This window comes from Sceloporus occidentalis, unplaced genomic scaffold, assembly GCF_023333645.1.
Source record: "Sceloporus occidentalis isolate IW3139 unplaced genomic scaffold, rSceOcc1.0.p SCAF_4, whole genome shotgun sequence".
NCBI classification, from domain to species: Eukaryota; Metazoa; Chordata; class Lepidosauria; order Squamata; family Phrynosomatidae; genus Sceloporus; species Sceloporus occidentalis.
In genome coordinates this window covers 132,664,815-132,736,903 of record NW_028316984.1, presented here as the reverse complement: position 1 = coordinate 132,736,903, position 72,089 = coordinate 132,664,815, and the positions used below count along the sequence as shown (strand labels likewise).

The 72,089-nt window shown below is 42.4% G+C and overlaps 1 protein-coding gene across 1 annotated transcript; it reads left to right on the top strand.

The window, feature by feature from the left end:
- The first annotated feature begins 22,047 nt into the window (after positions 1 to 22,047).
- On the top strand, positions 22,048 to 59,141 carry LOC149314629 (carbohydrate sulfotransferase 1-like). The gene is made up of 2 exons (XM_089521504.1): positions 22,048 to 22,225; positions 55,672 to 59,141. The coding sequence occupies exon 2, from the start codon at positions 55,719 to 55,721 to the stop codon at positions 56,976 to 56,978; it is 1,260 nt and encodes a 419-aa protein (XP_089377630.1). The 5' UTR covers positions 22,048 to 22,225; positions 55,672 to 55,718; the 3' UTR covers positions 56,979 to 59,141.
- The last annotated feature ends 12,948 nt before the right edge of the window (positions 59,142 to 72,089 follow it).

Below are 72,089 nucleotides of genomic sequence, written 5' to 3'. Positions count from 1 at the left end.
AGGCATTGCATAATTGTCGCTTGCTATTTGATGTTCTTTTGGTGCCTGTTTTATCGAACCATTTCCTGTATTGCTATGTACTTTATATGTATTAGCCTACTAGCCCCACCACCTTTCCCTTCTCCTTTTATGTCATGTCTTTTTAGATTGTAAGCCTGAGGTCAGGGAACCGTCTAATTAAAAAGATTGTATGTACAGTGCTGTGTACATTTACAGCGCTTTATAAATAAAGGATAATAATAATAATAATAATAATAATAATAATAATAGCATAATATTCCTTCTCTGTGATGGATCAGTTAGACCCCCACATAGAAAACTTCTCCCAAGGAACAGAACAGGGTGTTAGAAGCCATCCAGACCTTCTTGCAGCAGGGCTGTTCCAGTGCCCCTGTCAGAACCATCTGTAGTCACAATTAACAACTTGTTGAAGTTAGGTGCCATCAGCATTGGATGTGACATTTCAGTGCCTCAAATGTTTCTTGATATACCACTGTCCATTTCACTGTGTCCCTACCTGGCCCAGAGGGACCTTGAAGCAATAGTACACTTACTGGTAATCTCTCGTCTTGATTTCTGTAATGCGCTCTATATGAGGCTACCTTTGTATCAAGTTCAGAAGCTTCAATTGATCCAAAACGCTGCAGCCAGATTGGTCCCAGGAACATCAAGATTTGACCATATTACTCCAATATTAAGATCACTTCATTGACTGCCAATCAGCTTCCAGGTGAAATACAAAGTGTTGGTTATTACCTTTAAAGCCCTACATGGCTTGGCCTCGAGTTGCTTAAGGGAACGCCTCTCCCTACACACTCCGCCCCGCACTCTTAGAACATCAGGGAAGAAACTATTAGAACATATGAAAACTAGACTAACTACAACTTCCCATAAAGTGCTTACAGCCATGGCACCTAAATTACGGAACAACTTACTGGAAGAGATCCATCTCATTACCACCTTAGAAGCCTTGAAAAGGGAACTTAAGACGGATCTCTTCTGGCGGGCCTATTCACCTGACCTTTTATAGCTGATTTTATGGAACATTCCCACCTTTAAAGCCCTACATGGCTTGGGCCCAACCTATCTAAGGGATCGCCTGCTTCCATATAATCCACCCCATACACTCAGGTCCTCTGGGAGGAATCTATTGAAGCCCTTAAAGACCAGGTTGACGGCGACCTCCCAGAGAACATTCTCTGCAGCTGCTCCCAACTTATGGAATGGCCTGCCAGACGAGATCCGTCAAATTACCAATCTAGAGAGCTTTAAAAAGGCCATTAAGACAGATCTCTTTCGGCAGGCCTTCCCGGAATAAAATGCTCGGCCACAAATAAGACTTCCCATCCAGTGAACTCTGCCCGTGATGATTTTTATTTAGCTTAGTCGGTTTTAATATGTAGTTTTTAATCTTATATTGTTTAATCTTGTTTTAAGGGGGGTATTGTGTATATATGGATGTATTTTAACCTGTTGTACGCCACTTTGGTTGCCTGGCAAAAAGCAGGATAGAAATAAAAAAAATATTTTATTATTTATTATTTATTTGATAGCATGGAAAACTGACAGCGATTTGGCCTTTTTAGTGATTGGTAGTAATATTGCTGTTCTTTTAATGAGTGTATCTTTAGATAATATTGTATTTTGTATTGTATTGTGGTTTTTATTCTTTGCTATAATCCCACCTCGATCCACAGGGAGAGGTGGGAAATACAAATAAATTATTATTATTTATTATCTGCCTCCTCCCTCCGGTCCATCTGCCTTGGTCCAGGCCTCAGAGGGAGAGAAGAATGCTGGACCTGATTCCCTCCCCACCTCACCATGCCCTTCTCCTTTTGTGTCATGTCTTTTAGATTGTAAGCCTGCGGGCAGGGAACTGTCTGGTTAAAAAATAATAAATGTAAGCCACCCTGAGAGCCATTAGGGCTGAAGGGCGGGATATAAATACCTAAATAAATAAATAAATATTATTATTATTATTATTATTATTATTATTATTATTATTATTATTATTATCTTGGAACCTGTCAGATCTGTAAGAGGTGCCACCAGTTCACTGTAATTTGACACAAGCCTTCTGTAGCATCCCATCAAGCCAAAGAAAGAGTGAACCTGCTTCCTGGACTAGGAATATGTTGGTTGTGAAAACTTTTCATCTTTACTTGCAAGGGGTGATAGTCCTTTAACCCACCTCATGGTCAAGATAAGTCACTCAATTGAGTGCAAGTTGGCACTTCTTGGCTTTCTTTGTCAGTTTGGCAACCCTAATGCACTACAAGACAGTCTCAAGGTGGTTCATGCAATCTTCCCAGGAGTGCAAGAAGATTGCAAGGTCATCCACATAGACCACATCAAAGTTTCCATGCCCTGTCAGCACAGTGTCTACCAATCTCTGGAAAACTGCTTCTTTCTTTCATAGACTGAAAGGAAGCACATTGAACTCAAACAGGTCCATATGAGTGATTAACACTGTTTGATGTTTGGATTCTTCCACCAGAGTGATCTGCTAGTGGCCCTTAGATAGAGCCAAGTTGGACCAATATTTGGCATGCCCCAGTTTCTCCAACAGCACATCCAGATGGGGTATGGGGTAATGTTTAGGGCATGTCAATGAGTTTAATTGTCTATATAGTCTGCCCTTCCCATACGTAGAGGATCCATTCTGGATCACCCTTGTATATGGGGAAAAGAGTGTATGCTCAAGTCCCATTGAAAATAATAGGGTGTGTGCTTATGGTGTGGCGCATGGTGCATGGCATTACTTCAGCTGGGGCTTGCCTTCCATATAAGCTCAAAGCCGTGGTAAGCAAGCCTACCTATGGGGTGGGGCAACTGTACTCTGCACAAAAGAGAATTTCCATTTCCTGCTTCTTGAGCACAGGGATAGCTGATGGCACCCATGAATGAGGGTTGAATGATCCACATGGCCAACATCTCCTATACTTCCTTCCATACTGACTGTTTCCCTGTAGGAATTCCCTGCCCATTATCACATCCTCCAGCAAGAACAGTCCCAATTAATTCTCTGTCATCCCACTTTTTCAGCTGCTTTTAAAATGTTACCATTTTTTCTTTCTTCTTCCCATTTTCCCTCTTTGCCTCCAGTTTACTTAAATTGCTCCAAACTGAGTTCAAAATACAAAAGTAGTTAACTTAGCAGGTTGGAGAATAGAGGAGTGGAATCTTGCTGTTCTCAGTAGGCTCATACTTAAGCAAACTGCTGCAGCCTCTTTAGTAATAATAATAATAAAACTTTAATTTATATCCCGCTTTTTGTTTCCACAATCAAAGCGGCGTACAACCTTTAAAAAATACAATATATATAATTCCCCCCTTAAAAAAGGATTAAACAATTCCATCCATTAAAATCACAGATAAAAATCTAAAAACAATACTACAATAATAAAATAATGGTGGGCAGAGTCTTAATTTGTATATGTCTGTGGGGAGAGCGTTATATGGCCGGGATCTATTCCGGGAAGGCCTGCCAGAAGAGATTGTGTATTTCCTCGTTAAAACCTTGACCACATTCCAATGTTGATTGGCTACACCTGTCCTGGTTTTCAATGGAAAATTGAAGGACTTCAATGGAAAATTGGCCTATCATACTGGGCTTCCGGTATGCATGGGGGAGATCAGACTAGAGGTGCAGCATGACTGAAACCAGAGGTAGGCTGACATTTATATCGTTCTTAACTCTACAATATGGAAGAAGGGATGGAAAAGCACTCAGATGGTACTAATCTTCAAAGCATCATGAATTATTCCAAAAGCAAATGACATCTTATGGGCAACTTATTGCCTTCCAGGTCTTGCTGGACTCCAAGTTTTGTCAGCCTTGACCATTGACCATTTCTAGTTTCAGAGTCATGAGACCTGAGGTCCAACAACAATTAGAGGATTCCAGCTTGCCCTCTCCTGATCTACTGAATGGTTCATCTTTCCTTCACTCCAAACCGATTGCCAAAATTCAAATTGTCTCCTTTGTGGACTATATTCTGTTTCCAAACTATTTCTGTCCAGCTGTTAGATAAGTGTGTGAGATGTGTCAACCACTAGTAGTTATCAAACTTCAAAATCAATTGAGCTAGCTCAAGAAAAATGAGCCGCTCATCTTTACCCATTAGCAAGCAAGCAATCCACACAGAAGATACTAATCAATTCACTCACTATTCACATCACATGACACTATTTCTGTTACAATATATTTGATGTTCACACAGACCTCAGAATTTCTCATCACCTCAACAATGCAATATTTGCCCTGAATTCCTAGTGAACAAAACTTCTTCATTTGCTTCCTATTCACTTTCACATTGAATACAAACTCCTTTTTCTCTTTAGTGCTTTATGGCACTTGCCCATCCTAACTTTGTGCTGTTATTTTCTCTCCCTTGCTCTGCTACATTTAGTCACCAGAAGTCATCCCAGATTTCTGAATTCTCGATCCTGGATTTTCATCAGGTTTGGATTTCAGATGACTGATGAGAAGCTTCTATAGCCAGAATACTGTTGTGACTTCTGCTTGGATAATCAGGGGCTATATAAGAATAAATACTTTTTCAGACATCGTAAAAGGAAGTATCCAGTATGTCCTTGAATATTACTCCACCCCCATCCCATCATACAATGATAGCCAGACAGGGGACACAGTTTTGACCCCTGATTCAAATGGCCATTGACTGGATGCAGGAGGTACCACTGGGAGCTGGCATCACCATCTCCCAGAGTAAGTACACCATTGCTGGACTCCTGGTTTAACAAGGCTGACAAAGTCCCAGTTTCAAAAAGAAACATCAGCTTCTCTCTTCTCATTCCTCTCTGCCCAACTTTGACCATGAATCATTCAACCTAACCCACCCATCAGTCCACATGGTCAGACTTTAGGCTTCAGAAATGTGTATGTACTTATATTTTTCTAGAATCCTAAGTCAGGTAATCAAGATAAGTGCAAGTTAAAGACTGGATTGGGTGCGGGGGGGGGGGGGGGCAATGGTGTATGGAGCCAAATGAATCAGGGATGGAGCCAATCACCTACTGCACCTTCTTGCCAATCCTCTGCACAGATAGATATAAATCTATATCAGAATTTGTATCTATATCAGGGACTCTGCTACCAAAATTCAAAAATGGACAGAAGAGCTCCAGGAAAAAAAATCTGGACAAGCAACCAATTTATGTTGCTATTTTACAGATTAGCAATACCAAGGTTGAGAGAGGTGTAATTAGCACCAGGTGAGCTATAATAGCCATCTTGAATCCCATTTTGGGAGAAAGACAGGATATAAATCCCTTAAATCAGTAAATACATAAATAAATAAAACAGACAATCTCCCCTCTACAATTTTATTTGGATTTTAAAAATACTTTTAACAGTAAAAAACAAACACAAACCCTTTGGACAGCTACTGCACATGCACTTGGGCAGCTACTGTGTGGTTGATGCGGCCCCAATCCAGTGACAAAAGAGACAGCTGCAGGCCTCCCCTTAAGGGTGGTCTGTTCAGCCTGTTAGTTCCTGTGACTATAAAGCCCCATGACATCCCTTTCTTTTGAAGTAGAACTGGTTAAGAGGTGACTGTGTGTTATTTTCACATGGTGTGTGTGTGTGTCACTGCCAGGTTCTTTATTTTTTCCTTTACTTGGGAGCAGTGGGAATTAATCTTGCTTTTAAAGGAGAGAAGTACTTTTTATTAACCCGTTTAGTATGGCCAATATACACCTTTCCTGTTATCACTGCTTTCAAGCTTGGAACCTGGGCAAATATTTAAGCACATGAGCAAGACCCGTCATGTGGCTGTGCAAATGGTTTGACAGCTCTGGCCTTCTAATTCAAGGGTTTGTTTTTTCAAAAAAAGAAGGCTTAATTGTAAGGCAGCTACTCAAAAGAAAAAAAAGAACACACTTGTTTTCTTCTGGTGAAGACTCACAGTATTAGCACAGCCTCCACTGCAGATCTTGTGCTACACTTTGAAGAAGCCAAAGGGAATGGAGAGAAAGATTACGGAGGTACGAAGAGCTCATTCCAAGGTTAGATTTAGGTGGCTGGAGGTTGTGGAGCAATTCCAGAAATAGGCCCTCTTTTTGCAATGTGTGGCCTATTCTGTGAGTGCTGGCATAGACATCAAATTAATCCCAGAACCAGTCAATCAAATACAGTGATCAGCTCTCAGTGAGGCAGAACACCTGATCTGTTTTAGTAAATTACTCAAGTGATACACTGATATTAGAAACAACAGAAGATTCAGGATATGATTGGGGAAGAAAAAATGTTAGGACAGGGCCCCTAACCTGGAGTAATTCCTCCAATTGAGCAATTGATAATCTGATACTGTCTGTATCCCTTTTTATCTTGGGGAAAAGGGATCGGTTTGGCAAGAATACCAACCAAGTGTGGAAAATTACTGTTCTTGTCACACCTGAGGGCAGCAGAGATGGTGTGGGGAGAATTTGACCATGGACACTGCTGCTTAACTACCCAGAGAGGTGGAACAAGGGGTATGAGAACAAACAATCTTCTCCTTAGGGTCACTGCTGTCTGACAGGATAGAACCAGGATGAGAACATTCCTTCTTCAGAGCTTGGAAACTTTGATACTTTTTTTTAATGGACTACAATTCTTATTCATATTTTTAAACTCTGAAGTTCTCAAGTTTTTCCATCCCACTTATGAAGAGGTTTATGAATTTCTAATAAGCTTTTATTAGTCAACAACAATAATAGAATGTCAAAATGTTACTTTTCAAGATGCTGTAAAAATGCACCAAGTGAAATTGATCTATATCTCTTCTACCTACATCTTGCTCCATTGGTTAATATTGTAAGGCAATTCAGGTTTCCTAAGGCTTCAGCCTTTGTTAAGGAAACAAAAATATTTAAATATCAAATATCAAAGCCAAGCCTCTTAGGGTCTAGATTTAAATCAGTGGGATAGCAGAAATGTGTCCTTGTCTAACGTTGGCCTGTTACAGACAGCCAAAATAAAGCTGCTTCGAGTCACAGTGGAGGTATGGTGTTTCAATGATGTATGCGTCCTAATAGTCCAGAAGTCGTGCCAAAGCCACGCTCCAGCCCTAAGGACTGGAGCGTGGCTTTGGTGTGGCTTCTGGACTCTTAGGACGCATGCATCATTGAAACACCATACCTCCACTGTGACTCGAAGCAGCTTTATTTTGGCTGTCTGTAACAGGCCCATGCTTCTCTAATAACTGAGACTGACTCAAAAAACAACACAAGTAGCTTGCAGTTTAAACAAAAGTTTACTAATGGCTTTAATCTACATATATATAGAGGCTATATCCTAATCTAGCTAATGAATAGTTTAAGTAAAGAAGAAATCTTTATCTCATCATCTTTCCAAAGAATGTTTAGAGAAGAAGAAGATGGAGAACCCAAAAGGGCAGGAGAAAATCTCTCTGTGTGTGAGCAGTCTTCCAAAATGGGGAGTGACCTGAATTACATGATTTGTTTACCAGTTTACAAAGTTATTGCCCTGTGATTCAGTAGAAGAAAATGGGACGTTTGCAAAGAGGGGAGGCAGCAGGATTTACATGCAGTAAAATCTATCTTTCTAAGGGGAGGAAGAGAGACTATATATATATAATCTTCCAACAAATATCAATTCAATACTTTAGTTTACGTAAACTGCTCCTTTCCCTCCCTCCTTCCCATTGTCTGCATTGCTACTGTGAATGCCTTTGAACAGTTGCCCTTTCTTCTTTCTATTCGTACTTGTGCCATTTACTCTCATGATATGATGATGATAATGATGACCACCACCACCACCACCACCATCATCATTTCATGGTGAAGTGAAGTCAAGGCTCTTCTTCAGGCAAAAGATACTTGAAGAACGGAGGAGTCAGAACATTTTGGACAGGAACCTTTAAGATGTCAAATCTGTAGCCTCATAAACCTCTCTCATGTATCATCAGTAGTACCATGGGATGAAGCAGTGCCTCTAAGAGGGCAACCCAAATATATGTGTCTTGAAGCAGGCAATCTAATTCTCTCAACAGTGTCATCTTTGAAATGAATTTCTGAGATATAATTCTAGATTTCAAGAGAAACAAAAAGCCTGCCTCAGGTTGATTTTTTTTGTCTGCTAGCTTAGAGAATGAGAGATGTATTATGCTTCAGTTTTAGGAATGCAATTTCTTTTAAAAAAGCGGTCAAGATGGATCTCTTCCGGCAGGCATTTCCAGATTAACCATCCCGGCCCAGGTTCCCCGATTCCCTCATTCCTCCCGTGGCCCCATCTTAGTGATGGTTGAGGATTAACAGAGAGACATCAGGGTTTTTAGTTTTTAATTGTTGTTTTTATGCTTTGATATTGTGTTTTAATATGTTATACTGTTTAATATTGTCTTAAGGGGGGGAGGGATAAAGTGTTTTTAATTGTTATATTTTATATTTTACTGTTGTTAACGGCCTGGATTGGTTTGCCATAGGGCGGTATACAAATAAATATTATTATTATTATTATTATTATTATTATTATTATTATTATTATTATTTTGCCTTTGTAATGTGTACCAGCAAAGGAACTCCTTAATTATTAGTAGAATGGATAGAATTTAGTTATTGATCCCATTTCCTGTGGTGTTTCATTATGGATATTAAGCTGTGATGTGCAAAACACTAGGTCAGTTACCCATATTGCACCATTGTTCTCAAGTTGATGTACCTCTCTACATTTGTAAGGAATCTGTTTTTCCCTTAATCAGCTTTTACACAATGCCAGTGCCAAAGTAAACCCAGCCTACTAATTTCTGCTTTTCCAAAGGTTATACTAACCAAGGTTAGCTGAGTCCCAGAATAAACAGTTTTTAGCCTGAGGCCAAAGTGATTTCTCCATCAAGATAAGAAGCATGTATTAGAAAGTTATTCCCAAGTGCTCAGTGGTACATGCTGAGCTTGTACCTTACCCTGAAGTTGGTAGTGTGTGTCACAAGTTTAGAAACATCTTTTCATTAATTTTGTAGTATTTGAATTGTATTAGAAGCACAAGTCTTTTCTTCCTGACCCATTCCTTTTCTTTTTCTCAGGTTTCATGTCATAGCACAGTCCTTGACTGCTGCAGACACTTCAGGTATTGATCTTTGGTTGGAAGAGCCTCTCTTAAAAGCTGCATGTTAGTCAAGAAGGCCCAAGGCATCATTTGATAGCATACAATCTGCAAGGCTGCACTACCAGATCTTGGGGGAATTATTTGGGAAGGCTTGCTCTTATTATGTGCCTTAAATATAACTCTGACTTATGGTGGCCCTATCATAGGGGTTTCTTGGCAAGATTTATTTGTGTGTGTGTGGAGCTGAGTTTGCTTACTTTAGGCTGAAAGAGTATAACTTCCCCAAAGTTACCCATTGGGTTTCCTTGGCTGAGAGGGAATTCAAATCCTAGTTTCCCAGAGTTCTAGTCAAATACTCAAATCACTACATCATGCTGGCTATAACTCTCCAAATCCCCTTAAGCAGGATGAGATGGGCCACCAAGGCCAGCAGACAACTTCCCTTCTCAACACATCAGGGGTTTCTCCTATAACCCCCAACATGCTCAGGGCTCTCTCAAGATGGTTTGCTGTTGGAAGCAAAGCAGCATAATTAAAAATGAATAGTGTTCAAAGCCAACCATATTGGCACAAGAGGTAAAAAAAATTCTCTAGTACATCTCCCCATTCCTGACATCTCTGGATTGTTTTTTTAAGTGCAAAAATAAAAAAAATAAACATGCAAGTGCTGGCTGTCTTTCTGTGATAACCCAAATCTGTTTGTAGCCTGAGACAACTATCTCTCTCTCCTACACATGTACATACAAACCTCTCACTTTTTGTTTGTCTTTTTTCCCTTGCCTTCCAAGCTGCTCAATGGCAGGGCTGGCCATGCATGAGGTGCCAAGTACCATTGATAGCATTCATTCAGAAGAGTTCAAGAATCGAAATGAGACTTGATTCTACATTTTAAAAATCTTTCAGCTAATGTTCTATTTATGATTTTGTTTATGTATCTTATTTATAGCCCACCTTTCTCCCAACATAGCACCCAAGGCTGCTGACAATATAAATTAAAATAAGATATGGTCAAAACAGAGGATAATTTAAAAGTTAAAAACAATTAAATAAATAATTCTCTTTTTAAAAGTTGGCCAATATTCTGTATCAGCAACTCACCAGCAGAATGGATCTTCCATTGGACTTCCTTCCAGAAGGACACCTAATGCTTGCTGAAGTATGTTGAGTTATGATCATGGCAATAGTGTCACCATTATGACTAAGTAGCAACTGTAAATATGGAACAGTTGCCTAGATTTACTCTGCCCATAACTATTCTGTATTCATAATTGCTACTTAGTTATGAAGGTATAACTGTCATCACCAGCCTACTTTAGTGAGGAGAAGGAGCTCCATTCTGTCCCAGTCAGAACATAGTTGAATGATTTTGCACCATGTTCGGAGTCGAGGTCAGACTTAACTTAATATAGAATATTGGCCATTAATTTAAAGTATTTAAAAAGGCAGTTAAAATATAGTAACAATGATAAAAATGCAGAACACTCATATTAAAAGAATGGCCAGTTAATGTCAAAGGCTTGACTAATAAAAAGTTAGTTGCCTACCAGAGAGCAGAGAGATGGGCCAACCTAGCCTCCAGCGGGAGGCTGTTCCAAAGCCTAACAGCTTGAGGAGCCATCAGGCCTAGTCTGTCACTGGAACAGTTTGCACAGTCACGTCTATTTTCTCTGTGAGCACTCTTAGGTGACCTGTACCATGCTACTGGCTTCCTGGTAGCTGTTATTTGCTTCTCAGCCCAGTCGAACAGCCATATCACCTCTGTGGGCAAGAGGAAAACAGAATTCCTGTGGTTTTCTGAAGCTGGAAGACAGGTGTGGGCAACCTCTGGCCATCTCCATAGTTGCATAAAATCTCTGGCCAAACTTCATGCAGGCATGGCAGCAGGAGGGGGAGCAGGAAAGGAAGAGGGTAAATAAATAAACAGAGAGGGATGCTAAAATGGGCAGAGCAGTGGAAGACTGAAGCCCTTGGTAAATTATCAGTACAGACCTCTGACAAGGAAGAGGGAAAATAGGGATAGGGAGTGAAAATGGCTGAACTGGTAGGGGAAACCATTTGAAAATGATCATTTCAACCTTAGTGAGACTAATTTTTGAACTACCACTCTCATACAGCTGGAGGATTCTGGAAGGTATAGTCCTATAATAATGTTTCCAAGCTGTCAATCTATTTCTCCCTTAGCAGCCTGGAAGGCAAGGGAAAAAAGACAAGCAAAAAGTGAGAGGTTTGTGTGTATGTATGTAGGTGAGAGAGATAGTGGGGTTGTCTCCAGCTACTTTAAACACTAGTTCCACCTACTGCCAACGAATGGCTTCTTGCAAATTAACCTCTTGGCAAGAAGACCCTCAGCTTAAAACAAAGCTTCCTATTCTAAGACCTGTTCCTTCAAAACCACTTTTGAAAAATACTGTTAGCAATTCCAAACATAAAAAAAAATAGTATTGATGGAATAGTTCCTAGAAGAGATGGTTAAACTTTCATATCCATACAACACCTACTGAACCACATTTTCTCTCATCCATGGCAAATGTGAGATAGTCTTTTTCTGTTCAAAAAGATGGGGAAAATAGAGGCAAAAGAAAAAAAAAAACCAATTGCATCACAAATAGGTATAATATATATTCAGAATAAGGAATCCTTGTGGTAGCTTAAACATGGGTTACATTACTGTATTTATAATATGAGAAAGTGAGAGATGTACAAATACAAAGCCTTGAAACAGGGGATCTTAATCTGGTATCCAGGTGAGCTTTTGAGGGTTCATGAACTGGCTGCAGTCCCTCCCCTCCTTTATTACCTTCTTGTTGCTTTGGATTTTTTTTCTATCATGGTGAATTTTGAAGTAAAAAGTTGGTCTTAGAAAAGTGTTCATTATATATTTTTCCATTTCAGGCTAGATTATGCAAAGGAAATCAATAGCTAATGTAGTTAAACAAAATGTCTACAAAATTTTGTATATTTTCAGGTGGGAGCTTTCATTAGATCTTCAAATGGGTGCATGGCACTTAAAATATTGCAAACCACAGATTAGATAAACTTTCAAACTGCACAATTATATTTCAAGTCTCACTTTGAAAAACATTACAATGCATGCACACACATTTCATAAATATTTCCTACCCTGGAACAGGCCCAAGAACCATACAACCCAGTATTAGTCATAGTCATACTTAGAGCAAGCCCACGTGTGAAAGAGCCAAGGTAAGTCAGGTTGTTTGTGTATTTCGGAGTGATTTTTTTAAAAAAAGTTGCAATTGTTTTAATGCACATATAGCTGCTTAGATATGGAAAGGGATCTTGTTGCACCTTTGAGACAAACTGTGCAAAAGAAGTTGTAGCATAAGCTTTCATAGATTTAATGTACTTCCTCAAATTCATGGAGTGAACCGATGCCAAGGAAGAAGCTTTATAATCAGACTGTATGAGTAGCCATAGAAATGTAGAACTTGTGGGTATGATGATAAGGCGACAAATTCAGTTTTAACTATGGTACCTGAGAGACAAAGGCAAGTGAAAAGATGTTGCCTAAGGCCAGGGTGGGGAGTGACCATAGGAATGATGGAAAGACTTTTGGAATGTAGAGTGTGCAGGATAGGAACCAGAAAAGAGATATGATAAACTAACTAAGGGGTTTATCACATGGGAGGGAAGTGCCCAAACCCTGTCATAAATGGGGTTTAAACCCAGGAAAATCCCACAAAAGTGGGATTGTTTTCAGACGACATCACTCAAACTAAGCATTGACACGACACTAACTTGTGCAAAAAGCAGCAAAATTGTGCCGCTTTTTTAACTTTGGGAAAATCCTGAAGTTAAAAAGCAGCCAGATTTTGCCACTTTTTGTATGGGTTAATGTCATGTAGATGCTTAGTTCGAGTGATGCTGTCTGAAAACAAGCTTGTCCTTGTGGGATTTTCACTAGGTTTAAACCCCATGTATGCACAGGATTTGGGCGCTTTGCCTCCCATGTGATAAACTCCTAAGAGTATCTTTGTGAAGCTGAAGTGTTAACATGTGTAATGTGCCAGGAAGCCTCCTTTGAAGTCTTGGGAAAATGGCAGGATTAATTTTTTAAAAAATAAATAAGCTATTATCTCTTCTTCTTCTTCTTCTTCTTCTTCTTCTTCAATGCAAACAGTAAAAACACTTTAACCTATTCTGTTTCTAAAACTCTATGCACAGTTATTCCTGCTGCTTCCCCTGCACCAGTATGCTAAACTTTAATGTTTTTCTTTGATGAAGGGAATTGCAAGGGTGAGTAGCCACTAGCAGAAATCTCCTGGAGCACTGATGTTACACACACTAGGACAGTGAAGGTTCAGAATTCCCAGTGGAATTAGCTTATAGACATGTCATCCTAGGAGCTGGAAATAAGGCAAGGGTGGGTCGTGGTGATGGAAAGAGAGAATTGGAATAAGTGAGAATTAGTGAAATAAACTAGATCAAGTGAAGACCCCTGCTCCTAATCTTGTGGTGGTGTCATAGGGCACATAGCCTCCAACATTTCACAGGACATCACACTGTTGCCAAGATGGCAAACTTTATTAATGAGGAAGAACACACAAGTTAGAAGAGGCTGCAACAGTTTGCCTTTGTTTGAACCTACTGGGAAGGGCAAGATTCTGGTCCCTCCTATCTCAGCTTCTCTGCTGAGCTGGGTACAAACTGCTTTTGCATTATGAACTCTATTTGCAGCTATTAAAATAAGACAAAGGGGGAAAGTGGAAGTGGGAGTGAGAAACTGAAACATTTTAAAAACAACAGAAACAGTGGGACAACAGAAGATTAATCAGGATTTTCCCTGCCAAATCAGGACAATTGGAGGGTATGAGAGCATGAGCACCAGCATTACTAGCAGCTCTTGTGTATAGAGAAGGGTGCTTTTAAAAACCAGGAATTGCAGCAAAGACAGAACAGAAACCCAGCCTTGCACTGTTGTAAGCAGGCATTTTCAGTTACTGCCTCTTTCAGGAATATAAAGCTGTGTAACAAACGTGTGGGTGTGGGTATTGTTGCTTTCCGCCTGAAATCAAATGAAGGTGATTTGTACTGGCCAGTTTGGTGATGTGAAACTCTTTCATGGGGAAGGAGGGGAGGGAGAATCTCTTCATAGCACTGTGGAATATGAGACTGGAGTTAGGATTCAAGTATTCCAGTTTGGGGAGGGATACTACAATGGAAATTATGGACTGAAGGTTTGCAACTCTGTAAATCTGGTCATCCCATTTTGTGAGATAGTAGGTAAACATGCCTGATCACCTGAATTTCTAACTAGGTTATACATTCCTCCAGAAGCCTGAGTAGTTCTAACCGCTGTGTTAAATAATAATTGCTGTAATTCCTTCTAACCCTTTGGACTTCACATTAAACACGCACTAAGCTAGATGGGGGCCATAAAAATGAATGTTGCCATTACAGAATCCAGAAACATAAATTGGCTCTCACTGTTGTTAAGTAGTGGATGAACTGAGTAAGGCCAAAGATGTCAGCCCCATATTCTAATGTGGGGAGGAGGGAGAAAAAGAAAAGTGTTTAGAGATACTTGGAGAGAAACATCTTTCCTATTTTTAGATAACTGACGTAGGTCACCTTGAAATTCACCCTACAATATATTATAAATTGTTTGGAGACTTGACATAACTGAACTTCAGTTTAAAGCCTTGACATTCTTAAGAGGGGTATTGAACTGAGAGCCTTGTGGGAGGTAGCTTCCTTCAGTATTTTTTAAAAAATATTGTTTCAGTATAAATCACACATGGAGGACTTTTCTTTCAGTAGCTGCAGGGAAGATTCTAAGGACATCACATCACAGATCCAGTGCACTTATGGTAGGCAGCATTATTTCTACCATACCCAGTCAGTGCAAAATGATGACAAAATGGGACTTTTAGTAAGGCTTTTTCAGGCAACCCAAACTCAGCAAATTGGCATTAAGGAAATCACTGGAGTGGAGGAATGATATTCTTCTGTACCATATATCAATTCCATCCCTATTCGCTTGTAATACATGACTGGCAGTCTCCATAAGTCCCTTCTATTTCTTAGGAATTGTCAATTTTTCAGCACCACCCAGAGTTTATGTACTATCCTAGAGCCATTAAAAGTTACGTCCTCCTATAAGTCCCAGTTTTTTTTTTTTTTGGGGGGGGGTGTTGTTATATGGTGAAATTATTATTGTTGTTGTTATAGTTATTATTATTATTTGTTATATGCTGAACCCAAGCATGCCCCAAATGCATTTAACATAATGATGTAGTAATATGGACCAAAGTGATTTGGCTGTGTTCTTTACATATTTGAGTACTATGCGGTGGCTCAGTGATTAAGATGCTGACTGTGATGATCGCAAAGTCAGCATGTAGGCAGTTCAAGACCCAAGTGCTGTGTGATGGAGTGAACTCTTGTCACTACTCCCAGCTTCTGCCAACCTAGCAGTTTGAAAGCAGGTAAAAATGCAAGTAGAAAAATAGGTACCACTTTGGTGGGAAGGTAACAGCATTCCATGCAATCATGCTAACCACATGACCATAGGATTATCTTTGACAATGCTGGCTCCTTTGGCTTAGCAGTGGAGATGACCACTGCCCCCTACAGTCGGACATGTCACATCACAGAGATATATAGTATTATGCCTGCAGAACTGCAGATTCATTTTGTGTGAGATGGTTATTGAGAGCTGAGAGAGTTGAACAAAAGTTTTGTTTTCAGTTTGTTCTGTGTGTTCTGTAAGTGATGTACATAGTTTTTGTCTGTTGCCTTTTTGTGTAAATAAATCCTTTATCACAGCAGCCCAACTTCTGCATTTTATTTGGGAGTATCCAGAAGTCTTCATTGGATACTAAATTCATCCATGCTAAGCCACAGCTTAGTAGTGGAGATGAGCACCATCCTCTGCAGTCAGACATGACTAGGAAATCTTGTCAAGGGAAAACGTTTACCTATACTCATTAAGTAGAGCTCCTTGGGCACCCGAGAATATTTATGATAGCCAGGTGACCCTTTCCCTAGTATCCTTTTGCAGCTGGCTTAGAACTAAGCAGGTTCAGTACAATTTACTCAAAGAAGGAGGCAGCATGTTTATTTTGTGTTGGATGTGAGGGGCTGCAGTGATGTTTCATCTTACAGGAAACTGGGGCTATGGGCTATCTGTAGGAAACTCTTCACAACTTGACTGCATGCAACAGGACTGCAACAGGGGGCAGGCAGATTCTGTAGAGAAAAGTTTTATTTCCTGTGCTACAATCTCCCAAACACAAACATTTTCATATTTCACATTCAGGTATTGATAAGTAAATGTGCATACTCAAAAGTAAGTTGCTTTGATTTCACCATGGCTTACAACCAATTTGTTAGGAGTTGTGGAATAAACCAGACTGAATACCAAAACAAGACTGTGGCAAATTTTATTGAGTTATAAATAGACATATTGAACAAAATCATCTCTGGAACTTGTTTGGAAATATGTTTACAAAGACAAAATTATCTGTCCAAATTAATCAGAAATATAAATCAGGAGATCAACCCAGTCCCAGCTTCCAAAGGAATAAAAACAAGATTATAGAACATTTTGTTATGTGCTTTCAAGTTACTGTAACTTCTGCTGTCTTCCTCTGAGGCTGAGAGTACGACTTGCCCAAGGTCACCTAGTGGCTTACTATGGCTGAGCAGGGATTTGGACCCTGGTCTCCCAGAGTCCTACTTCAACATTCAATCTGCTATACCATGATGGGACTTGTTATTGGACATACATATAGGGTTGCCATAATTGTCCACTTTTACCAGGGACAAAATGTGGAACAAATTCAAGACCAAACTGTAGGACAACTGCAGGACAAAACTCAGCCCAAAATGTAGGACATTGAAGAAAAATGGTGGACCTTAAATGTCCTACATTTTGAGCTGAGTTTTGTCCTGCAGTTGCCCTACAGTTTGGTCTTGAATTTGTCCTACATTTTGTCCCTGGTAAAAGTGGACAATTATGGCAGCCCTACATACATACAAGCCTTTTTACACACAAAAACCCCAAGCTAAAAGGAAACTTTTGTTGCTCTGCTCAGCTGGTAGGTAATACTCCCTTGTAAGCCCTGCTTGCAGCTGCCACAGCTCTAGGGGGATAATAATTAGGCCTGCCTTCTGAGTAATCCTTACTGTTGCATCTGTTAGCTGATTTAAAGGCTGAAGGACAAGATAAGCTCGCACCCCCTTTCTGGTGTGATCCTCTGCCACTGCTGCTCCAACTGAACTATGTTTAGGACTCATTTCTTTATTTACAATTTTTATTATGATTCTTCAACTTTTTTAAAAAAATATTGGGCCAAACTACATATTATGGAAAATATTTGTACAGTACTTAGATCTCCTAGTGTACCTTTCTTTTGTTTTAAGTATTTGCAGCCCTCCACTCCCCCCAGTGGACTGGGGCAGCAATGTAGGAGAAAAGTTAACCCTTTCTTCCTAAACAAAAGGATACCAAAGATGAACTGGCAAATGGTTCGGATGCCCGTTCTCTGAGCCAAGTGAACCAACAAACACACTTCCAGGCCACTGAATATATAGGTGTGCCCTGGAGACAGCATGGAATGCTGTTATCTGATTCAGCAAGAGAAAAGATGGCACTGTTGTACAAAAATATCAGAGGAGAATGAGAATTACATGTTGCTTGCAACTGTGTTGGAAGTTCATCTATATACAAGATAACAGTCTTTTACTAGATTAGTTTAACTCCCATTTGGAGATCCTGATTTGCCTCAGAGTTAGGAGGCAGGGTAAGAGAACACAAGAACAAATTCATGCAGCACAGTTTCTTCCAAATTGGCACCTTTCAAATGTGCTAGACTACAATCCCCATCAGAGAAGCAAGTACAACCACAGTCATGTTGGCTGGAGTGATGGGGTTTGTAGTCCAGTAGATCTGGAGTGTGCCACATTGAGAATGCTGCTCTAATAGATCATATCAGCTAAAGTTGAACTGCTGTAATAGATTGGATGGATGGGGCTAAAATCCTACACACATTTACCTGGGATTAAGTGCTCTTGAGCTCAATGGGTCTCCTGAGTAGTGTATAAAACTGCACTGAGAGGAATGATAAATAGGATTTAGGGCACATTTATGCTGTTTCTTCATGTCATAAAGTTTATGGAATGCAGCTTGTGAAAACACCATACCTTCTCTAGGTTTTGACTACCATGATTTTCATCCCATGTGTGGGCACAGGTGGCCTTTTTAGAGTGAACATAAGGGGCTGGAGAGAGGAAGGTCTAATCTCCACTGCCTACTGGGTATCTTGCAGGAGTGACCCAGGAAGATGCTCACATGCTCAGTAAATTGCAAGACTGCCTTTCAAATGGGAGAAATTGTTGCCCCCCCCCGCCCCCAAGATTTCAATTAGGGAAACTCTGGGTCCACATGGTTACTCTGAAGGGGATGGATTAGTGAAGTCTCCCATTTCTGGTTTGTAAATAATCTCATAGCTCTAAAATACTTCCTAGCATTCTTCTACTGATCCAAGAAAAGATCTGGCATACAAATATGAGTTAATACAGTATAATGTCAAGGCCCAGACAGGTAGTACAGATATCAGCCTAGGCACCACAGGAGAGTTTCTGACCTCTTTTAAAGCTGTCAGAGATGCCCAGCACAGCTTTTGGAAGGCCTGACAATCAGGTAAGCCTGAATTCTGGCCAGTTCTTCAGTTTGGAGGTATCCCTAATTGAGAGCTGGACAGTGAAGAAAGGAGACTGAATGAAAATAAACTCATTTGAGATGCGGTGCTGGAGAAGAGTGTGGAGGATACAGCAGGCCAGAGATCGTCCAATGGCAACACCCTGAGTTGTGGCACGCTTTCTGGCCCCTGGCATCCTTCTCTTGAAAGTGGCTCGCCTTTAAGAGGGGAAGAAGCTCCTCAGTTCAACCACCTGGAAGTATGGAAACACTTCCACAAGCTGCCAACTTGTTCCTGGGCACAATTCAAAGTGCTGGTTATAACCTATAAAGCCATATATGGTTCAGGTCCAGACTATTTCACTGACCATATCTCCCTGTATGAATAGCCTTGGGCTCTAAGATCCTTGGGAGAGGCCCTTCTCTCTGTACTACCACCATCACAAGAGAGGGCCTTCTCGGTAGGGACACAAGAAAGGGCCTTCTTGGTAGCTGCCCCATGACCCTTGGTGACAAACCTATGGCATGCATGCCCAATCCAGCACGTGAAGCCATTTCTGAACCCCCTCAAAAAGAGTGTGCCTTTTCACGTAGCCTGGCAATGTGGAGGGGAGGAGAATACAGCAACCCCTTCTCCCCTCACTCAGCAGGGGGACCAGACTTGGTACTCCTTTTCCTCCATTTCAGCCTTCTGTCTAGGAGGAATTCTCCAAAGGTTGGAATTGGAGTTGGAGCAAGACTAAGAACATTTCTATGAGTGTTCTTAGTTTTTAATGTCCTTAGTTTATAAGGTCTTCCATTTTTTGGGAAGGTCCTCCATTTTGTGTGCCTCCTTTTCCAAGACACCTTTCAACCTTCTGCACAAGACAGATTCCCAAAATGTCTTCCATTTGGAACAGTATGTACAGCACTGTGTAAATTTACAGTGCTTTATAAATAAAGGTTAATAATAATAATAAAATTTCTATGGGTGTTCTCAGCTTCATCTAAGTGTTGACACACCAGCCAACCATGGATGCTGACACACTAGTCTACTATAGATGCTGACACACTACTCAACTATGGATGTTGACATACTAGTCAACCAGGCTTGGTCGTCCTTTTTCAAGACATGTCCTACTTTCAACCATCTGCCCAGGAGAAATTCCCCAAATGCCCTCCATTTGGAGCATGACTAAGAAGTAGGAATTTACAGTTTTCAGCTTCACCTAAGGGCCTAATCACATGTGGGGGGTTTGCAGCTCAGATCCGCAGTCACTTCTGTTCTAGCAATGTGAAATGTGATGTTTTTTCACACCAGATCCGGAGTCACTCCTGTCTAGCAATGCAAATTCACATTAAAATGTGATGTTTCATCATACCTGGTTGCCTTTCCATTGCCCTTCCGAATCGAGGGGGAAGCGGAGTCAGTTCTATTCCAGACAAGTCACGTGATGCGGATTCAAGGAAAGTGTGGTGAGTGCACATTGTATTACCACACCAGAACATACTTTGAGGGTTCAATTATTTGAATCGGCACCCTTGCACATGCTCAATGGGGCTCTGTACGCTGTCATCCTTCCCTGCCCCCTCCTTAGCTGTCATCCTTCATTGGGGTGAAGGAGCAGTCAGGGGATGATGGGATAGGTCACAGGGGGGCACTGTGGCCAGGTTCAGGGTGAAGGAGCAGTCAGGAGATGATGGGATAGGTCACAGGGGGTCACTGGGGCCAGGATTGGGGTGAAGGAGCAGTCAGGGGATGATAGGATAGGTGGTAGGATGAAGGAGAGGGGAAGATTGGGGTGCAGGAACAGGCAGGGGATGATGGGATAGGTGGTAGGGTGGCAGAGGGGGCAAGATGGGGATGCAGGAGCACGCAGAGGATGATAGGATGGGTGGCAGAGGGGGCAAGATGGGGTGGAGGAGGAGGAGAGGGATGAAGGAGCAGGACGCAGGAGGCCAAGGGGGGGGGGGCAACATCGGAGTGATCTTCCACACCAGAGCAATTCGAAGTGAAATTGAAGTGAGCTTAGAAGCAGATTTTGGTGAATTCGCTTGTTTCCAAATTCACCAAAAGGAGGAGTCAGTGCAGATTGAATACAGAAGCGCCTCATAAGAACCCCACATAGAAAGCAATCACGTGAGAAAATACACCACATTTTAGCATGAATTTGCATCGTTGGACCTGCAGTCACGTTGGAATTATTTTTAGCTTGTCCTTGGGTCATGCCCTCCTTTTTATTTTTTTCCCCTTCCATTTTTGTGGATTATTAAATATAAAATTTGTTTTTAATTTGTGCATTTTAAAATGTGAATTTTATATGTAATTATTGTTCTACATATTGTAATATAAATATTGCGTAGATCTCTTAGTATGTGCATTTTATGCAGTTTAATCATCTCTGCATTTTATGTAACGGTTGTGTTTTAACTATGTTGTAACCTGGCGCGAGCTGTGAGGATAGGCAGGTAAGAAATAAAATTACGCTTGTCCCTCCATATTTGCTAGGGTTAGGGGCGCAAGACCTCTGTGAATAGGGGAAAAGCGCAAATAACAAAAACACCATATTTTTACACCTCGAATCTCTAGGTCCTCCAGTGCAACTCTGTGTTCAACATCCAACAGACGCTGACCATAGAACTGTACTGGAGGAGCTACAAATGCCTAGTAGAGTATTCTCTCTAGGAATCTCTGAGTCCTCCAGTGCAATTCTATGGTCAACTTTCACTAAAAGTTGCCCTGAAAGACCTAGAGATTCCTGGAGAGAACACTCCACTAGGCCTTTGTAGCTCCTCCAGTGCAGTTCTATGATCAGCGTCTGTGGAAAGTTGACCACAGAGGGATGAGTGTACTATGATTATTATTGTTATCATTATTATTATCATCATTATTATTACGATCTGGTCCCCCTGTCCCTTACCCTCCCAGCCACCCTCTCCTTCAGGATCGGAGGGAACCAAGGGGAGTGTCCCTCAGCTGGCCCCATTCCGCCTGCTGCTGCTGCTGCTGCTGGCTTCTAGGCTCCCTCCTCAGTCTGGTGATGAGAGGAAGCGGGGGCAGCCAGCTGGAGGCTGGCTCTGCAGAGCAGAGAGAGCAAGCATTGCAAGCATTGCAAGCCAGGCAGGCGGGCAGGCAGGCGGGCAGGCGCGCGCACAGGGACACATCTCCAGGCAGAGGGGTGCGCGCGCGCGGTGCGGGGGCAGAAGGACCAGCCAGGGCCCTGGGAGCTGCTGCTGCTGCTGCTCTTGTGGAAGTAGAGGGGGGGGTCCCCCCTTTTGAGGCCGCGCGTGCGCAATGCGAGGGGGCTGGGGAGGGTAGGAGCTCAGCCCCGAGGAGACCAAGGAAGGGAGGGAGGAAGGCTGGAGAGGGTCCTCCTCCTCCTCCTCTTCCTCCTCCTCGCAGCCTCTCTCTGCTCTGGTTGGGACAGAAGGGAGGGAGATGCAGCGGCAGCCCTGGCTGGGAAGCCCTGAGATGAGGCGGAGGTCCCTGGAGCTGCTCCCTGTTTCCCAAGGTATTTGGGCTGGGAGGGGAAGGGGGGAAGGGCAGGGCAGGGCGGTGGGGTCCCCTCCTTTTGGGGTGCAGAGGCTGCCGGGGAGATGCTTCCTGGGGTCTGAGAGTCAGGCTGGATGGCCCCTGAGGGCTCCCTTCCAAGTCTAGGAGCATCCCAGGATCCCAGTAGCCCCCCTGGCTTCCCAGGCCAGCCAGGACCCCTTCTGGTCCTCCGCCTCAACTGCTTGCCGAGAGAGATCTTGCTGCAGCCCCTCTGAGACTCCTTGAGAGAAAGACATTGGCAGCCTGAGCTTTGGTGCCCGTGCCTTTCTTCCGGGGAGTCTCCGAGGGGCTCCAAGAGCTCTCTCTGCTACTGAGTCTACAGACTAACACGGCTATCTCTGAGAACTCAAAGGCTTCTCTTACAGTCGGATCGCATGCAGCGTGCCTCCTGGAGGGAGCTGGCCCTGAGGGAGCTCTCGGGGTTTGATGACAGGCGAGTTGGCCCTGAAATTCTCTCTCTCTTGCTCTCTCTTTACCCCGTGGCACTCCCACCCGGGATGGTCCAGGAGTGGATTTCCTTGCAGTCTCTCTCATCTATCTATCTATCTATCTATCTATCTATCTATCTATCTATCTATCTATCATCTCTCTCTCTCTGTCTGTCTGCTATCTATCTATCTATCTATCTATCTATCTATCTATCTATCTATCTATCATCTATCATCTCTCTCTCTCTTTCTGTCTCCTATCTATCTATCTATCTATCTATCTATCTATCTATCTATCTATCTATCTATCTATCTATCATCTCTCTCTCTCTGTCTGTCTGCTATCTATCTATCTATCTATCTATCTATCTATCTATCTATCTATCTATCATCTATCATCTCTCTCTCTCTTTCTGTCTCCTATCTATCTATCTATCTATCTATCTATCTATCTATCTATCTATCTTCTCTCTCTATCATCTATCTTATCTATCATCTCTCTCTGTCTCTCATCTATCTATCTTCTCTCTCTGTCATCCATCTTATCTATCTATCTATCTATCTATCTATCATCTCCCTCTCACTCACTCCCCCCTCTCTCAGCTGTCTGTCTGTCTGTCTGTCTTTCTGTCTGTCTGTCTTTCTTTCTTTCTTTCTTTCTTTCTTTCTTTCTTTCTTTCTTTCTATCATCTCTCTCTCCCTCTTTATCTCTCTATCTTTCTTATCCACATGTTCACTGTGACTCTTAGCATGTAGAGATCCAATACCAATAGAGCACATTGATGAGATGGTTGAGCTGCGGAGCAGCCGGGAGGTTTAGCTGCTTGATCCACAGGTATGGGGGTTAGGGAAGAAGGCTGCAGGGATCTCTGGGCTCCGAGATGCGAGGTTTGCCTGGTTTGGTTAAGCTAATGCCAAGGCATGGCTACAATCACAAGGGGAAGTTTTGCAGAAATTATTTGGCCTTCCTTGGGGCCAACAGAGCCTGAGCACTTTGGGGCAGTGGCATGGGATGGCTCAGCCAAGGACATTTGCAACATAGAGAGAGTCTTTTAGGGATTTCCCCCCTAGCCTGCTGAATGGTTGGTAGCAAGAACCTGGTTTGGAGGATCCCATGTTCAGTGGGCAACTCTGAGGCTTCTGCGGGGCTTCCTCTTGCTTTTGCTGTCCCATTTTCCCAGATAATTACCCTAACCACTGAAGTCCCCAAACTCCTCACTTAAATCAGCCCTTCCAGGTTTTTGGTTTTATTTTTTGAATCTGTCTCTCTCCCTCTCTCTCCGGACCTTCCCTGGTGGAGTGGGATTCCCCCCGCTTGCGTTTCCAAAAGCGGTGCTAGTAGCTCCCCAATTTAATTTTGAAGGGGTATGAGGAAGCAAAACATGTCTTCCAGCAAGACTTTAGTGAGCAGCACCAGCTAAGAAAGAAAAATAAGGGAGGAAATAAGGGAGGAAATAACTATCTTTCACTTCTTAAATACTGTAGTATAAGAGGAGACAAAACGCAACATCCATCCTTCTTGGTTGCTCCTGTGTGTGGTTTCTTTGGGACAATAATTATGGAGGCACAAATCAGATTACTCTGAAATGGGAGCATCTTTGCATCCAAAAGAGGTCTGGAACACAGAGCGAAAGGTAATGCCTTTCCAGACAGTGAGTTTGTGGAGAGATGATGAAAAGAAAGTTGTTTCTGAAGTAAGGGGTCTCTGACATCTTTGTTCTGGAGAGCTGTTCCTGAATATTGCTGTATCATCAGATAGCAATATTTGTTTGGAGGAGGACAGTTTTCCCTGTTAGCATGACTACCCTCACTGAGTATGAATGTTGTTTGCAATGTGATTGTGTGAGATTTGTGGGCAATTTTTGAATGAAACATGTATTGTTACTCCTTATCTCAGTGTCTAAAAGCCAAGTCTCAAGCTGCTAAAGGGGACTAGTTGAAGAGCTAACCTTGAGGGAGTTTAAAATAAAATATGGGGATATTTTACTGTAGTTTTTCAGTTTTCAGGTTTCCTATTGAGAAACACAGCTCCAGGTTTCATACACATTTTTAGTCTGAGTATGTCCCCTGTTGTGTTCACCATCCAATCTATGCTCCTTCTGTTACAGCATTACTCTCGGCAGCAAGCCAGTCTCTGTTTCACCACTTGCTTTGCATTTGGGTTTGTGGAATCATTCTGCAATGGCTAAAGTGCAATACAGGCAAGTGGTGTATTGTTCCTCCCGCTGTGAACATAGTTTTAAGTCAAAAGGGTTTTTTTTTAAAACCAAAATTCACTAACAAGAAAAACAGCAATAAAAACATGCCTGTATTGAAATAGTTATAGAGAGTAAATACAACTTTAAACTAAAACAGATTAAAAGGTTTGTGAAAAATATGTCCTCATATGGCACTGAAATGATACTCAGGACATTGTCAAGGGAACCTTTCTGGTAAGGGTATTCCAAAGCTAGAGTGCTACTACTAAAGAGGCCCTCTCTCTGGTAGCCGTCTGCCACACCTTACTTAGTGGGTGCATACAGAGAAGGGCATTCTAGGAAAACCTCAAGCTTGGGAAAAGTACAGATGGAGAGAAGCCGCCTTTCAGGCACCCTGGTCCCAGAGTGTGACTGGGTCAAAGCCATTACTTAGAACTGGTCTTGGAAGTGAGCTGGACTGGGAAACTGTGAAGATGGCAGAGTTCCCATTGCCTAATCTCAGTGTGCATGCAGTCTTGCAGCTACATTCTGAGCCAACTGGAATGTTTGGTCTGTTTTCAGAGGCAGACCCTCATTCAGTGCATTTGTAGTATCTAAGTGGTATACAAAACCATATCTGAGCAGTGAGGTGACACAGGCAGCAAAGTGGGATAGTGGCTTTAAAGCTATTTGGTGATCTGGAAGCAACTAGCTATTTTTTTTTTTTTTTTTGGCACCGGAAAGAAGATGCTTTTTCAAAATTGACTGTTGATAGCTATTGAAATTAACTGGGGGAAGAGTTTTGGGGTGGGAAACATTACCAAAAATACTTCTATAGATGCAAAGACTACATGGTACCATATAAGCAGGGATGGCAAGTGTGGAAATGAGATAGAAATCAGAGAGAACTGTGCAAGGCAGATTAAGAGTGAGGAATAGTGGATTAAGATACAAGATGATGGTTGTGATAGAAAATTGTTTGCACTCTTTAAGGTGAAAGTTAGGTATTAATGAAGTTATGCTTATGTCCCATAGAATAATTTCTGGCTCTTAATAGTAACTTATTTATTGTGTGTGTGTGTGTGTGTACACATGTGTGTAGGCTGTCTAATTACAGAGGATAAAGACTGATGCAGTATTACACAAAATGTCCTGCTTCAGACTCTCTTGCTAGTCTCTAGAGCACCATAGTTCAATTTACCCTTTTCTTCTAGAAATTTTTTCATCAGCCATGAGCTAAGATGACCATGGGGTGCAGGAAAAGGGTGTACTAATATATTTGTTGTTGCATAACTTCAAATAATTTCTGACACATGGTGACCATAAGACTACTCTATCATGGACAGAATTTTCTTGGAAAATTTGTTCAAAGGGACTTTGCCTTTGCCTTTGGGATGAGAGGATGTGACTTGTTTTAAGATTACCCAGTGGACTTTCATGGCTGAGTGGGGATTCAAACCCTGTTTTCCCAGTGTCCTAGTCCAACACACAAACCAGTACATCAAATTGGCTCTCTTTTGCTAAGGCTCTCTTTTACCAGTATCTACTCAAGTGTATTTATTTTACTTATGATATTTATGGGCCCTGTCAGAGTCCCTTGTGTCAAAGGTCTAGTCTAATGGCCATTCCAGAAATGTTACAAGTGGTAACCCAATGGACAGAGAAGGAATACATTCAGTTCTATGCCTTATTTCCCCCCTGTACTGAATAGCAAGAGCTGAGAACTTTTGTACCAGACAACTGGAGAGAGGGGCAGTTATTCCTTTATTCACCTGCAGGTGCCCTTCTTCAAATACTGCATTTTCCACAGTAAGATGCTGAATTCCTTTTTCATTTTGGATCCCAACTGTGGAATATAAAAATTGTCCAAAAATCATTTCAGGGAAGAACTGTTAAGTGCAAACCTATTAAGGTTTAAGACCCTGACCACCCACTAATCCTTCCTTTGCAAATCTGTCCCTTCGTTTTGGCAAATGTGTGATTTGCACTGTATGTTTGCCCAACCATTCCACCACTTTCAGTTTTTTCATACTCATGTTCTGGAAAATATCTCTTGGGAAAAGCTAGCAACTAAAACTCATGCGTACTGTACTATGGTATGATGAAAAAGATAGGACACTGGAAACATGTAGTAGAGTTAGACTGCTCACACTGTTCACACATCTCAGACTTGCATTTCATCTGAGCCATTCTACATTCCAAAAAAGTGTACATGTTCTCACTGCTTCCCACATTTTGCTTTTCAAATAGAAAACCAAGGATGGATATGGCCTTAAAATGAACACATTGACTTGCTTTCGGATCCAAACCAAGGCATTTCCTTCCTCGCTGTAATCCCAGCCATTTCCCACTCCTCCTTCTCAGACAGAGGGAAAAATCTATCATCAAATATATTCCTACCATTTCTGCTTCCTTTCTCTTATTTGGCATTTCCCCCATACAGTTCCTCTTTCTCTCAACTCATTTTCCTAAGAAACAATTCCCATCCTCGGAATAATTTCTCCCCCCCCCCTCTTCTGGGTTAAAATACTTAAACTAACTAAAATAAAAATTGCCCTATCCTAAGTTAAAGAGGGAGGAGATGAGAAGATGGATGTAATTTAACTACCATACATTATGAATATGAAGGCCCCCAGAAACATAAGTTATCAAGAAAATGGCAGGGGGTGTACTTATACTGTACCTTGGTACCAAAGCTGTTTACAGGTCAGATAGAATAGTAGCTATTTCAAAGAGAGAGCTATTTCAAATTAATCTGTAGGTCCAGGTTACCTACAGGATTACCTAGTCCCCTACAATCCATCCCATACACGTAGATTCTCTGGGGGACAGTTACTTCAACTTCCTTATGTTGTACCTACCTTGGGGAGAGGTGGGAAAGAAATAATAATAATAATAATAATAATAATAATAATAATAATAAAATTTATTTATATCCCGCCCCTCTATGAAATGCAATCAGGGCGGCTTACAACATTAAAATATACATACAAAAACCATCATTCCCACCCCCACTTAAAATACAATTAAACAGATTAAAATTAAAACATACTTAAAATTCACAAATAATGATAAACAATGGCTATAGTAAGGCCAAATCAAAAGGTAGATTTCCTTTCTTTTGGTGGCCGGGAATTTATTCAGGAAAGGCCTGCCGGAAGAGATCTGTCTTAACAGCTTTCTTAAAAATAAATATATTCTTTAAAATATCTGTTGTTGTTGTTGTTGTTGTTGTTATTTTCAGGCATGCTTGAAATCTGGAGACTTTCACATTAGAAATAATGGGGGCAGATACATCCTAGAGATCAGCACAGTCTTATGATAATGCTATCTGTCTTTCTAGTCAACCAGGCTCTCTCTTTCTCTTTCTTACCCCGCCCAACTGTTTCCCCCAATAGGCACCCGTATCACAGACATGAAGTTGTTAGTTTGTACAAACAAATTCTACTAGAAGTGAACAATTATGGCTTTGGTGCTTGCATTAACACGCTGGCTGAATGGCGCGTTACACACTGCCATTTACTACGCGCTCCGCACGTCCTAGGGTTAGGAAGGGGCGTGCTAGGGTTAGGAAGGGTCTCACCTTCCTAACCGGCCCCGTTCCTAGGATGTGCGGAGCGTGTAGTAAATGGCGGCGCCCATCCACACGGGCGCCGCCATATTTACGTCTCGGATGCACAGCGTCTGGATGTGGCGTGGAGGAAGTGACACCGCGAGTGTGTGCCTCGCGCCTTGCGGTGCCACTTCCGGGGGGCAAAAAGGAGCGCCATTTTGGTGCTCCTTTTTAGCTGCGCCGGGAAGCCTCACGGTCTGGCTGCCTGGGCTTCTCGGTGTAGCTAATGACGGCATCAGCAGACCACCCACTTTAGGGCGGTCTGTAACGCGCCTTTGTTTCTTAAAATGAAATGCTCCTGCCTTGCAGGCGGGGAAATAGCAAGACTTACACAGATTTATTCTTTGCCTAGGCAAGACAACACAGGACAGAGCTACTCAGGACTGCTGTTGGAAAGCAATGGGATGATGAATCTGGGCGATGAGATTCTGTGTTGAAAAAAAGCCCCAAAACTCATAGGCACTTATGTGGCAAAATCTGTCTGCACCACTGGAACCAATCCCACCTAGTAGGTAAATAAATAGCATTTGACAAACAGAGTAACCTTAGTCAGCTCCAACAAATTAAGAACCTTGTCAGTGACTAGCTTACTCAAAGTTTCACCTTTCTCTCTTCTTCCTTGACATATGTGTTCAGTAATTACTTTTATATATTAGCTGGGGTAATGCTGAGAAGAGGACATGTGGTGAGAATGTTTGATTTTATAAATAGTTAAAGCTCTGATTAATGTCAAGATAGGAAGTAGAATTGATTCCAATCTTGCCAAAGAAACTATGTTTCCTTTGTATGTATGCCTAGTACAAGTAAATCTGCTAAAAGGTTCAAATCCCAGCAAGTCAACCTAAATCCTTACATCTCAAAGTTAGCAGTGTACAGATTAATTTGTCTATATTTGACTATTACAGCTCAGACTGACCTTCAGTGACTCCTGCCCAACACTAAAAGTCTTTTTTTACTATTTATGGTGCATTTTTCACTGACTATTTCCAGCCATGTAGGGCTTTAAAAGTAATAACCAGCACTTTGTACTTTGCCTGCAAACTAACTGGCAGCCAATGGAGTGATTTTAATACTGGTGTGATATGCTCACTTCTAGATGTACAGTTGGCCCTTCTTATACACAGATTTTTTATACACGGATTCAAGCATCCACGGTTTGGAAAATGTTCAAAAAAAGTATAAATTTCAAATATCAAACCTTGATTTTCCATTTTTTATAAGGGATACCATTTTCCTATGTCATTATATTTAATGGGACTTGAGCATCCACAGATTTTGTTATACACAGGGGATCTTGGAACCAAACCCCAGCGTATAACAAGAGTCCACTGTACCAACAATCATTCCTAGAATTGGAGGACCTACAAATGAACAACATAAGATCTACACATGGTCTACACAATCCTAGAATTGTTGTATTTTGAACTAAATGAAGCTTTTGAATTTGGTACAGAGATATTCCAGTGTAGAGTATATTGCTAATGTCCAGCCTTGTGGTCACCAGAGGGTGCACTGTTATGTGTAGGTCTTCTAATTCCAAGAAGGGGTACAGCTGATGTATCAGCTGAAGCTGATAATAAGAACTCCTGAACGTTGCATCTATCACACAGTGCTTTTACCTGTGATAATAGTAGCAACTGGTAGATCACATGTACTAGATTCACATGATGGGTAATTGATTGTGGAGATGAACTAACTAGAGGTTTTACTACCCCTTTGCTGTTCATATGTTCAGATTCCAGCTTTTGACAGATGTAGTTACAGATTTATAAAAAATGAACCTCCATTAAAATGGAATTGCTTCCTTTAGTCTAGTGAGCTATTCAAATATATCTAGCAAGATGACTTGGGCAGAATAGGCTGATGTTATCCTAGGTTCATTGTAAAGTCAGGACAGTATTGCTTTGAAAAGGTACTAGCAAATCTGTAATTTCTAGACAGCATTTCCCATGCAAATGGGTTAATATTCTACATCATAGCATAGTCTATGCCTAGCCCAAACATTAAGCTGGCAGATGGTGGAAAGAAGCACCATGGTGTTGGAGAAGAGAGTTGTGTGCGGTGCAGACTGCCCTGCATCCCCTAATCCAGTTTGTTGGTTTCAGGTGTAGTAGAGAACATCACTTGCTGTGCTGGCTCTCATGGGACGCTGTTCCAAGATTTTATTAGCTTTAAAGTTGCTATCCAAGGTGCTGAATGTATTTTAGGAATATGGTTCAGTGCACTGGACAATTCTTTTAGAAGTCTGGAGTAAAGTCAGGAATGGATTCAAGCTGATATGGAACCATTAGATTCCACTGGAGAATGCTCTTCTATTTCCAGTGAAGATAAATAAAAATGAGAAGAATCAATTACCAGTCCAGTCAGCTTTTGTAGATAAAAGATGGGAAAAGTCACAATCTTATTCTTTACTTCAGGTGGCAAATTTACTTAAGCTGCCACAGTCCAATGAAAAGCCAGGAAGCTTTAAATTAATTCAGATTTGTTGGTTGACGTGCTTTCATTTTCAGTTTTGCAAGAGCAAAATGGGGGTTGCTTCAATTTGGAGCAGGAAAGGAAGAATAATTTTTCAGATGACAAATTACTTTTTAAGGTGACAACTCCCAGAATGGCCAGTGGTGGCTGGGGAATTCACGGAGTTATAGCTCAAAAAGTAGTTTTTCCAAGCTTTGAGAAAGGCCTGTATGTTTCTGACACTTGTGCAAATACAATAACAGAGGATAGCTGCACACATGTCTCTACCAATATTGTGAATGGAGCCTGTGCCATCTTTGCTGTTTTATTGTGCCCTAAGTGTTCTTGGCAGTGATCTAAAGAATACTCGTATGTTTTGTTATGCTCAGTGAAAAAAACATGTCTCAAATATGAAGACACCCTGCCAAGAAAATACAGAATAGTGGCAAGATGGTTTTCACTTCTTTGTCACTTGTTTGAACATTTGTTTGCTGTAAAACACATGCTTTGGGGTCAGAAAATGATTCTTTGGGGGGTTTTTTTGCACTTAAAACACATTTTCAGCATACCCAATAACCTATACATATATATTGTTACTTGCACAAAAATGGTGGGTTTTGCATAAAAACAACCTTTCTGTGCAAAAATAACATTTCTGTTCAGAAAAAGCAGGCATGATTTTTAAGTGTGTGTTGTTCACAAAGAAGAAAGTCCTGAGGTACTGAATATCACTGATAACTACTGAAATCTTCAGATTCTCATGGAGTAGGCTAAGATTAAGATGCTTTGTTCTCTCAGGTATTTTAACTACAACCCCATGGTCCCGTATCATTGGCTACACTTTCTGCAGCATGCTAAAGGTTCCCCATCACTCATCTAGCATAACCCCTTACTTAATGCAGTCTTTGCAATACAGGTTACTTCTGTAGCATCTCTTTTATCTAATCAAATAATTAGATAAAATCCCACCACTCCTTAGTACTGCCTGTTGTACTGTTACTGTTAGGATATTTACACTGCTGTTCATCTGAAACTTATTTCTCAGCAATTCCCATCAATTGGTTCCAGCCAATCTGTCATCTTTTCTGTCTTCTGCAATGGGCCCCACGTAAAGCCCATGAGTGTGTCTCCCTTTAATATTTTGTTCTTTAGACTAAATGTGCATGTGTGTGCCCATTGACTTATCTTGACCCCATGAATTTCATAGGGTTTTCTTAGGCAAGGAATATTCAGATGTGGTTTATCAGTTCCTTCCTCTTGAAAATAGCCTACAGCACTTGGTATTAGTTGGCGGTCTTCCATCCACATACTTACCAGGGCTGACCCTGTTTATCTTCCAAGATCAGAGGGAATCTGGTGCCTTTAGGGTATTTAGGCCCTAGGCTAAATACTGTATACACACCTCTTAAACAGTTCTTTATAGAACTTGGTTTCCAAACTGTACACTGTCCTGTGTGTTCTTCTTTGTACATATTCTAGTTTGTCGGTGCCTTAAATGGTGAAGTGATTTAAGAAGTTCTTTATCAGCTTCTGCTTCCCATTGCTCTGATGGGCATGTAGTGACGTCTCACTGAATTGTTGAGAAGCTCAGATGATAAAATAAATGTGACTAGTTCTCCTGATTAGGAGGATTACGAGGCTTCTGAACCCAAAATAATAATGCTTAACCTAGTAAAGTCCAATAGGCTCCACAGACAGAAAATGTTGGGAATTAAATAAATTATTCCTCCATTGTTTTCGAATGCTACACAACATGGTTCTAAGATCTATAGAAGTATATTTCAGTTTATTTGAACAAAGATGGCTTTTTTCTCTTTGATAAGTGCTCTGGTTTAAATTCACAATATGTAGGTATTTGGGAATACATTATTTCATTTGTCTGAAAGGCATGTGCTGCAGCCCAAATAGTCTAGCAGTTGGAAGGTTACTTTAAACAGGAGTGTTGCATAGTGAAGGTGTGTGTGGGAGATAATGGGCAGTGTTATATTATAGATATTCCAGGTTTGGATTTGGAGATTTGTATATGCTAATGGGAACATTCAGGTATCTTGGCTGTATAAAAGTGACTTTAGTACTATGCGATTTCTCTGTTAGCCTAGTGGTGTGTGCCTTCTGGTAAACAAGCTGCAGTTGTGACTCCCAAATGCTGCAGTTACTCTGATATCAGGTGGAGGAATTTGGCATTGTGACTCCAGAGTAGACTTGAGCCATGTGTGTCCTCACATTTCCCTGGGTATATACAATGCTGGGTGGGGTGTGCGTGCTAGCTTGCCTGAGTGAGGGGGGCCCTTCCGTTCTCATTCCTTTGGCATCCTAAATCTCCCTGAGCTTTTGCTGTTCACAGTCATGTTTAGTGCCAGCCTCAAAGTCCTGAGTCACTGTATTGTTTCCATGGAAACAGACTTGTTCATTATAATTGGTTTTAGGGGTAGTGAAAATACAGTAAGGATGCTGCTTGGAGTTGGGCCACCGCCAGAATCATATTGGCAAGAGAGATGCGCAGGATTTCATTGTGTTGGGTGAGGGACTCATACTTTATGTTCAATGATATTGGCAGGTAGTGTTCTGTGAAATCCTGCCTCTTGGGGGTTACAGACTGGCATGGTTGTGTGCACGAGAGAGGAAAGATATGCCCTTTCTAGGTATGCATCCTAACAGTGCCATTTCCACACCTCACCTGTTGCTGTGAAATTGCTCCTCTTTCACTGTTGTTGTTGCTAGCATGCCAAGGACTAAAAGAAAATACAGGCACATACAGTTGTATACGTGAAGGTAGGATAGGTGGAGGAAGAAAGCCAGTTGGCATCCGATGCCACATTGTCAGCTGGAAATCTCCTGTGTGTGGAGAGGGAGAGTAATTCCCAAGTGAGGAATTCTTTGTTGGTACAGAAAAACAAAACCAGAATAAATTATTTCATTGGTAATATCGGCATGAAGCTCCAAGTTAAAAGCCATCTGCTAATTAATTATACCCACTTCTGTTTTTCTGCCTATCTCTACTGCACTCCATATGTGGTAGGTTGAAATGCCTTCCCCAGTAGGGACACAGTCAGCATTGGCATAGAAAAAAAGCAATACAAATCAACCCAGAAAACATGCTAAAGCCAAATAACAATTAATGAGAAATGTGGAATTCTGAGTGAAAGACAAAATGGCCAGCATGCTAGAAATGGGTGTGGAGCAGGAGAGTAGGACTTACAAAATAAAGGAAACATGCAGATTTGTAAGTGTTGTGGTGCTTTTAGGAGGCTTTGGTTTCATACTTCCACTCCTATAGCTCCACAGTGTTAAGTGAACACTACAAAAGATTTGAGGTAAGGATTGTGTGATTCATAGGGCAGAACACCTTGTCTACCCAGAGATGAGTCATCCATAAATTGGTGAGAAGGCTTCATGTGCTATTTCCCCCCCTTTTGCTCGATTTGAGATGGACAGAGCCTAGAGCTTAAGGGAAAGGTGGGGCATCGGGTAGCACTGCAGATGCTGCTGAACAGCAATTACCTATGTTCCTTACTTTTGCCTTTGCTGGCCCAGGCTACAGGGACTTGCAGTCCAACAATGTCTGGCAGGCTTCATGATTCATGTAGTTCTATTCACTGTGCTTGATGGAACATGCTGGTATAACCTTCCTGAGAAAGGGGGCATCGACACTTCTGTCCTCAGTACAGTTGTGCATCTGTAGTATAAACAATGGTGAAGGATGATAAAGAGTTCCAGTACAACATTGGGCTGAACCATCCCTAATGTAAAGCACAATGAAAACACAGTATTTATGGATAGCATGGGCAGTAGTCTTATCCATAGGTTGAGGAGGGGAGGGAAGTCAGATTGGATTAATTACAATATATATTTCAGTCTGTGACATGGAAGGGACATTCATATTTTAGAACTAAACTGAAGCCCTCATCATTGTGCAGTTATTGGGAGTCATGCATTTGAATGTGTCATGGAAAACTAAGATGATGTTTGTTTGAAATGGTTACAGCTGGCACAGATCACATGTGTGCTGTTCCATGCATGCAACTGGCCATATGGTGCAATGTCTGTAATGGTTGTGTCTTTGGTGGCAAACATACCAGCTTGATAGCATGTACAGCAGACTCAAGTGAAATGGGGCACTGGTTCAATTTTAAATTTGCATTAGTTGATCAAGCATAAGCTCTGTACCACTTAAGGTCTGCCTTATTAGAATGCCCCAGCCATAGATCATCTGCTAGCAGATTCTGTGAGGTCTAGCATGACTCTGAAGTTCAGAAGGGGGAAAAATGACTTACAGTTCTTGTTCCATGCTGAATTGCCCTGTTGCTGTCAGCAAAACCACATGCACTGAAATAGGGTTACCACAACCAGCAGCAACAACAAAAAGGCACATTTATTGACTGACCACATCAAACTACTGATTGCTGTGATTACTTACTTTAAATACCCTAAAATTGCTCTGGGCAGTTGTAAGAGGAGCCTTCACTCCTCTATTGAGAGAGTGCCACAGACAAAGCAAACATTCCCTGTGGCCAGATACCATCCCAGCGATGGTGGTGGGCCACCTTTCTCCTCTTCATCTTCCTTCCTGATGAGCTTTCCTCTCAGGTTGATGGTGGCCTGATATAGGCCTTTATCACATGAGGGAAAATCGAGGGATCCAATAGGCATTATCCAGAGAAGTGGCACAATCGCAGCTAAGATTATCACACACACCGTGATTAGAGAGGACTTATCCTGGGAATAACCAGCAACAAATCATTTACGGGGAAATCATGTGAAGCCCTCTCCAATCACGGTGTCATGTGATAATCTTAGCCGCGATCATGTGACTTTCCCTAGATAATTGCTTTTGAATCCCTCAGCTTCTCCCATGTGATAAAGTCCATAGCTGGAAGCCAGCGTGTCACTCGGTAACTCCCATGGGGCTGAGGCTGGCTGCTATGGAAGCTTGCCTCACCCTACTTTTAACCTGGCTTCCTTCTCAAATCTCTACCAGCTGTTTACCCACTTTCTCCATCCTGTAAGAAAACCAGGATACTCTAGGCAGAAATTTTAGCACTGAAAAAGAGGACATGTCCTGGAAAAGAACGTATGGTAACCCTAACTGAAATCAGTATTCCCTCTAAAACAGTGCTGCCAATCCCTTTCTTATTCACCCTCTAAAAATGAAACACTGGATACACTGGTAGCAGCCTTGGCAGTGGACAAGTTTGGCCTCTTCTTGTGAAGCAGCCCAAATCCCACAACCCAATCAAGTTGTGCAACCCTATTTTTGTTATGGGGAGGGGTGGGGTTGGGTGGGCAGTTTCCTGTTGATGCAGCTGTGTGACAGTCTTGTTGGCACTGAGAAGCAAGAGAGCATAATCCACCTGTGGATAAAACAGAGTACATCATAGTTTATGAGAATTCTTTTTTCTAACAGAAAAATGTGCAATTGTGAGGCTGACACAATTGAGCAATGCTGATTTCTGTGAAGACACACGTTTGGCTGAAGCTAGTTTTTGCTTGGACTTCACATTTGTTTTTGATAGCACTTGATACCATGTTCTGGCTGAATGTAGACCTGCTGGTATTTCCTTGGGAACTGAAGTGTTTTGTGCCAAGTGGTCTTCAGGGTTTATGTCTGGCTTTGGACAAAGATGAGCAGCTGCATGGCAGACTCATTTAGCTCATATTCCTACACTATGCAGTTTAAGATATTATGAGATCTACTGATTTCCCAGCAGTTTAGCATTTCACCTCTCATAAGTACTGCTTGTGAAGCAAGCAACAGCTGCAATAAAAATAAAAAGTACAGCTTGACAATAAAAATGTGTAGAGATTCAAGGATGAAATGAAATAAATGAAATGATACTGGGCATAGGCCAAACTAGTGTGGGGAGTGAGATCTATGAATAGGATCTTTCTTGGCTTCAAATAAGTATTAAGAACAGCTAGAATTTTTATGTGTGAAAGTGCTTGTGCATGTACAGATAATGTCAGCATCACAGTGCTCAGAGAAGGGTGCATGCCTTGGGTTTCCTTTTGTGCCATTTTCGCAACTGAAATTGCCCATATTAATGCTGATATACCTGCATCCCATATACTTTCAAGATATCATTGCAGGCACTGTGTGTCTTTCTGTCTGGGGCAAATGAGAACATTGGGGCTGGCAATAGGCTTTCCTCCAAGCACATTCCTTATCCTGATTCTTAGTTCCTTATACAGTTGGCCCTTCTTAAACACGGATTTTTTATACACAGATTCAAGCATCCACGGTTTGAAAATGTTCAAAAAAGTATAAATTTCAAATATTAAACCTTGATTTTCCATTTTTTATAAGGGACAGAATTTTGCTATGTCATTACAGTATACTTAATGGGACTTGAGCATACACAGATTTTGTTATCCACGGGGGATCTTGAAACCAAACCCCAGCGTATAACAAGGGTCAACTGTAACTGCTTTTCATGTTTAAAAAACACCCAACCCTGTGAAATGATGCTAGTTTGCTTCCAAGAAAGCATCCTTGTCTAATTGGTTCTGTCTCCAGCATTGCTGTACAACAGGGTAGCAAACTGCCTCTTTGTCCCATTAAAAGACTTCAGAGGCTGCATGGAGATGGAAATACAGCTCTACATCTCCACAGTCATCTTTTGGTGATTCACCATGAGGTGTTTTGTGTACTTAACTGTAGTTAGCAATCAGTCTTCAGGCTGAATTATTACAAACTAGAAAGTCTCTCCTTGCTCATCCATAGATTTCTAAGATATTTTTTAGTGGTTCCTGATTACCCAGGGGTGGGGGATATACGTTTTTGATGTGCAAAAGGTGATATGTAAAGGAGGTGAGGACTAAAAAAAGTGTAATTGCAGACATGGCAGATTGTGGAGATAGGATATAGTTTCTACTGATATAGGACAGAGACTTTCCATAGCGGCTAAGCATGCTGTTACACAGTATATGAGAATCTTCTGGTTTGGGACAGGGCTTTAAGGACAATACAAATTACAGGTATCTAATCCTTATTAGAATCATAGAATCATAGAATCATAGAGTTGGAAGAGACCGCACGGGCCATCCAGTCCAACCCCCTGCCATGCAGGAAATCCAAATCAAAGCATTCCTGACAGATGGCCATCTACCCTCTGCTTAAAGACCTCCAAGGAAGGAGACTCCACTACACTCCAAGGGAGTGTGTTCCACTGTTGAACAGCCCTTACTGTCAGGAAGTTCTTGCTAATGTTGAGGTGGAATCTCTTTTCCTGTAGCTTGCATCCATTGTTCCGTAGCTTGCATCCATTATTGCCCAAGTTCTTTCTAGAAGGTGGAGTCAGATGAATCTGCATTATCCAGGCTTGTTTTCTCCTTCAGGGCCTTGTTAATATATAGACTATATAGTTTTATCTGCTTTTAAATTTGAACAAACATTTGTCCTCTAAACAGTTTGTGTAAATGAGATTATATTGTATTAGTTGAAATAAAAGAGGCATTGTGGAGTCAAAAAGTTTGTAGCTGAGAGCAGGGAACCAAACATGAAGTCAGATGCTTGTGAACCTGTTTTTACATTCTCATTAAATTCAATGTAAGACAAACATTTCCAAACCATAGGGTCCAGTATGGAGGATTGCCACTGGATGGCAGAAGAGAGTGATTTGTGGATCAACTGTGTTTAACCAGGATAAACATGAAAGTTTGGGTTGTCCCGAAAATGCTGTACTCGGGACAGGTGAACTCTTGATTTTTATACTGCTCTGTCTGTCCTCCAACATGGCCAGGAAGGAGAACCAGGACTGAAATAGAGTTTCTGCTTACACCAATCTCTCACATATACCAGCTGACTTACTTGCTCAAAAATTTGTCTATAAACCACGAGAAACTATGCTGGATGTTTTGTGAACTTAGGACTTGGAGACCTAACTATAGAGTGAAACTTTCTGATTCCAATAAATACAAGATCATGCACTCCAGAATTAGCGACCTACTGGCAGTTGTCCTTGTAAACCTAAATGACATTTGTGTTGTAAATGAATGTTGTTTGTTTCCAGGGGTTTCCCTATAATGGGACAGCCAGCTTCCTCAGAAATGAAAAGCAAGCCAATGGAAAATGACACCTTCTTTCTCACAGAAATATAGCTGATGGTATGTTTAGGTCAGACAGAAGATCTGAAATATATCACCTTTAAAACACTCCATAGACTGGAACCAGGGATCCAATGGGCCACTTACTCCAAATATGATCCTCCCTATGTTTTGAGACAACTATAGTCAATTATAAACCCTGTGCGAGTAGGACAAGGAGACCTTCTTTGTTGCCCCACCCAGTCTCTGAACTCCTTAATCTTAAGAGGTTCGGTTTGGCTTTCTGCCACAACATTAAGACCTACCTACCTTGGAAGCTTGGTAATAATAATAGTGCTTGGTAAAGTAAAGGGCAATAGGAAAAGAGGAAGACTGCATTTCAGATGGAATTAAGGACGTTACAGCCCTGAGTTTGCAAGCCCTGAGCAGGGCAATGGAGGACAGTGTGACTTGGAGGTTTCTTATTCATAGGGTTGATGGCAGTTAACAACAATCCTGGAAGCTAAGCAGGGCCAGCTCTGGTTAGTACTTGGATGGGAGACTGTCAATGAATACCAGGTGCTTTAGGCTATATTTCTGAGGAAGGAACTGGCAAAACCACCTCTGAGTATTCCTTGCCTAAGAAAACATAAGTTGGTGGGCACTTTGAAGGCACATATACATATACATACACGTACACAAACACGGGAATTTGGCCTGGATTTTATTGCTTGCTCTCTGCATTTCATGTGAGGCTCCTGAATCTTATTCTGGTTTTTATTATATGATAAGAGGTGTTTCTTTGATTGTAGTGCATTGTTATAATTTACTTTAAACTATATAGCAAAGGGGGAGGTGATATGAATAACTATTGTAAATAATAAATGAAGAGGAAACTGGGGCAGGACCATAGTGCAATGGTGAAGCATATGGAGATGGTTCCAAGCTTAGTGTCCAGTATTTCTGTGTGCTAGGAATTATATTATATGAAGACAGGAAAGACTGCTGCCTGAAACCCTGGATTGCTACTGCCTGTCAGTAAACAATGCTAGCCTAAACAGATCAGAGCTTGGAAAATGTCTCTCTGAAATCCATTGTTAGCTTGGGGACTTTCTGGGAGTTGTCCAAAAAGGCTACTTTTCCAAGTACTGAAATGGACAAACTTTTTGATCTAGTCTCTGATATCATCCTATGTTCCAGGTTGAATGGGCATAGTGAGATGAAATGTATTATTTTGCAGTAAAAGGGAATAGGTTCTAGATGTGGTTCTAGAAGGGTTTGTGAAGTTTTGATGTTCTGATGGCCTGTCATTAATGCAGATGAAAGTTGTGAGGCAAGCAGCTGCAAGAGTTGTGCCAGCCAATATGTGTCTAAACAGTCTTGTCTCTTGGGGATATCTTACCGTGAAATTAAGGATTTGTTTCTCTCTGAACATATGCAAGGTCACCAAGCAACAGCATGTACTTGAAGATGAGTGCACAATATGTTCTAGAAAGAAGTAGGGCTGAAAGTTTAACTTTTTCCATTATGTGGAAAGTAAAAATGTTCACATAGGCAGGTTACAGACTGCCGAAAAGCGGCGGCCTGCACCCGCCCCTTTCCCAGCTGGATCGGGGCCTCAGTGGCCAGAGCAGCAGCCACTGAGGCCCCAATCCGCCGCTTTCCAGGCTGCGGGGAAGCGGCAAAAGGCCCCTTCCCCGCAGCCTGGAAAGGGGTGTCCTTGGGGCTTCAAGTCCCAAGGACACCCTGCGGCGGCGGGGAGGAGGAGAAAGGGGCTGCTTGGCCCCTTTCTCTTCTGCGTCGCTGGGCGCAGCCATCTGAAGGCTGTGCCCAGCGATGCAAATGGCAAAAGGAGCTCCGTTTCAGAGCACCTTTTGCGGCCGGGGAAGGGGCGTACTATGCGCCCTGGCGCGGCGTGACGATGTCATGTCCGCGCCGTCCCGTATAGAGGCGGTGTGGTCGTGACGTTGTAATGGCGGCGGCCGTGTGGAACGGCCGCCGCCATTTTGTGCGCGCTCCGCGCTTGCTAGGGTTAGGGGCATCTGGAAAGGACGCCCCTTTCTAACCCTAGCACACGCAGAGCGCACACTTTTACGTCCGTTTGTAACAGGCCATAGTTTGCCAGTCTACGTGTGAACTGAACAATAGTAAATACAGCACGCCTGCACCATATGCAGGCTCGCCATACATGGACTTGAGCTCATGTGTATGGCGAGCCCTAATATGGTGAATGAGGTGTGCGCTGCAGGGACACACTCCATTCAAACAAATGGGGCTTGTTCTTATGTGGAATTTGCTTTATGCATGTGTGTGTGTGTGTGTGGGGGGGGGGTTCAGAATAGATCCCCACGTAAGGCGAGGGCGCACTGTATACATTGTTGTTGTGTGCCTTCAACTCATTTCTGACTTATAGTGACCCTGGGGCTAACCTATATTGGAGTGTTGTTGGCAAGAGTTTTTCAGAGACTGAGAGAGTGTGATTTGCGAAGGTCACCTAGTGGGTCCATGGCTGAATGGGGATTCAAACCCTGATCTTCAGAGTCATAGGCTACTGCTCAGACCACTACACCACACTGGCCCTTTTTCCATTTTTAGTTTTTACATAATAAAATGTGCTTTAATAGAATGTAATGGTTCTGTTTTAATACATTATGTGTAGACTTTTAATACATTTGCATGGTGTTGGGGTTTTAAACAAGGCTATTTTTAAATGGACTGAAGTTGATAGAACTGGAAGTGTTTAAAAATCTTCTTTATATTTAAAAACTATTATTTTAAAAAATCCTGATTTTTTTTTACCTAGCTTGTTGCAATCTTTATAGTGCCTATATACCTTCTCTTTGCCCCCTTCATGCTATGTGTAGACATTTTAGATTGTAAGCTCCTTATGGGAAGAGAAGCTTACATGTATCTCTTTGAGAACATTATCTGTATATTGATAACAACATATCAATTCAGTTTCTAAACTTCTGTTTGGGTAGTCTACAAGACAACCTGTCATGGGCATGTCTTTGCAATGTAATTTCTAAAATGCCCTTTAACCTATGGTGCCCATATTTGTCTGGTTAGTCTGGTTGAAACCTGTAATTGTACTTCGTGGCCACATCTGCTCCTTGTCTTGCATTGTCTTATTTGTACATTCTTCTAGGAAGAAAATAACTGTTTCCCTCAATAGACATTGGAACTGGAACGAAAGCCTGATAAACAAAAACACGAGTGCTTCAAACCAGCCTCTAGGCCCACAAAAAGCTGCCCTGCCCTATCCTTATATAACTGGCACAGATGAAACCTGCAACCTATTTTCCCTTCTCCCCACCACACCATGCTACAGTTTGCCAACAGCAGAGTCCTCTCTTGGGAGAAATCACCAGGAACTTTGTGCTTTCCCAGCCCCGTCAGGAATTTTAATATGCTAAAGCCACAGGAGCTTTGAGGTTGAACAGGCCCTGCATACTAACATATCCTCATCCATTGCAGTTTACTGAAGCTGCACCGTGTGCAGAGATGTTGTCAGCTTCAGAAAAATCCCCCTTGCCTTGTTGTCTGTCAGCTGCAGTTCTTGTTCTGCCATCAGGAATAGGTGCTGTTGGGACTTAATGGGCAGCAAGGGGGTGAAGGGAAAGCCTCTTAAGGTCACATAAGATTTGCATGCATGCGAATTACACCAGTGAAACAAAATGTTTAGGTGTTTAGGCACTACTCAGAGCTACTATTATGGATCAAAGACTGTGCAGGGAGCTTTTAGAGGGGGCGGAACAAGCTTTCTATATGAGAGAGAGCACACGGAAAACAACTGGCCAAGGAGAGCAATCTTAGGGGGCCAACTTGCAGCAGAGGCAGTTTAAAAATATTTGGATAAATTAATCTGGGATTTGCCTGGCATTTGCTGTCAGCATTTTATGTTCAACCTCTAAACCTCAACAGCCCGGCCCTGTGAGCTTTAGCTGTTACTGATGTGTAAACAGCCATTTCTCACTGTAGCAGCAAAAACATTCTCTTTGCTTTGGAAGTGGGACACAGATGTCCCACTCCACACCACTTGCTTGGTATTTTCTCTTAGGGCGACTTCATATATTATGTAGTTGCAAATCTGTTTGCCACCAATCATACAATTCTCGGTGGTACTGCTGCTGATCCTAGTTTCTAGCTGATGTAATGCATAATACCTGTATTTGCAAACATGTGTTCTGTCATGTCCATACAAAATTTTAATTTAAAAATGCAATCCACAAAGCATTTCTGCAGATAAAGTGTTTGCATATTGTTATATAGCCCCAAATGATAAGAAACAGCATTGGGTTGCCACTCCTCATTCACTGAATGGTCAAAAGGGTGTGTCAGAATATACTATCGCGTTGTTGTTGTTGTTGTTAATTGCCCTCTAGTTGATCTCAACTCATGTCTGCCCTGTGGATGTGACATCTCCAGTACTTCCTGTCCTCTACCACTGTTCCTAGTTCTTGAAGATTCATGTCCATGTTCTCCTTGATGGAGTCTATCCACCTAGTTTGTGGTTTTCCTCTCTTTCTTTTTCCTTCCACCTTTCCTAGCATTATGGTCTTTCCTAATGAACCATGTCTTATCATTTTGTGGCCAAAGTATGAAGGTCTCAGTTAAGTCATCTTGCCTTCCAGGGAGCTCTCAAGCCTTATCTGTTCTATGACCCATTTGTTTATCTTTTTGGCTGTCCACAGTATTCTCAGCACATTCCTCCAGCACCGCATGTTGAATGAGTTTATTTTCTTTTATCTTTTTTCTTTATTGTCCAACTCTCACATCCATAACATGGCAATGGGGAACACAATTGCTTGTATCATTTTGACTTTTGTGCTTAGTTCTTATGTCTTTGCCCTTGAGGACCTTTTCTAGTTCTTTCATAGATGCCCTCCCCATTCCAAGTCTTCTCCTGATTTCAGTCCCGATTCTGATCAATGGTTTGATCCAATGTACAAGGACTTTCTTTTTTTACTATTTCTATTTCCTCATTGTCTAGATTGAATTTATGGATATCTTCCATGGTCATTATTTTTGTTTTCTTTATGTTCAACAGTAAGCCTGATTTTGCATTTTCTTCCTTGACTTTCCTCAGTAGCTGCTCTAGGTCTGTGATGTTTTCTGCTAGTAGTATGGTGTCATCTGTGTATCTTAGATTGTTGATGTTCCTTCTACCCTCCTATTTTTGCACTTTCCCCTTCTGTGTCCAAGCCTACTTTTGATATAATATTTTCTGCATATATGTTGAACAGGGTGAAATGATGCAGCCTTGCCTGATCCCTTGCCAATCAGGAACCATTCTGTTTCTCCCTGTTCTGTTCTCTTCGAAGAGGCAAGTTTTCCTTCAGTCCGGCAGAATGTTGTTGACAGAAGAATACTTCTATCCTCTTCTGAGAGTAGCCTCGTGTCCTGAGTACAAATTCCTTATCACTGTCAGGCAGTAAAAGAAAGGAAAGAAGTAAAACAAAAGGGAGTCAAGAATAATCTCAGAATCATAAATGTAACAGTATAACAACTAGTGCAAAAAGACAAAGACAACTACTACAATGACCAATGCAAAAAATAGAAGAAAACAACAACAACAAAAAAGCAACTAGAGGTTTCTTCCACGAGATCCAGGAAATCAAAGGGAAATTCAAACCAAGAACCAGGAAACTCTCTGACAATAAAAACAACATAATCTGAGACCAGGAAGGAATAAAAAGATGCTGGAGGCCATACACAAAGATGAATAGATGAAAAAATAAAGGATGCATGGAACGAAGATCAATATGAAGATGAATCCCAAACTCTAAAAAGTGAAGCAGAAGCTGCAATAAGAGAAATGAAGAAAAATAAATAATCTGGATCAGATGGTATTCCAATGGAAATACCAAAATCCAGACTGAAAGTCAACACCAATATTAATCAATATATGCCAACAGATATAGAAAACAAATGATGGCCAAAAATGGGAAATGATCAATATACATCCTCATCCACAAAAAAGGAAACACAAAAGACTGCAGCAATTAGGGCCTGGTACAGACCAACGCCATAGCACGTCATGAACATGTGCTAGGGTTGCCTCAGGGCATCTCTTACAGACGCCCTGCAACCCTAGCATGTCTTCCGTATGTCAAAATGGCAGCACCCTGTACAGATACCGAGGTCCCACTGTATGTTGATGGCTAAGCATGCTGGCTTAAGCTCTTTGAAATAACAGTGGCATTTCATACTGAGATAGCTTCCATGTGTATCAAGGCCATACTAAGAGGAAGAGTTCTATATTGTGTTCCTGAAGCTGCTGAGAACAGGAAATCTCACTCATGGTTGATAGCTAGTTACCTGGGTAATAATGTAATAGTTGTGGGAGGTATCCAGGCACATCTGTTGTCTGTTAACTGTAAGCTTAAGACAGAAACAGATAAAAAAGCATACATATGTATTGATGAACACAAGCTGTTATATGTGCCTCCTTTGGTATGGTGCCAGTTCTGTGGAGATAATGGAGGAGGAAAATTTATGTCAGGAAACATATTCAGGACAAAAACTGAATCAACAATCCTGCATTTTTTCCAAATATAAATGCTAATGATTTTACCCCCTGAAGTCCTAACACAAAAACAAACCAGAGCTTTGGGGTAATTGAAGAAAAGTTTACCACAGTGGGGAAAAATGTGTCCAGGGCCAAGTTGGCTAATGAAAACTAAGCCTAGGGCAACTCTGCTTGGCACTTCAGACAGAGGCTCATAAAATTGGCTTGGGAAGAAATAAAAAACGATTCCACCAATCTCATTGGAGAACCTCTGTCTTGTTTAGATTAAGCTTTATTTTGTTTGTCCTCATGAAGTACATTACTAACAGCAGATACTAGTTTAGTACCAAAACAGCATCTTCGGAATGAGATACAGAGGAGAGAGAGTTCCATGTCTTCAGTTTATTGGTAATGCTGAACCCCCAAATTTCAGATAGCCTTTCCCAGCAGTTTCATTTAGATGTTAAACAACATAGGAGAACAGATGCAAGATCTGAGAGATACCATGGGTCACCAGACATGGTGTCAAATAGCAGTCCCTCAGCACCACCACCTGCATTCACTCCTCTAAGAAGGTCTAAAACCACTGTGAAATGGTGCCCCCAAATCCCACCCTTGAGATGCAGCTAAGAAGGATACAATGGTTGATGATATCAAAAGCTACAGAGAGGTCCAGCAGAACTAGCAGGGACACACTCCCCTTGTGTCCAGTTCTCAAGGTGACCAAAGCTATATCTATCTCATAGCCAGGCCTAAAATGGATTCAGATAATATGTTTTGTTCAAGCATACTTGGACCTGGGATGCTTGGACCTCGGAGTGTAGTGGAATCTCCCTCCTTGGAGGTCTTTAAACAGAGGCTGGATGGCCATCTGTCGGGGATGCTTTGATTTGGATTTCCTGCATGGCAGGGGGTTGGACTGGATGGTCCTTGCGGTCTCTTCCAACTCTATGATTCTATGATTCTATGCTACCACAGGCTCTCGAATTGGGGGGGGGGGGGGAAGCTGCAGTGGAGTTTGGGGCCACATTCATGAATCTGGAACTTTTTCTGTGTGCCTTCAAGTCGAGATTTTTTTTACTGCTGGACCTCATCCCCTTTCCCACCACCACTCCTTTCTCCTTTTGTGTCATGTCTTTTTAGATTGTAAGCCTGAGGGCAAGGAACTGTCTAATTAAAAGATTGTATGTACAGCGCTGTGTAGATTTACAGCACTTTATAAATAAAGGTTAATAATAATAATAATAATAATAATAATAATAATAATAATTATTTACTTATAGCAACCCTAAGGCAATCCGATTAGGGTTTTTCTTTGGCAGGTTTCTTCCTTGCCATCTTCTGAGTATGAGAGAGTGTGACTTGCACAAGGTCATTTGTGGATTTACATGGCTGGGCCAGGATTCAAACTCTGATTTCCAGAATTAAAGCCCAACACACAAACCACTACACCACTCTGGCTCTCCATCATGGAACTACTCAGGGGCTATATCTTTTCAAAATGTGTGTGTTTGTGTGTATGTGTGAGAAAAATAAATCCAGCAGTTTTTATAGCGTAATTAATTTTAAGCCTATACTGGACAGAGTGAGGGGATAGAAGGAGGCAATGGGAGCATTTGCAAGCAAGGAAAGATTTTAAGACAGGACTGGAATGAATGAGGTGAATGGAAGTAGAAGATGGGGGCATTTGAAAACAAGGAATGAGATTTTAATCTGGGACTGGAGTGAGTGAAGTGAATAGAAGGAGTGGGTGGGAGGATTTGCAAGATTTTAAACCAGAACTGAAGTAAGGTTGATGGAAGGAAGGGTGGGAGCATTTGGAAGAATGAGATTTTTAAATTGGGACTGCAATGGGTGAGAGAGTTGAAAGGAGGAAGGCAACTGCATAAAATTTGATTGCTTCAGTAAGCCAAAGCTTGTCTGTGTCAAGGTATGATGTGTGTTATTAGCTGCTTAAAGTATTCAGAGTCTCTCTCCACTTTGCTGGGGGCGGGGAATCCAGAGGCCGGGGGGAGGGTGCACTTTTGGGTTTGTTGGGTCTCTTGTGGCCCACTGGCCACACTTTGCCAACCCCTATTCTAGAACCTTGCCAAGAGATGAATATTTGAGACTGGCCTGTAATTCTCTAATATGGTGGAGTTCAGGGAGGGCTCTTTTTTCTGGTAACAGCCTCATTGTATCCTCTTTTAGACAGGCTAGAAAACTGCACTACTCCCCTTACCCACTCAGCCAGTTCCCTGCTGGCTATGTTTAAAAGCCAGGAAGTGCAAGTGTCCAGTACATATGTGGTGGCTCTAATTTCTCCAAGAATCTTATCCACATCTATGGGTGACACAAATTGAAATGTATCCAAGAATACAAGACAGGCAGGAGCCAAAGTTGCATCCACTGGAATTCTATCAACTATAGCGTTGGAGGAAGTAGACTTAAATCTATGAAACTCATGCTGCCAACTTCTTTCTTTCATTTAGTCTCAAAGGTGCTAAAGATCTCTGTATACTGATTCTACAGAGTAATGCAGCTATAACTTTGAATTATAGCATCTTAAGTCAGAGCAGATCTGATTGATTTTATCTGCACAGTGTCCTGAAAATTCTTCACAGTGAGTTGTCAAGTAGTCTGTATTTTTTTCTCATGGTGCAAAAGTATAAAAGACCCATAACCACTAGAGGCAGCTCTACTACACAATACTGTGTAGAGAAATATGATTTCTTTTGAAGCCACTATAGGGTAGGTTTCCTAGTGAGCTGTAGCTCATATTTTCTGTGCTCTGAATTTTCACCATTCACACTTTAGTCTCTATTCCAGTTGTTTTTATCATTACCAGCTCATTAATAAACCAGGAGACTTGCTTGGTTTCACAATGTGGGAGGAGACACTTAGGAGCAAACATATTCACTGCCCTGGCTAGGTCCCTATTCCAGAAATCAGGCACAATAGGATCACTTGCTAAAGCAACAGGAAGCTCTCCAAGTGATATTGAATTCCATTCAAATGCATAAGCCTCCTGAGGATGGACCATCTTAATGAGACCTCAAGTCTCAGTGAGTCTAAACCTTATGAGGTAGGTATCTGTCCATGACAACAGAACTATAGAGAGTTCATCTACACCCAGAACTCCATCTCCCCTTCCAACACAGAAAACCAGGTCCAGAATTTGTTCGGTGATGTGGGTTGCCCAGATATTGGGACAGATCCACAGTCATCATAGAATCATAGAGTTGGAAGAAACCGCAAGGGCCATCCAGTCCAACCCCCTGCCATGCAGGAAATCACAATCAAAGCACCCCCGACAGATGGCCATCCAGCCTCTGTTTGAAGTCCTCTAAGGAAGGAGACTCCACTACATTCTGAGGGAGTTAGTTCCATTGTCGAACACCCTTACTGTCAGAAAGTTCCTCCTAATGTTGAGGTGGAATCTCTTTTCCTGTAGCTTGCATCCATTGCTCCGGGTCCTAGTCTCTGGAGCAACAGAAAACAAGCTTGCTCCCTCCTCAGTATGACATCCCTTCAATTATTTAAACAGGGCTATCATATCACCTCTTAACCTTCTCTTCTCCAGGCTAAACATCCCCAGCTCCCTAGGTCGTTCCTCATAGGACATGGTTTCCATACCCTTCACTATTTTAGTTGCCCTCCTTTGGACACGCTCCAGTTTCTCAATGTCCTTTTTGAATTGTGGTGCCCAGAACTGGACTTGGTATTCCAGGTGGGGCCTGACCAAAGCAGAATATAGTGGCACTATTACTTCCTTTGATCTAGACACTATACTTCTATTGATGCAGCCTAGAATCATATTAGCCTTGTTAGCTGCCACATTGCACTGTTGACTCATGTTCAACTTATGGTCTACTTGGACTCCTAGATTCCTTTCACATGTAGTCTTGTTCAGCCAGGTTTCCCCCATCCTATATCTGTGCATTTCATTTTTCCATCCTCTCAGCCTCAGGATGGCAATGGTAAACCTCTTCTGAAGAAACTTGCCATGAAAAGCCCTGTGATAGGTTCACCTGATGGTCACCTCATTATTATTACTATTACTATTACTATTACTATTACTATTATTATTATTATTATTATTATTAAAATCCATCTGTGATACCTTTATTGAACAACCAAAATGCACAATATACTTGCTGCAAATACTTGTACATTGTGTATTTCAGCTTGCCAATAAAGATATCACTGATGGATTTTTGTTTGTATTTGTTAAATGGCCAACACAGCTACCCCAGCATGTTTTCCGTATTATTATTGTGTTTGTTTATATTCTGTCTTCCTCCCAGTACAGGGACTCAAGGCGGCTAACAAATCTAAAACAGTCCAAGTTAAAACACTATCAAACATTGAAAATACAAACAATTCAAACAATTAAAAACATTACATTATTAAAATTTTTAAAAAATTAAACTCTTGAAAACAAAAACAAAATAGCATCCATGTCAATATGCAAAGGCCTGGCAGCATAAAAATGTTTTATCTTTTTATTATGAAATAAGTAAACAAACAAACAAAAAGACTTATAGAACCATAGAGTTGTAAAAAAAATCAAACCAACCGCATTTTATGGAAGCACACAACAACAATAATAATAACAAAGCTTCAAGGGCCTCCTCTTCCGGCTGACTCCAAAAACCCTCCTCTGCCAAACACCGTTGTTGTTGTTGTTGTTGTTGTTGTGTGCCTTCAAGTCACTTCTGACTTGAACCTATCACAGGGTTTTCTTGGCAAGTTCCTTCAGAGTGGTTTTGCCATGGCCATTCTCCGAGGCTGAGAGAGTGTGACTTCCCCAAGGTCTCCCAATCGGTCTACATGGCTGAGCCATGGAAGACATTAAATCCTAAGCTGTTCAACATAGATGTTGAAGTCCCCCAGTTCAGTACGTCAGGGAGCAGGGACTCTAACATAATCACCAAACCCAACTCAGCCATCTGAGGATGGGAGACTGATAAGCAGTGGGGTGGTACACCAACAGAACTCCTATTCTGTCCTAGTCACCCATCTTCAAACACACACATTCAAATCCAGTAGACTGGGATGGGGCTTCTGGTAAAAGAGATGGATTCATGTTAGGCCAACTTCTCCTCCCTGCCCGCCAGACAACCTAGGTGGACACAGCTGGAAGAGATTTCTCTTTCCAAACTTCATCCAGCCAGGTCTGCATGCTCATCTAGGATCAGGTCCTGGAATCCCCTCCCCCATTTATCCTGGTATCAAGGAGAAACATTTTCAGCCCAGGGAGCCCATTGTCAAGGCTATCTAGGCTACCTGAAGTGGGGGATGGTCTGGGGGAAACCAATATCCTGTGGCTCTTCCCTTTCCCATGGTGATAGTAGTGTCACTCTACTCTGTATCTTCTTGTTCCTATCATTGTTGTAATGGTTACTCATTGAGCTGCTTCCCTTCCCATGTTCTCCAAATGACAGATTTTTCTGTTTTTTTCTGTGGGTTTTCTTGTGTTTTTATTTTTATTTTATAATTTTATTTTTTGCCAGCAGGGCACTTTGTTTTCAGCAAACATCAACGACAGCAAACTCTTCCCTCCCAAACAAGAAAACTGGTTTTCACCTTCACCACAGTCCGAAAGTGGTTCTTTCAAAGAAGCAATCCCACTGGCATTACTTCCTTTGATAGCTGGCCTGCCAATTCAAGCAGCCAGCTGGTATCCCCTTTGAAAAGAGTCAGGTGGCACTCCAGCTAATTAACCAACAGCTAATTAACCCCTGGATTAGTACCTGGGGCCTAGTTCGAAAGGTGGTGCAGGTTTATGAAGCTGGCATCTGGAACGACATGACTTTTTGAGAATTCCTATTAGGAACAAGGATGGAGTGGCCCTTGGCCCTATAGCTGTTTTAGACTACAACTCCCATAATCCCTTCCAATTGTCAATGCTGTCTGGCTTCTTGATTGCTGTCCTAGGCAACATACATAAAGGAGCAGAGGCTCCTCACTTGGAAACTGGAGAGCAAACAGAGTAAGGACCTGGAAAACACTTGACTTCATTTGACTACTGGGATCTCTTTCCAATCAGACTAAGCAGAAGGATACTCATGAAAGAGAAAAATGTGATGCCACCATTTCCCCCTAATTCCTACCTCAGTGATTACCATAGAGGGCCTGATTAAGCATAGCTAAAAATAGATCTTAGCTGATACAGAAGACAACTAAGTTCTGGGATTTCAAGGATTATATCAAGATTTTAATGCCATGTCTGCACAGAGGAAAAGAAACCTTCCTGTCTCATTCTCACACTAACCTGGTTTAGGTGACACATGGGGCCAAAAACAGTCAAAACAGAGGTCCAATCCATAGTCCAGGGAAATTCTCTGTAGTACAAAAAGACGTCATTTGCTTTGAGTCAGGTTGACTCACCTGAGGGTGAGGACTGTGCGCTAGTGTGGGAACAGCGGGAAAGAACATGGTCAGGCAGAAGTGGTCAGGAGGAGATGCCCTGGACCAAGTGAGCCACTGACCTCTTCCTGACTGGAAATTCCAACTTATTCCATAGCACTGTCACTTTCAAGTGTATGCAGTTTCTCTGGCACATACTGCATTTTAATAGGCCAGGATGAGGATCGGGAGTGTGCGGACATGCTGCTGGTGTAGGCCTATTGTGGGTGCTGGTGGTGTGAACAGCTCATCCACCCCACAGATCTGGAAGCCCCAACAGTAAGCCAGGAGGACATGGCCTAAGAGTTAGGTAGCATATTTACCTTACCTGCCACAACCACATGGTTTAGCTTTTTCTGGTCATGATTCACAAAAAGGCTGTCCATGCAGATTAGCACCTTAAATCTTCAAACCAATCCCCAGAGTGAAGATTTTCAGTCAGTGTTGGGTTGTGGATACAGGGAATATTTTAAGGGTTGGCACAAGTACTTAAAATGCTGAATAGCAGCTTGATAGTTCCTATTAAATGGGAACTATTTTCCATATGCTACCTGTATCTCCATAAAATATTAGTTATTTCCATGCTAGCTTTATGTTTTAAAGGCCCTCTTTCTGCCCTGACCCCTCATAGAAGGATAAAGAATAGCACAAGCTGAATATTAAGAAAGCTTTAGGCACCTATTTTCCCCCACAAACCCTAGGAAGTTTGAATCATGATAGGCAGTTTTTTCAGAGTTATAGTATCTCTCCTTCCATGTTTGCTAGATGGATAAGAAGTTGTATTTATCTGGGTTATGTGTCATCCTGGGATCATTCACCACTCAGAGACATTTATAGCTCATTCCTTGAGAGTTCCTGTTGTACCTTATCTGGGAGTCCTTTGATAGTTTGTGTCTGTGCCTGCCCACACCACCTTTGTTGTGTCCAGCTCCTCTGATAAGCATGTTCTCCAAATGTGTATTTCTAGAATATAGAAATACACAAGAAATGTGTATTTCTAATGTATTTCTATATTCTAGAATATACTTCTGCATTTGAGATAAATAGCTTGTACACAGCTAATGACTTCTCTTCCACAGAATCATCATATTTTAAAACAGTATTCAAGAAGCTCATAGTTTTGCCAGAGATTGTACGAGGGAAATGAGCCAAAATTATACAGTTTTTTTTTGTGGGTTTTTCGGGCTTTGTGGCCATGTTCTAGAAGAGTTGGTTTCTGACATTTTGCCAGCATCTGTGGCTGGCATCTTCAGAGAATGCTTGCCTGGAGAGTTGGGTATATATATTGTGTGACCTGGAAAGGCAGGAGTGATTTACATGTGTATTGTTCTGTTGCTGGTGGCAGGCCTCAGGGTGGGAGGGTCTGCAAAAGAGGATTAGTGTCTGCTAGATTCGACTTCACAGCCAAAATTATGTTTTCTTTTCTTTAGTGGAGTACACTGATGAATTGAAAGTTGCTCTGTACTCTTAAATTCCATCCATTGTTTCTGGTTTTCATAGCCATGATAAGGGGGGAAATCCCTGTGAAGTTGTCGGTGGAGTCAACTCAGTGCTTAAACACCAGATGAGATCAAATTGATTTTCAGTGACTACTGGGGAGGATTTCTACACCCAAAATAATTTCACTCATACTTCCCATTGCACTATGCAGGTGTAGCCAACACACAAAGAAGCACATAGTTGGAGTAGTGGAAGTGTTAGTATATCTTATTCTTAGTCCTCTGTGATAGGTTAGACCAGGGGTACACAACTTGTGGCCCAGGGGCCGCATGCAGCCCGCCAAAGGATTTCTGGAGGCCCGGGGCCAAATAATCAGGAGGAGGAGGATGTCCCGGTTCCCAGAGTCCTCCCTGATCACACAGGGCTTTGGAGGATGGGAGCAATGGACTCTTCCACCAGACTTCCCAGGAGAGCTTTTGCTGGGGGCAGGCTTACAGCTTCTCTAACCCCAGAGGGAATGAGGCCCAGAGGGAGGAGCTTTTTGTAGGGCAAGCGGTAGAGTAGAGCCGGGAGGGTAGAGAGAGAGCAGGGAGTGAGAGAGCAAAAGAGCGAGAGAGGGCAGGGGTTTAGCTCATTAAGATAAGGGGCCCAGGGTCTTCACTGGGGTGGGGATGGGAGTGGAGAAGGAGGAGGAGGCCACCACGCTTTTGGCGAGCAGCCTGGGATTCGGGATCCTCGTCCTTGCAAGGCTGCCCGCCTGGCAAAGCCCCTAGGCTGCTCAAAGGTGAGCGATTCAACAGAGGAGGTGGAGGGGGGAAAGAGACAAGGCAGCCCACCCACTGGGTTGTCCTCTGCCGTGTCATTCGAGTGGCCTGGTGTTTTTTACTGGGCAGGCAGCCTTGCCGCTCAAAGATGAATGACTTGGCAGAAGAGGACAATGCGGTGGGCAGGTTGTCTTGTCTCTTACCCCCATCCTCCCCCCTCCTCCTCCTCACAAGGCTGCCCGCCCAGCAATGGGGGAAAGAGACACCTGCCCAGCGAGTTGTCCTCCTCCTCTTTTGCCGAGTCAGCAAGGCTGCCCACCTGGCAAAACCCCCAGGCTGCTCAAAGGCGAATGACTTGACAGAGGAGGAGGAGGACAATGTGGTGCGTGGGCATCCTTATCTCTTTCCCCATCCCTCCTCCTCCTCCTCCTCCTCCTCCTCCTCCTCCTCCTCCTCCTCCTCTAGAAAGAAAGAAAGAAAGAAGGAAGGAAGGAAAGGAAAGAAAGAAGGGAGGAAAGAAAGAATCAAAGAAGTGAAGAAGTGAAGAAGGAAAGAAAGAAGGGGGAGGGTAAGAAGAGGAAAAGAAAGAAAAAAGAAAGAAAGGAGGGAGGGAGGAAGCAGGTAAATGAAGAAAGGAGGAAGGGAGGAAAGAGAAGAAGGAAATAAAGGAGGGAGGGAGGGAAAGGAAGAAAGGAGGAAGGGAGGGAAAAAAGAAGCAAAAAAATAAAGAAGGGAGGAAAGAAAGAAAGGAGGGAGGGATTAAGGAAGGAAGGAAAGAAAGAAAGGAGGGAGGGAGGGAGGGAGGGAGGGAGGGAGGGAGGGAGCAGGGAAAGAAAGAAAGGAAGGAGGGAGGGAAGGGATGACCAGACTTTCCCTCCTTTTCCTGGACATGTCTCCCATCTCAGCCTTCCTGTCCAGGAGGAGGGACTCCAAAATGTCCTCCATTTTGAGCATGGCTAAGAAGTATGGATTTACATTTATATGCTTCCAGCTTTTATTTGGTCATGTCCTCCATTTTTCTTGAATGTCCTACATGTCACCTAAATGTCCTAGATTTCCCTGTCCTAAACCTATTGGCGGCCCGAAGAACCTAGCAGACCTTAATTTCGGCCCCTACCTCCTTTTAAATTGGGCACCCCTGGATTAGGCTGAGAGTACATGGATGGTCTCCCACTGTGCTTTGTGGGTAAGGATTTAAACAGAGAGTGGTGTCTTGATGACATTCCAACTGCTGCACCACACTGGATTTCTGGCTTTGAGTGTTAACATTACTTGAAAAACGAATTTCTCCCTTTCCTGATCCATCTCTGACATTGCATATTTTCTTACTAGAAGACATTTTAAAATGCACAAGATTTATATATATAGCCTTTGTCTGTCTTGCATAATGTATTCTAAGGTTGCAGACTAATACTGTTATTCATATCCGGATGCACAGATTCATACAATTACTAACTTCTTGTGCTAAAGAGATGAATGGGTGAAAGTCAGTGCTCTAGGGGATGATTCCTGCCCTGTCTCAAATCACACACTACAATTCATTTATATTGGAGAATATGCATTCTGGAGTCTCATATTCAATAAGACTGATGTTTTTGTGTTACAGATACTAAAGCCACCTGTGAAGAAGAATCTTCATGAAGGTGATCAGCCATGCAATGTTCTTGGAAGGCTGTCCTCCTACTTGCTTTGGCCTCCATTGCTATCCAGTATACAGCCATCCGTACCTTCACAACCAAGTCCTTCCACAGTTGCCCTGTACCTAACCCAGTGAACTGCAGCCTGAATCAGGAAGTTGAATCAGGAGATAGACTATGTGATGAAAGCCCCACTTTTGCTTACAACCTTTCCAAGAAGACACATGTTCTGATCTTGGCCACTACCAGAAGTGGCTCATCTTTTGTTGGGCAGCTTTTTAATCAGCACTTTGATGTCTTCTATTTATTTGAGCCCCTCTACCATGTTCAGTACACCTTGATCCCAAAGTTGACACAGACCAAGGGTTCCACAGACCGACGGATCATGTTGGGGGCTGGCAGAGATTTGTTGAGGAGTCTGTATGACTGTGATCTCTACTTCTTGGAAAACTACATCAAACCCCAGCCAGTGAACCATACAACAGACAGGCTGTTCCGGAGGGGAGCCAGCAAAGCTCTATGCTCCCCACCAGTTTGTGAAACCTTGACACCCATTGATATTCCTCTGGAAGAAGGGGACTGTGTGAAAAAATGTGGCACTTTGAACCTGACATTGGCCACTGAGTCTTGCAAAGACCACGGGCATGTTGCTATCAAAACTGTGCGCGTGCCAGAGGTCAATGACCTTCGAGCCTTGGTGGATGACCCCAGGCTCAACCTGAAAATTATACAACTGGTGAGGGACCCTAGGGGTATTCTGGCTTCTAGGAGTGAGACATTCAGAGACACCTACAGACTTTGGCGGATCTGGGATGGCACAGGCAGGAAACCCTATAACCTGGATGTTACACAACTCACTACGGTTTGTGAGGACTTTTTGAACTCAGTTTCCACTGGACTAAGCCGGCCACCTTGGCTGAAGGGTAAATACATGCTGGTGAGATATGAAGACTTGGCCAGAAATCCCTTAAAAAAGACTGAAGAAATGTATGAATTCCTGGGTATTCCAGTGGATAGCAATGTGGAACGATGGATACAGAACAACACAAGAGGGGACAGATCTGCAGCCAAGCACAAGTATGGGACTGTCCGAAATTCGGCAGCAACTGCAGAGAAGTGGCGGTTCCGTCTCTCCTATGAGATTGTGGCATTCACACAGAATGCATGCCAGCAGGTGTTGGTACAGCTGGGTTACAAACTGGTGTCCTCTGAGAAGGAATTAAAGAACCTTTCTATTAGCCTTGTGGAAGACAGGGATTTCTTACCCTTCTGGTAACACAGACATTAGGAAGCTCGTATTCTTATGCTGAGGCGAGCCATTTGTAACTGTTGCCTTACTTTCCCCTTCCCTCTTAATTCTCTGAAATTTGCACTAATTCTTGAATGGGGGTCCCAAAAAATGAGTTAAGACCAAGAAGGTGCCCCCTTTCAGACCATGATATGGATAATAAGTCTCTTTAAGAGCAAGAGCTAAACAATAAACTGTGGTAGCAATGTTTACAAATTACACACACATAACAATGTATAAAAGGAAAAAAAGTAACCCTCAGGTTTTCCAAGCTGAAGGGCACCTGGTGGATTTTACTTTTGCACTGTTTACTTTTACAATGTAAGAGGTAACTATAAATATATATAAATATATATGTCTAATTTATGAATAGTGTTGTCACCTCCCACCTAATTCCTCCTGATTATGAGCAGGTTTTACTGTTAGCTGAATGTGGAATAATTTCCTTGTTTTTAATCTTGTTTTGATATGTCTGAGTCATGTCATCAGGCTGGTCGCTGATCCATGGTTTGTTTAGTAACACCTATGATATTTCTTTGTGCCAAAAAAAGGGAAAGAAAGTGGTTTTTGCTGAATAGCAACAACAAAACCTTAATGCTTTATCTCTGTGTTTTCTGCAAATAAAGAATTCAATCAGATCAATTGTTCCTGGAGGGTGAAATTCACCAGGCCAGGCTCAATGAATCATCAGACCATTAACTTCCACTCAGGACAGATGTGAACACTGTTAAGTCTTGTGGTGGGGCAGAATGGAGGGATGTGACTGCTTCAGTGTAGATCCAAGATGGATGTCAAAAGGAAGAACAATGGTGCAACGTGATAATGTGACTGTAAGTGACAACATGCAGAAGCAATGGCAATTCTAGGGTCTTTATGTATTTTAACTTAAAGTAGTTAATCCAATATAACAATTATTAGAAGGTCAGTAGTCTCTCAGCCTGCTCAGCAATGCCTGCCTTCTTAAATAAAACTCACCCTCCCCCCTTTTCTTGGCTGGAACCATCACGTACACTAGGGGAGGATTTTGTAACTCAGTGGGTGAGCATATATCTGCATGCATAATGGCCCAGGTTTAGTCTCAAGCATATCCAGTTAAAAGGTTCTGAGGTAGCAGGTTTAGCAAAAACCTCTGCTTGAAAATGTTGGGAGCGTTCTTGCCAGCCAAACAAGGCTGTGTTTGAACACAGGGAGTCAGGGATTGACTTGTGCAAAACAGATTCATATGTTTACTTGGTAACTGTCTCCCAACCCTGTTTACTTGGTCACTTTTAAAAGTGCAAATTCACCCCTGCATCCAACAATTGCCTTAATCTTTCCCAGTCTGAGTGTTTTGAGCATGCCTGCCAAAACCTTACAGACACATCTACACTGGAAATTTAAACCTAATTCTGACCCGCTTAGCTGTCTTAGATCATGAAGGCATCTGAGAATGGGCTTTGAAAATGATAACTAGTCCCTTGTGATGAATTGCCAACTCCCTCACAATGCAACTGCTAATGTAGGTTATTTGTGAGAAGTCATGATATTAACATTTTGAAACATCTTTTTACTTACATTATAGTTGTTAAGTGGTATTATTGCTCTGTATAGAATACTGGGTTTTACAATGTTATTTAGGTCTTTCTTAACAGACAGTTAAGTATTCTTATCATAAAAATCATAAGAAAAAGCTGTGCCAAAGAGTATAGGAACACCATGGAAGCCAAACAAAGGCTTACCTTCTTAGAACCCTGTTTCCTCAGAGTGGGTATACAGGCAGATACAGGACAGCCACAAGGAGGACATGAGGGCAATAACTCTGTCCTGCTATTGATATCCAGTGATTTATACAGGATCACAAAGTTCAGAGCCATCACTATTAGTTGTTACTGATAGCCTTTTGATTAACCTCCAAAAGTTTGTCTTGTTCCTTTTGGAATTAGATTAAAAGCTTATCTAGTTCAACACTGTCTTCACACAGTGGCCAGTCCGGCTGGCATCAGGAAGCTTACAACTAAGACGTGAGCACAAGACTATTTGCACTCCAACTGCTGCTGAGAGACAGACTGCCTCTAATACTAGAAGTTACAGTACAAGTAACCACTAAGGTTATTGCATTGACACTTGTACTTGCCATGCCTAATCACTCTTTATAGTCAAGATGGCAGCCATTACTACATCTTGTGGTTAGCAAAATCTTGGATTCTGTGCTATGTGAAGAATTACTTCTATCTGTCCAGAATGGTGTACGATTTAGTTCCAGTGGATTGCTCTAGTTTTTTGTTATTACAGTATGTGAGAAGGAGTAAAAATGCCTTCAACTTTCCTCACACCATTCAGAGTACACCTCTCTTATGTCTCACTTATTTGTCTTTTTTGAAGCAAAACAGTTCCAAATGTTCAAAGACATAGTTGTGTTAGTCTGGACCAGTATGCTAAGGAATTTTGTAGCACCTTGGAGACTAACTGAAAGAAGTCGGTAGCCTAATAATAATAATAATAAATAAAATATTTATTTCTAGCCCGCCTTTCCAATGATCAAGGCGGGTTACATACACATGCCAGTACAGCATACCAATACAATATAAAACATAATAAAAACAGCAAAAACTTTACATTAAAAATTGCAGTAGCAATTACAAATTACAAAATCTAGCTAGCTCGAAATACTACAACAAGAACAGTAAGAGAGGGGAGGGCTACATCGGGGAGAGCTAGGGAAAAGCCTGTTGAAACAGGTAAGTTTTTAACTCCTTCTTAAACTGGTCAAGAGAGGTGGCCGAGCGGAGCTCACCAGGAAGTGAGTTCCAGAGCTTTGGGGCCGAGATAGAGAAGGCCCTCTGTGTTGTCGTGGCATATTTTGAGTCTGGAACTCTCAAAAGTTGCTTCCGGGTCGATCTGAGAGTGCAGGGTGGATTATATGGAGAGAGGCGGTCCTCCAAGTACCCTGGGCCCAAGCCATTTAGGGCTTTATAGGTAATAACCAACACCTTGTATTGCGCCCGGAAGCGAATAGGCAGCCAGTGTAGATCTTTAAGTACTGTGTTATATGACTGGCCCTGGAAGCTCCAGTGACCAGTCTTGCTGCCATATTCTGAACCAGTTGCAGCTTCCGAGTTTGGTACAAGGGTTGCCCCATGTAGAGCGCATTACAGAAATCCAAACGAGAGGTTACCAGAGCATGTACCACTGTTTCAAGGTCCCCTACGCTTTCATAGACTACATGCATCTGATGAAGTAGATATAGGCCCAGTACAGACTGGTGCTTTGTGCTGGCCTGGGGCCAACATTAGGGCTCCGTAGGGCTGGATGTCCATACTCTCCCAGCTCTTCAACCATTGCTATCTTGCAATGGCCCCGTCCACACAGGGCGTAGCATTGTGATGCATGGACGTCTGCGCACCCAAACAGTTCTAGCCAGAAGAGTTGTCATGACGCGGCGTTGCTCTAGGTGGCTCCTTTTTAGGGAGTGCATCAGTGCCGTGTGGCTGGCGTGGCACCGTCGAAGGGCAAAAAAGGGCACATGGAGCCACCCGTCTGTATCCCCCCTTAGTCCATGAAAGTTTAGGCTGCCAACTTCTTTGGAGATTATCACATGCCACTTTTAAACCACAATTACAGCTGTAAAACAATTCCTTTGGTGATAATTATCACACAGTACCAGCTCTGATGTGTAGCTGTTGTTTTTTGTGGGTTTTTGGGGCTATGTGGCCATGTTCTAGAAAAGTTTGTTCCTGATTTTTCACCAGCATCTGTGGCTGGTATCTTCAGAGACTGTACCTGTTGTGTTTCCTAAGCAAGGTTAAGACTTCATTGATGGGGAAAACCCATCAGTAAGCTCCTAATCATACTGCTTCTATTAGTCCTCATGTGAAAACATGGCTGCAACAGCAGTTGTGAGATTGGCAATCATGGTATCACAGTCTCTTCTCCTGCCCCCTCCTCACTATTCCCAAACAACCTGGTTTCTTTTATTTATTTTTGTTTATTTCTTTTCTTTAATCACATTGTGTTAAAGAGTAAAAAATAAAATAACCTCCTCCGAAAGGCATACTGGATAGAGCATAGGACATAGAGGCAGGGTTAAGGAGGAGTGCAGAACACAATTTGTTCCATGCAGAAGGCTAGCTAGACAGTGTAGTTGTTCCTATTTCACTTTGGTAGAAACAGCCCTTGTGTAATTGACAAGATGCATGATAATGGCATGTTTCTGTTTTCTTTAGTGAGAATATCATGAGAACATGTGATAATGTCCATACTCTAAATTAATCTTGAAGGTTCTAAGAGATCTATTTGCATACAGTCGCAAATGTTGTAACGTTTTCCTCATAGTGTAGTTGTTCCTATTTCCCTTTGATTGTGCTTTCCTTCTCTACAATTTCATTTTGTTATATTAACCACTGTGCTTCTGTTCTTGTTCAAATGGAGCCCATAATTTTGTCTGTTCCCAACAGCTCCCAAAATATTCCTCAGTGCTTAACAAAACTAAATTCCTCTTCTCCAGATATCATTTAGCAATGTACTGAGTCATCTCAGTTTCAATGTCTAGCTAGCCTTCTGCATGGAACAAATACCATATCTCTTTTAACCACCTACTTGAAGGCACAACAACAATAAACCTTCCTCTGATTCTTGTTTTTTACATTTTGTGTCCCTATAACATGTGTTGTCCAGCTTTATACTTTCACTCTGAGCATATCAACAGCTGAACATTCTTTTGGCTTATCCAGTTGCATCATTGGCCACCGTGCTACTCACAATTGTTCTTTGATAAACATTTGATAAAACATTAGTGTAGCATATACTAATGTAGCACACCAGGGGGTTGACTTGAATAAAAAATAATCTGAAAGGCTCAGAACATCCTATTGTGCAGATTTACCAGCGATGGAGGCAGAGACATCCTTATGTGGATTGCTCTTTCCTCATTGCTCCAGTAGGCTGGAAATAGACTTCTAGGGAGTTACCAGCAGGGGGAGAAACTTGCTATATCCCCCAATCTAGTTCCTGCCTCTGCTCCATAGCGTATTCAACCTATTCTTTGCTTGTTCCTACATTACTATCTCTTTAACTCTTGAACTTTCCCTCCCCCTGAAAAAAATGCCTATCTATTTGTCCCTTCCTTCCACTTACCTCTCTCTTGGCAAATAGAGCAAGTCATTGGGATGGCAGAAAGAAGCTCCATGGAAGACAAGTCTCAGCATGTCAGAGGAAGACAACTCCCTCATGTCTGCCTCTGGGATTGGGAAGACCCAAGACCCATGTGGCTCTCAGCCCAAATGGAAGGTGGCCAGGGCAGAGGAGAGGGACTCTTCCTTCTCTCTTCCCCTCTTCCTCATGCAGCAATACCACAAAGGCAGAACCCGGAACTGATCTGGAAGTGCAGCAACCAATGATTCAGAGGAGGCACTGAGTAAACCATACAGCCCTCCCCACCATGCCAGACAGCCAAACAGGCTACACACAGACCTTTGCACCTGACTGGAGGCTTTCATAATCAGTGAGAGGGCTGGTATGAGTGTGTTAACAACTGCTTTCCAGCAGCAGGCCCTCCCATTGGCTGCTGGGAGTGCACCTCTGTCCCCCCCCCCCAGATAGGAGAGAAATGACAACTCCCCCTTCTGAGAGGGGGCTATTTTGCCCACACTTTCATAGGGATGGCATGTGGAGAGGGGAGCAAGAAACAAAATGGTGCCCGCAGCACTTGCAGCAGGGTGGGAGGCAGTGAGGAAAGTTGGCAGGCAGCCCACTAGCAAGGCTGGTGCAAGAAGTGGAAAAGCAATCAAGGGAAGGAAGGCAGAAGAGCTCTATTCATCTAATGAGGATGGGAAGGTGGAGGAGTCCACCTCCCCCATTCTTTCAGAAATGGGGGAAAGGCAGGAGGGGGATCCCAGACTGTGAACTTCTACTTCAGCCAGACTCTTTCAGAGTGAAGGCTTTGCCATAGTTTTACATAAAGCTATTAAAATGCTAGAATTTCCCAGTCCCTCGAACCAAGAAGTTTATCGCACGGGCCCTAAAATGGGACCGTTGCGTTCCAAAATGGGGGTGCACACGGGCATGCACAGAATGGGATGGGGCTAAGAACAGAGTTTACCTCACACTGGAACGCCGCCGCTGCCGCTGGGCATTCCAATCACGTCCTACATCTATTCCAGAGGGCACGATTTCTGAGAATGCTTTACAGGTCTCAGAAATCACGTCCTCTGGAATGCATGTAGGACACGATGGGAAGGCCCGGTGGCAGCAGCGGCGTTCCAGTGTGCAGTAAATGCTGTTCTTAGCCCCATCCCATTCCGTGCCACCCGTGTACGTCCCCATTTTGGAAAGCAACGGGCCCATTTTAGGGCCTGTGCGATAAACTTCCAAGACAAGACTGAGGACACCAGCATGCCAAATGGTAAATGTGACTCATTCACCAAACCAGGGGCCCATCCTTAGAGATTCCCTTCATGGCTGACTTTATGAAAGTATTCAAGAATCCCACAACAGGAGTGGTCTAAACCAGCTGCAGTAAGGTCACACCCCATGGCAGCCGAAAAGTTCTACAACCTCCCACAATGGGTGCCAGCAAGACTACACTTACTATTAGTGGATGCCCCTGTTTCAGCTTTAGCCTCACACTCTGTATATGCTAAGGACAATGAGGACACACTAAGGATATCCAAAGAAAAGAGAGCCTTAAAAAAATTATATGAGGCAACTTCCCTTTCTGTCAAAGCAGCAATGGTAATCTTATTTTTTCCAGAGCTGCCATTGGGCTAACTGCAGAGGTCTCTGGTGGAAATACAAAGTTAAGGCTGGGCATCAACTATTGCTTAAAGTAGCTGCCTTTTCAGCAGACACCAGCTTGGATGATATGCAATTTAGTGCCAGAGTGTAACCAGCCTCCATCCTAGGTAGAAGACAGATCTGGTTAAAAAATTGGCAGGGGGTATACCTCTTTCCCTCTTTGGAAGATGTCCTGATCTACCTTGTTCTTCACCAACTGCCTTATCACCTTCACTTCCAGCCAGTTTATGCTGTGGGATTCGTTCTGTGGGTTCCACTTTCCCTGAGCAAAATGGGAGTCAAATGCCACCCCCACATCCCCTTAAGCCGGTGTCCATTGTTATTTGCACTTTTGATCAGGTCTCACTCTTTCCTACAGGGTCATAAGGATGTCAACTTTGTTCCCTTGTTGTTACCTATACATGATTTTCTGGTAAATCATGGGAAGAGTCACTTCATCACTTATGATGAAAGTACCTTCATCACTTAGGAAGCTCAGACTTGATCTGTTCAAGGATGCATTTGTTAGCCTTTTTGGCTGTCCACAGTATCCTTAGCACTCTTCTCCAGCACCACATATCGGATGAACTGATTTTCTTCTTATCCACTACCTTTACTGTCCAGCTCTCACATCCATACATGGTGATAGGGAATACAATGGCTTGGACAATTCTAACTTTAATGTTCAACTGTATATCGTTACCCTTCAAGATCTTTTCTAGCTCTTTCATGGCTGTCCTTCCCATTCCTAGTCTTCTTCTGAATTATTGGCTGAAGTCTCCACTCTGATGTTTGATCCAAAGTATAGGAACTCATTTACTGTTTCAATTTCTTCATTGTCTAGGTTGAATATGTGTATGTCCTCCATGGTCATTATTTCTGTTTTCTTGTTCATTAAGCCTGCCTTTGTACGTTCTTCTTTGACCTTCTTTAATAATTGTTCCAGATCTGTGATGTTTTTTGCTAGTAGTATGGTGTCATCCACATATCTTAGATTGTTGATATTCCTTCCTCTTATCTTTACTCCTCCTCTTTCTGGTTCTAACCCAGCTCTTCGTATGATATTTTCTTCATATACGTCAAACAAGTAGGGTGATAGAATGCAGACTTGCCTGACTCCTTTGCCAATTGGAAACTGTTCTGCTCTAACAGTAGCGTCTTGCTCTAAAGACAGATTTCTCATCAGGACTATCAGAGGTACTGACATTACCATGTCCCTCAGAACCAATCATAATTTTTCACTATCTATACAGTAAAATTCTTTAGTCTATAGAGCACATGCTGCGCTCCCCCCACTTAGAATTCCTTTGTACACTCTAATAGCATAAAACAAAGACCTGTGCCATTATTACTTTGCTTGGCATTCACCACCTCCCTTTTGCCGTGCTATAAGAACAGAAAATATATTTCAGTAGTCAGGCTCTCATTGATCAGCTTACCTTTATGTGTATGTGGTATTATGGGAACAGGAGGCATCAAGGGTTGGAAAGGTTGAAATAGAACACCTTCTAACCAGGTTTAAAGTCAGATCTTCGATAAATTACTTTTTTTTAGTTACAGCTGGCAACTGGCTATGCTGGCTGAGAGATAATAGAAACTGTAGTTTCCTAAGCTCTTCTCAAATCCAAGGGGACTGGCATTTTAGTGGAACATTTGCCACTTCCCTATCTAGCTGTATGAAACAAAACTCAGGTAGGATAAGGACACTGCACTTGCTGTTCCTTCAGCCACAAAGCTCTGTTAGTCTCACAACTTGAATGGATTGGATAAACATCATTACATGAAATCCAGCCACATGGTGAAATTTGGATTCACCAAGATATTCTGTGGTACTCACCAAAGGCTTGCCAGTCCTTAAAGTGAAAGGAATGTGAGAAACTGGCTCTGAGCTATAATCCAAGAAGACAAGCACATTTAGGAGTTGACAAGTGCTAGGAGACAACTGGGTTTAATCAGGGCTTAACTGGTTGGGTGCAGCACGTTGAAGGTCTCCAAACTTCCCATAAAATAACACAGAAGATTGCCATAGGGTCACACCTCTGCCTTGAAAAACAATCATGGTCTTGTGAGAAATCTCATTACAGTGACAGCCGGTACTGAGCCTAGCCTGTGAGCAAATGCACCTGCAGGCAGAAGAACGTTAGGGCTTGGTGCTGGCTGCTCAAAGGGAAACCTAATTGAAGAGAAGGGAAACAGTACAGTTCTGTTAATTTTTCTTTAGTGGCCTTTAAAAGGGCAGGAACATCAATTGCTTCAGAGTGTGCCCATCCCAATGGGGATGCTCTGCAAGGTGCCCCCGCCTGCAGCCTGAAAGATGGAAACCCATTTTAAGTGGGAATGGCTGTGAAAGGTCAGCAGAAAAATGAGTTTGGTGGCCTCTCCTCCAGGCTTGCAGAAAAATGAGTGGAGCCTTATAAATCATGTCTGTTGTCAAGAGAAGGCAAGCATGCAAGAGAATGGAGAGGAAAGAATTTCTTGCAAAAGGCCTTGGTTGTGTTAAAGTTCCTGAATGCCCTACAAGCCCCATAGTGGCAACTTGGTAAAAACTGTATCAGTTGCCTGTTGGTCAGTGCAGCAATGGGAGCTCTCAGCACTGATGTTGAGTGGGGGGGGGGGGGGGGAGGAAGTTCCCTTTGCAATCTTGTACCTTTCTCAGGGATAATTTTTCACCTTTTCATTTTGTCCCAATCAAGTGTTGCAGTCAAGCAGACATACAAGCAGAAAAGCCCTTAAAACAGTTACGGTTGAGTAGTGAACATGTTGTAGCCTAGAAAACACTGGCCTAAAGCCAGCATAATGCTTTAAATTGACTCTGACTTCTGACCACCTTATCATAGTGGTTTCTTGGCAAGATTTCTTCAGAAGAGATTTGACTTTACTTTCTTCTTAGGCTGAAAGAATTTGAGTTGTCCCAGACGATCTGGTCAGGATTCGAACCCCAGTCTATTGGAGTCCTATTCCAGCCTTCATACCATTGCACTTAATGCTAGTGAAGCAAAAATTGCTATTAGCATAAACTGCACTAGATCATAGTTTTCTGCAAACAGTTGTGGAAGAGGTAATGCACCTGATTGCATCATCAGTTCATATCCCCATTTCACAAATGAAATCAGGGACAAGAAACATCAGAATGGGGCCAAGATGGCAAAGTTATTAATGCAATATAACAGACAAATTAGGTGAGGCTGCAGCAGTTTGCTTTTGCCTGAGCCTACACGGAAGAGCAAGACATGGGCTCCTCCTCTCATCTCCCTTGAGTTAATTGAGTACAAACAACTTTTCTACTTTAAATTCAGGTTGCAGTCATTGAAGTAGGGTGAAGACAAAGAGGAAGGATGACAGAGAATCTAGGACATTTTAGAAGCAGCTGGGGGGAAAATGAGATGACAGAATAGTCAGGAGTGCTCCTGCCAAATTGGGACAGTTGGAGGGTATGCCAGTTGTACAGCTTTGCCCAACTGCTTGCAGAATGAAAACTGTATTGGATGGCATGCTTGTGCTAATTCTGAAAATGTGCAGCTACTAATGCAATAATTACATAATTGAATATAGGCCATATGAAGCTATTTTATATTGTGTCAGATCCTTTTGTCCATTTAGCCCAGTGCTTTCTATACCACATATAAGGATTGTGTGGTCCTGCAGCTGTTGTTGAACCTTGGCTCCCAGCATCCTTCACCATTGGCTATCCTGATTGGGGCAGATAGGAACTGTAGTCACAACAGCCTTGCCAACCCTGTTGTAGACACTGACTGACAGGAGCTCTCTAGGATTTCAGACAGGTCATTTTACCCCTATAGCAGGGGTAGCAGGGATTAAATTTGGGATTCTGAGCAAAAAAAGCTTCTCCCGTAGAGTGGAGCCAATAATCAATGCATCCTCATTAGGTGTACTACATCCAGCAAAGGACTGATTTTTGTTGCTGTTGTGAGCTTTCAAGTTGTTTCCAACTTATGGTGACTGTAAGGTGAACCACCATGATCAAAATTCTGGCTGACTTGTAAAGTCGAATGCTTTCATGGCCGGCATCCATAGTTTTTGTGGGTTTTTTGGGCTATGTGGCCATGTTCCAGAAAAGTTTCTTCCTGATGTTTTGCCAGCATCTGTGGCTGGCATCTTCAGAGAGTGCTTTGCCTGGAAAAAGTTGGGTGTATATCTACTGTGTGAGCCTGGGAATGCAGGAGTGATTTGCATGTGTATTGTTCTGTGGTGATGGCTGGCCTCAGGCTGGGAGGCTAATGCAAAAGAGGATTAATGTCTGTTAATTGGTGATCATTATCTTCTGGGAAAGCCCCTGACTCTGAATGGTTTCCCATTTGTATTTGCTGAGTCCTTATTTTGCTATTCCTCAGGACTGGCTACCAGTCTGCTAGCCTTTGGCCTCCTCCTTCTTTCTCCTCCTCTGTCCCCCCATCCCTGTCTTCGATCAGCCTTCCTCCGCTTGCCTTTGGCCCCCTTATCCTCTTCCTCCTCTTCCTCCTCCACCTCCGCCTCCACTGTCATGACTGCCAGGGTCGAATCTCTCCATGGCATTACATGTGAGTGTGTACGGAAATTCGGGGTAAAATGCCATGGAGAGATTTGATTGCGGCAAATCAAATGCCACGGAGAGATTGGATCATGACAAACCCATGAAATAATGTAGGTTATTTCATTAGTGTGAATGGGCCCCTGGTTTAGCAGAGACAGGCCTGATTAATCCTCTGTCATCCAACTTTTTAGTTGCTTTTAAAATGTCCTAGTTTATTTCTCCTCCTCCCACTTTCCTCTCTTTGGCCTCAGCTTACTTCGGTTGTTTCAAGTTCAAAGTGCAAAAGTAGTTTGCACTCATTTAACCCAACGGGGGAAAGGAAAAGAGGGAAAGCAGAATCTTGCCCTTCCCAGGAAGCTCAGGCAAAATCGAATGCTGCAGCCTCACTGTGTGCTTCCTTATTAATAACTTTTACCATCTCTTGACCACACTCTGATTTTAGTTGGTCACATGTGTCCTGGTATTCATCTTTGAAACACTGGAAGGTATGCTCACATACTCAGCCCATGCAGTGTATTAAAAAAGATACAATTTCCAATGATATTCAAAACTGCTGGATGTCCAGGAGGGTCAACAGAATCGCTCCTTCTTACTCTCAACAAAACCCATTCTGCAGGGTGAACTAGGGGGTTTCTGTCCCAAATGGAGGCCTAAAATATGATACAAATGGATCTAGAATAGTCTGTGCAATCTACAACTGACTGGTCCAGCCACTGCTCTCTGGATCATATTTCACAGGAAGGCAATTTTAACCACAGGCCTACAATTGTTAATGTTGTTTGGGTCCAGGTCACTGATTTCTCTGGAATTAAGTTAACACAACTAACATTATTTGGATCTAGCCTACCAACTCTTTTGTGCAGATTCTTGAAGCTGATTACAAATGCCCCGGCAGAAGGGGCTCCCCCCGACAGCAACCCGGCCAGCCCTGGTAAGTCGGGGTGGCCCCATTTCTAATGACTGGAAGATCAGAAGGTTGGCAGTTTGAGGCCCGAATGCTGCATGATGGGGCAAGCTCCCATCACTAGTCCCAGCTTCTGCCAACCTGGCAGGTCAAAAACAGGAAAATGCAAGTAGATAAATAGGTACCACTTAAGTGGGAAGGTAACAGCATTCGGTGCAGTCATGTTGGCCACATGACCACCAGAGCAATCCTCAGACAACGCTGGCTCTTCAGCTTAGAAATGGAGATGAGCACCACCCCCTACAGTCGGTTACAACTAGACATTCATGTCAAGTGACTACCTTTATCTTTACCTTTTATTCTACTGTAATCTTCCTTATTTTAACATAATTTGATTTCTCCCCTCTCTCAAAGGGATCACTCAGGCAGGAATGGGAGGTGGGCAGAATCAGTGAAGTGGAAATATGACAAACATAGCAACATGGTGGCTAGAAATTGGGGACCTGGAGAACAGTTTCTTTAAATGAAGAATAAAAGCCTTTCAAAGATAATTATCAGTCACTTGTGAAAGGGAGTGAGACTTCATAAAAAACCACCTTGAGGGAATCCCTCTAAAATGAAGCAAAATTTTTCACCTATTCAGATCAGGGACAGTAATGATCCAGGAACCATAACACCCTCTGCATCTATTACAACCATATCACCACAAACCCACATGAACTTTTCTGAATTCAGGAATTAAGCGAGATCACATAATGGATGATGCTCGGATAGTAGACCACCAAGACATGCAGAGATAGGGCTTAGGAAATGGGTCTTTCCTAGATAGGGCTCGGAAATGAATCTTCGTGAAATCCTGAGGAACCATTTCTGCCAGTCAGAGATAAAAAATACTGGGCTTGATGGAATAATGATCTAATTCAATATAAGGCAGCATCCTGTGATACTCTTGATTACAGTTTGGAATGTGGAAAGCTTAGATTTTAGGACTACATCTTTCTTAATCTGTCAGTTATGCTAAGTGGCCAGTGGCCATGCTAAATAGTGGTGGTGTGTGCCTTCAAGTTGTTTCCAACTTATGGCAACCTTAAGGCAAACGTATCATGGGTTTTTCTTGGCAAGATTGGTTCAGAAGTGGTTTGCCATTGCCTTCCCCTGAGGCTGAGATCATGTGACTTGTCGAAGGTCATCTGGTCTGTTTACATGGTTGAATTGGGATTTGAACCTTGATCTCCAGAGTTGTAGTCCAACACTCAAACCACTACACCACACTGGCTTTCTGGCAGTGTAGATAATGGCCATACAGGCTGGGAATTCTGGAAAATTTCCAAGGTCTGTTTATCTTCAATAATGTCCTCTAGTAACCAGATCTGAGTTCTTCTTTACATTCAGTGATGTATAGTGTCTATCAAGGAAAGCAATAATACAACTTTTTTCTGCTTTGATTAGACCTCACCTGGAATACTGTGTCGAGTTCTGGGCACCACAATTCAAGAAGGAAGTTGACAAGCTGGAGCATGTTCAGAGGAGAGCAACCAAAATGGTGAAAGATCTGGAAACCATGTCCTATGAGGATCAGCTTAGGGAGCTGGGTGTGTTTAGCTTGGGGAAAAGAAAGTTAAGAGGTGACATGACAGTCACATTAAATATTTGGAGGGATGGCATATTGAGGATGGAGGAAACCTTTTTTCTGCTGCTCCAGAAAGCAATGGATCCAAACTACAGGAAATGAAATTCCACCTGAACATTAGAAAGGATTTCTGGATGGTAAGAGGTGTTTGACAGTGGAATATGCTGAATCAGAATGTGGTGGAGTCTCCTTCTTTAGAGGTTTTTAAACAGAGGCTAGATGGCAATCTGTTGGGAGTGCTTTGATTATGTCTTCCTGAATGGCAGAGGGTTGCACTGGATGGAGCTTGTGGTCTCTTTCAAGTCTAGGAAGTTTATCGCACTGGGGTTAAAACGTTCCCCAGTGTGTTCTAATGTGCCCGCGCGGGGGCGCGCACAGAACGTGACAGGAACGCGATGGGGCCAAGAACCCAATTTTACTGCACACTGGAATGTCGCCTTTGCCGCTGGGCGTTCCCATCGTGTTCCTGTTGAGTTCCAGAGGGCGCCATTTCTGGGAACTGTTTCTAAGTGTCCCCAGAAATGGCGCCCTTTGGAACTCAATGGGAACGTGGTGGGAATGCCCGGCGGCAAAGGCAGCATTCCTGTGTGCGGTAAAATGGGGTTCTGGGCCCCATCGCGTTCCTGTCACGTTCAGTGCACGCCCCTGTGCGGGCATGTTAGAACGCACCGGAGAACGTTTTAACCCCGGTGCGATAAACTTCTAGGATTCTATGTCCTCCAGGACCCAAACCTGAAATTCTAGTTAATATTGTCATGCTGTCATGTGCACTATCTAGTACTTCATTGGCTGAGTAATGATATCACTGGTAATCAGTATAATCTTATTCATCCCATTTACACCATTTTGTATACCTGTAAATGTATTTTTATGTTATTAAACTAAATTGAAGCTTGGGAGCTTCTTTGTGGTATGCCCATGCTATCTTGGGATTCTGCGAGCTGTAGTCCAAAAAAGCAATTTTGTCAAGTACTGCTCACAAGGGTGGGAAATAATCACAGTTTTGTAAAAGTGAGATAGAAGGCAGGAGATGGACATCAAGCCTCTTCCCTTGCCTTCTCAGCAGGGGACCAATAGATCAGGACCTCTTCTCTAAATTATTTAATACTCTCAACCATGCAAATTTCTGAATTATACAACATCTGTGTTTAATCATTGAAAAATGGCTGTAGGATATCCCCTTGCATTACATCTATCCCTCCTGCAGCAAGGCTATCTGCTCTACATTTTTTTCTGTTTATTTTTTTTCAGTGAAAGATGAGGATCAAGCACAACAAATGGGTT

Bases quoted from the DNA above. Each gene is read 5' to 3' on its own strand.
- LOC149314629 (XM_089521504.1), top strand. From the start codon at position 55,719: ATGCAATGTTCTTGGAAGGCTGTCCTCCTACTTGCTTTGGCCTCCATT.